The sequence below is a fragment of the Coptis chinensis genome, chromosome 7 (genome assembly GCF_015680905.1).
Source record: "Coptis chinensis isolate HL-2020 chromosome 7, ASM1568090v1, whole genome shotgun sequence".
NCBI lineage: Eukaryota > Viridiplantae > Streptophyta > Magnoliopsida > Ranunculales > Ranunculaceae > Coptis > Coptis chinensis.
In genome coordinates, this window is record NC_141462.1 from 92,463,172 (window position 1) to 92,515,398 (window position 52,227).

Sequence of the window (52,227 nt, forward strand, 5' to 3'; positions counted from 1 at the left end):
TATTCTTGAAGCCACTAGTAGTCATGGATGGATGGAAATGGAAATGGAAATAGTATAGAGATGGGATCTTTGCTTTGTTTGTTATTATACGGGGAAAATGTTAGATTCTGAGTCATGAGAATAACAAACCACAGATTTGATTGCTTTTAAAAGACATGGGTCAACTTCTGGTGATATTGAATTTGTTGTCTTCTCAATTAGTGTTAACACTTTCCCTCCTCCTTCTCTTTCCCTCTCCCCTATCATTCAAATTTCAACTGCATGGTCAGTTCTTGAATGAGTTGAGGGAGATGTTGGGTGAAAGGGTAAGTGTCCCTAAGCTGTTTATTAAATGGAGGTACATATATATGAGGTGTGGATGAGGCGATTGAGCTAAATGAATTGGGTAGACTCAATAAACTACTCAACGCGGTTGGCAAGGAGTAGGGAACCTGGGAGTGGTGTCCGTGGAGTATCGTGGAGGATCTAGGTTTGTTCCATGTTTGGAATGTGGATGAAGTTGTAAGGTGTTGATCGTGGATAAGAAGGAACAATGTGCTCAGTGGAACGAAAATGGGCTAGTACAGTGTCCTATTTGTCATTGATGGTTGAGTTTTGACATGTTCTTGAGTAAAAAATTGTAATGTTTAGTTGAGCAGTATCTCTGTAATATTTTGTTTTCAATGATGATTGATGTATCACAAATTCACAATGCCAAATTCATAAGGTATACATTATGTTGATACTGGCTGTAAATCGCTATACAGAGAAAATGAAGAATTTTACTAGCTAGTTTGTTGAAATATCCATAATTCCTATGTTATAACTTCTAAATTGTTGTAAACTTTGAGTGTCAACATACTAATACTTGTGGAACTGAATATATAAAATATGCTAGTGTGTGACCAGACAAGAAACGGAAGAACACCACGGATGCTGCAAGAGGTAGGAAGAAGAACAAGCGTCTTTGCTATGACCACCGCAATCCAAGAGTGGGCTCCACTCCTATGACATGCTCTCCACCGATTCATTGATTAAATGATTCAATTTATTGAATAGTTTTCTTTTTTCGTTTTTCTTCTTATGTTGGATGTCGATGACCTTTCATTTTTTTTTCTTGTTTGGATTTTATATTTTGATGTTATATAGACACATTTTGTAAAACTATATTTACAGTCACTGAATTTTTATAAACATGTTTTTTGACATTTTAGTTCTAACCAGGTGACGAGGGTTATGGAAATATGAATTTACATATGAAAATATGAATTGGCATATGCAAATATGAATTTACATATGTGAATACAAATTTACATATGCAAATATGAAATTTCATAGATGTTTTTTCTGACATCTAACAGGTGACACAGGTTATGTAAATATGAATTTACATGTACACATTGATTTTCACATACGTTTTTTTTCTGTCATCTGATTGGTGACACAGGCTATGAAATATAAATTTATATATGCAAATATGAATTCTAATAAACTGTTTTCTGGCATAGCTATGAAAATTTGACAAACTGACAAACTAATCAGGCTCATTTCTTGCATTACATCCAGAATTCAAAGATAGTATCCAAAAGTTTCATCCGGAATTCAAAGACAAACTGACATTGTATGAAAGATCAAAGATTTACGTCCATAATTCATACAAAATTAGTATCCCAAAGTGATCCACTAATAAAACGCAACACATCATTTCATGATCTTCTTTCTTTGGTATGTTACAACTACGTCAGATGGAGCTAAGGGCACCAACTTATTTCCAATCTTGAACTTATGCTTCTCCTTGCACCAACTGCTTAACAATTTTCCAACTTTTTTTTTTATCCACCTTTCCTTCAACAAAAACCATAAAAAAAAGGTTGCCAAAAGGAGTTTCTTTCATTTTGGCAATATGAACATCTCTGATTCTTCATTTGAACTCTTGGAAAAATGCTAGCATAGGCAAAACAGAATAACGGAACACCTTGGTAGAGCTAGTAGGTTTTATCTCCTGTTGCAATAAGGGGTTGTAATAAATAACTCGATCTGTTAAACTAACATTTCAAATTTTACTTTCACATATGAAAATACAAATTTACACAACAAATAAAGCTATGCAAGTAAACTTTTATATATGAAAATAGAAACCAAAACAGTACTGATGAATGCATACATATGCAAATATGAATTTTGATAACATTCTTGTTCTGACTTGTTACATCTGCTAGGCTATGTTAATGCCAATTTACATATGCGGATAACAATTATTACCAGATATGTGACTTCTAGTAATTTTACTCCTGATGACTCACTACCAACTTTTTTCTTTCTTTCTTTCTTAGAATTCGAACATTGCTTCCTTTTAGCTTGTTTTTCTCCTTTGACCATTTCATCAACGTTGTCAAGCGAAGCTTGAAGAATAGTTTTAGATTTTTTCTTTATTTTTTTGGGGTTTTGTTAATTTCGAGTTTTAGATCTGAAAACCTGGGTTGGAATGGTTGGAATTATTGTTAATTTTGAGTTTCAGATTTGAGTTTCAGGTTTGCAAGAAGAGAGGATGCAGCGAGAAGAAAGAGATAAGAGAAATTTGAGATCTAAGTTTTTCTATGTGGGGGTATTTTAGTCAGTTCGGGTGTTTTAGAAAAAGAAGGGGTTTTTATGGATTAGTACATAGTGAGGGGTTTTTTATGCAGGATGTATATGGACCAGGGAGATTAAACCTAAAATCTGGTTTTTATTGTGTCTATAATTAAACTCGAACTTTAGTAATAGGCAGTTAGGCACTTCAGAAATAGGGTCGGGCTTTGGTTTACCCTACGTCCCGACCCAAGATGCACCTCTAGGCCCTCTAGTTGTGGGAGAAAGCCGAATCCTAATTCTATACATTTTCCTACTAATTGATCTGAGCTTCCCAAACTCGTGTCATATGGAGGGGATGGACAATAAAAGACGAAGAGAAAGACGGGATACGAAGGAAGAGGAGAATGAGAGCCAATGGTTCAATCTTCCACTAGATGTCCTGGCAAACATATTAACACGCCTATTCTATGCTGATCATGTCCGTTTACGTGCAGTTTGTAAACAATGGCATTCCATGTATAGTGTTCAACCATTGAAGCAATTACCATGGCTTATAACCTTCGACAAAGATTCATGGAGCTCATGTGAACTCTTCAACCCTGTTTACAAAACAACTTGCATCGTTAACATCAGCAGCGAACTTCTAAAGGGAAAACATATGCACGATATCAATATTCATGCTTGTAAAGATGGTTGGCTTTTACTATCTCAGCGAAAGAATAAGATTGGGACGTCCTTAATTTTGTTTAGTCCCTTCACCAATGGCAGAACTATAGTGCTGCCTTTACGTGAAATCTACTTTCCAATTTGCGACCTTTTCCTACACACCCACTGATTCAGGTTGTGTGTGTGTTGAATTTAGAATCTGACGGAAGCACAATTTGTATGAAGACCTGTTATGGCAATGACAGGGTATGGACCATGGGGACCATGGGGACTTATAATATTGCTCGGTAACGTTGGGACCTTTTTAAAAGACCGGAACCCGTGGATATGTGTAGCCAGCAACACTTGTATGGCCAGCGTACTACTTTGGTTCAGTCTGATAAAGATATTTTGTTAGCTTTCTTGAACCATACTCCTGATCGAGGGTATACTATCTAGTATCTACAAATTTGATCGGTTGAATATGATATGGAACTCTATTCCACCACCTGATAATCACGTCGTTCTTATCAATGATTGGTTCAGAGTGAAATTTGCACGGGAGATATCACTTGGAGAATATTACCATGGGATCTATAGGTATTGGGACCCACCTCGGTGGAATCTTATGATAAACCATCCTTGTTACGTCATCTATGAACCTGTGAGAAGAAGTTATGCAAAGATATGGATTGAACCTCCTCAGACGTACTGAAGCCTAACCTCGGCTTATTAATGAATGAAGACTATTCATTTAAACCCTGCATAGCTTTTGGATTTATGTAGCTTGTGAAACCCTCTACCCCACTACTACAAATACTTGCATAGATTTGATTTTGGATGAATAATGAAAAGATTAGCAGTGCCCATACTAGTCTTGGAAAAATAAAATAAAAGTCGTAATTATAATCATAAACCCTTATATCAAATGCATTGATCTACATCGAACTATCAATCTAATTGCCCTTTATCTTCGTGATTGAATACAACTTTGCCAGCCTAAAATGGGAACCAAGTGTTTCTCCAAGAGATACAAGAATGAAATGCTCCCTGAAACTGTTTATCGATGTAATTTTACTTGCGCTGTTACAGACTTCTATGTAATGAACTGATATGGACTTATATACAGAGTAGTAGTATAGACCAACACAAAAAATCAAGAATCAAAGAATTTAATTTAATATCTTCATTAACAAAATAGTAAATAGACGAACTTTTCTATTCAGTTGGTGGGCCTATACGTCTGCCATCACCAGAGCTTGCAGCTAGCTCTGGTTTAATTTCCTCTAGTTGCTGTAGAACTTGCTGAACATCTGGTCGTGCTGTGGGCGAGGGATCAACACAACGCAGAGCCAATTTCAGTGTGTTGAGCAATTCGTCACCCATGGTGGATACATCCCTCATCAGGTCCAAGTCAAATACTTCATTCGTCCACTCGTCCTTCACTATTGAGGCTACCCATTGTGGCAAATCCATTCCATTGATTGCCTCACTGGGAGATTTCCCAGTTAGGAGTTCCAACATAATCACGCCAAGGCTGTAGACATCAGTCTTTGTGTTTGCTTTCTTGAGCTTTGAAAGCTCTGGCGCTCTGTAGCCTAGGGCAGCAGCAGTTGCAGCCACATTGGAGTTGGTAGTTGTTGTCATGAGACGAGAGAGGCCGTAGTCAGAGATTTTGGCGTTTGTATGCTCGTCAAGTAGAATATTCCCGCTGGTGAGATTTCCATGAACAATGTCCTCTTCGGTGTGAAGATAACACAAACCTCGAGCTGTGCCCATGGCTATATTCATCCTTGTTGGCCAGTCGATGGGGGAATCTGGCCCTCGAGCTGCAAATGTAAACAGAAACAACATATCAACGGATATTCTTACTGAAATTTTCATTTTATGCTCCTAGTCCATTAAAAGTTAAAAAGAGATGAACTGGCTGTTTACAAGTACTAAAGAATAGATGTCTGTGTGCATACTAAAGAAACAACATTGATGTGCTTCAATTAAAGAGAATTTTAACATTTCTGATATAAATATGTTATGAACTTTCAAAGACAGATAAAATCAGCATTCCATAATTCAAACAAATGTACTTGATAGTTATTTGTATCCGCTTACCATGGAGGAAAGCTCCAAGACTCCCTCTGGGCATGAAATCAAAAACAAGGAGCTTCTCGCCTTTGGGACCCAAGTAATAAGCCCGGAGAGCCAAGAGATTTGGGTGCCGAATCTTTCCAAGCAAATTAACTTCGATTTCAAACTCTCTCAGACCCTTTGCGATCTTTTCTCTCAATCTCTTCACTGCGACTTGATTCTCATCCTCCAGTGTTGCCTTGTATACGGTTCCATAAGTACTCTTCCCCATTATCTCTGCAGTAGCACACAACAAATCGTCAGCTGTAAAAACTAGTTGACCATCAAAGTGGACTAACTTCCCTCCAGAGTCGCCACCCGCCTCAACTTCGCTTCTCACTGCAGCAGGTATCCCCTTTTCTCCTCTCATGACAGTTGCCCTTCCAGTAGGCTGTCCATTCTTTGCTTTTGAAGCTGCTCTTCTCCTGATCAAACAGCAGAACAAAAAACAACATAATAATAATAAAACTGCAAGGAGAATTCCTGCAGCTATAAGAATTATGTCTTTAGTACTCAATTTGCGCCGGCTTGGTGGTTCATCTGGTTCGATTTGGGTGTGTGGGAGATAGTTACATTTGGTTGAAATACTGTATCCACATAGTAGAGGGTTCCCTACAAAAGAGCTTGAATTGAACTTCTGTGGTAGAGGATCAGGAACAGAACCAGACAGTCCATTGTAAGATACATTTAAAAAGCTGAGATGAGTTAGATTTGCAAGTGAAACTGGAATAAACCCCATCAGGTCATTTTCGGATAAGTCGAGTTGAGTAAGGCTGGATATTTTCCCAAGACCTCCTGGAATGAAACCTGTGAACTGGTTTCTTCCCAAGTCGAGGGCGGAGAGGTTTTGTAGTCCGCCGATGGCTTTTGGTATTTTATCCCCAAGGCGATTACTCTCGAGATTCAGCTGAACCAGTGATGAAATGTTGCAGAGATTAGCTGGGAAACTTCCAGTCATATTATTATTAGAAAGATCTAATATTTGGAGTCTTGAAAGCTGTCCAATTTCACTAGGTATGGCACCTTCAATCTTGTTCTGACTTAAAGACACCACTTCCAGTCTATCCAACTTGCACAAAGAAACAGGAATGCTTCCAGAGATTAAGTTATGATCAAGAGTTAGTGACTGAAGCCGGTAGAAGTTTTTCTTCATTGTTCCACCCCAAGTGTCAGGAACAGAACCAGAGAGATTATTGTACTGAAGAGCAAGGAAAGTAAGCGAAGGCGATTGAGTGAGACTAACTGGGATTGGACCAGATAGGCCATTGAAACTAAGGTTAAGTCTATAAAGTCTAGTAGAGTTAGCAAGACTTGCAGGGATTATTCCAGTGAGTGAATTGTTACTAAGATCAAGTGTTTGAAGATAAAGGCAAGAACCAAGTGAAGGAGGGATAGAACCTGAAAACCTATTGTTGAAAAGAATAAGCCCTCTGAGATTAGGTAAGAACCCCAACGAAGTAGGAATCACACCACCAAGAAAATTATCATGAAGACTAAGTTTCCGAAGTGCCGATAATTCACCAATCTTTTCGGATATTCGACCACCCAAACCTCTCCATGGAAGCTGAATCACAATAACTTGACCTTGAGCACATTTGATCCCAACCCATCTTCCTGAACACGCTCCATACCCGCTGTCATTCCAGCTTCGGAGTAGCCCTTTAGGATCTATAAAATCATGTTTAATGGCTTGAAGAGATTGATAATCAGCTTGTAATACAACTATGCCATCCCATTGCTGACTTGAGACAGATTGGAAAGCAAAGAGAAGTAAATGAAGAAGAATGAACAAGTAGCACTGTTTGCAAGATAAGAACATGGACTTCATTTGGGTTTTCTGATTCTTCCATTTTTCCTTCTTTGTGCTTGAAATGTAGCAAGTATTATCTATAACTTGAGATGGGCATCTATAAAACTGAATATTATCCATGGAACGAATTCAAGGTGTTAAAGAAACAGAAAAACAAACTATGAGAGAGAATGAAATGAAGAGAAGGAAAAAGGGATTTTGTAAAGAGAGAGATCAAGTGAGAGGGAAAGTACATGTGAAGATTTTAATGAAAAAGAGAGAGTGAAGGAATCTTGTCCTTAAAGATTAAATTTTTGGGACAAAATCAGGTGGTATTCTTTTGCCTCAGAAGTCGTTGTTGTTGCTGTGGTACTAACGGCTAGTTTTGAATTTTTTCTTCTTCTTTCTTTGACTCATTTTTCTTCGCGGGACGCTCCCCTAACGGCTATATTTCTCAACCACGTCAGCCTTGGAAGTTTGAAAAGTGATCCACCTGGAATAGTGCTGCCACATGGATAGTGTTTAAGCTAGTACGAGGTAACATCTTTTTAACTTTTTTGATTTGCATAATTACTTCCGTAAAGGCTACTATTTAGCTGCAAAAAAGGACTAATACTAACACGGAACACCCATTGAGAGGAGCTTTTTGGATGTGCGGTTATTATTGGGGAAGTACTTGCTATGACACGGAACAAGTTTCAAAGCGAAACACCCATTGAGAGGCAGTATGATGCCTCCAGCGCTTTAATCCCTCAAAAGTTATACAGCGACTCATCAGCAATGCAAAAACAAATTTTTGGCTCGCGTATGGTTGAAGAAGTTTAGTGGCAGTGCTTATGTGCAGTCTTAAAAGAAGTGCCGAAAACCTTTTAGATTCCCAGCTTATGAAATTTGGGGATACATGATCCAAAACTCTCCACTTTCCCCAGTTCTTGTACAGTTGTTGTACTACCCATGATTTATTCGAAAATAAAAATGCTTAACGAAGTTAATTCAACTAACGAATATAAAAGAGTTTCGGCAAGCAGTTAAGGTAGCACAGTGCACAATGTTTTCCTCTACAAAAGAATCCGTGTTCCATATCACTTGACCTGTCAACCCTCCACGCAACTTATCTGCTATCTACTTGAAAAGTAAAAAAATAAACTTAATTTGTAAGGGAAAGAAATGTGGGATAGGTGGGGCCCAGTTTGCAAACTGGCTGACTGACTAACGTGGTCACAACTGCAAACTACTAATGTTAAAATAATGGGTAAATTCCTCATTCGGGCTATGATAATGTCATTTTGTTTTTAATCCGGCCATTGTCAGCAACTCTGTGCAAAAAGTTACTGACATTATCCCACTAGTTGCTGACAAAATGCGCTGAGTTGCAATTTGTGGCCGAATTGGAAACACATTGACATTATCATAGCCGAATCAAGAATTTACCCGAAAATAATAGCAACCATGAATATTGCCTCAAAGATGTAACAAACAATGATATTGAAACAAATGGGAGATATCTCAGAGTGAATATGTTGAAAGAAAGACCAAATAGAAGCTAAAATCCAATCCTAGAACAGAAAGGCGAGTTATACCAAAATTGAGTAAATAACAGCAACCTGTCAGAATCAGTAAACTACATTTTCATACAAGTATTACAATCACCAGAATCAGTACAGCGCAAATAACGTACTTGTGATGGGCTGATGGCCAGTTCGGCCTCTATTCCAAACACATATATCAGCCACGCACAGGCAAGTGGGTGTCTCACAACAGAACACAAGTGGGTGCTATGCATAATAAGTTAACAACATAAAAATATACACCAGGAACCACCCTAGAAAAAAGCTAAACTTAAGAAGACAACAGGTGGCATGTATATGCTTGGTACAACATCTATACTTCACATGCCATGGAAAATAGAAGATTCTTCTCTACCCAGCTAGCCCTTAGATAAGCAAAGTTAACATTCTTTGGAACATCCATCACTACAATGGGTTCATCCATCAAAGACTTCTGCCAGTAAATAACACTCGACAAAAAGCTGATTGAAACATACAACAAAAAAAAAGGCATGTCAACACACCCTAACTGAAACCCATCGACCTTAAAACCTTTGACAAATTGAGGAGGATCACAAGATCACAAAGATGTGTGTGATCGCTGTGTCTTATTTATGCACTAGTTATACAAATACCACGGAGTCTAAGCAGTCACTAGAGATGAAGATCTTCCACACCGACCAGCAGCAACAAATGTATACCTTACCTCCAAAACAACCAACTTATTCAATCTTCATCTTGAGCTTTACATATCAGAATATATCTTCAACCATTATACCCACGAGAAGTATATAGCTAGACGTGTTTAAACCATATGTTCTAAGCAAGCATTTGCCAAAGAGTTTCCTATCCTATCTCTAGATCCTCATCGACAGTATTCACCATCTCTAACTTATACAAAGCGACCAGGGGGGTCTCATATACCCCTCAATTTATACGAAAATTTGAACCGAATTCGGACAACTTATATCTCCATTTGCAAACAAGTCACCATACAGACTAGGCTTAGCATCTAGATTGCCTCTAGAATTATTTTCAATAAGTAACAACGTAAACCCTACGAAGTCAAAGGCTTACGTACTCCTACAGCTGAGACTCAAGGCTCAGTCCTTGCACCTAGCACCTAGCCAGTACCACTTGGCTATTACTGCGTAGCTTAGACCTAGCAGGTATATACCTTGTTTAAACCAATGACAACCGATTTTCAATATTCATAGTAATGCTAATTGCACAGACTGTCCAATATTAATGGAAAACAGTACAATTATTACAAGAATCGAGATTCTCAATCAGAATAACTGAGAAATCTTCTTAGCATCTAATTTCCCTGTTGGGAGAGGGATCAAGGAACCCACTGCATTGATTGGTATTCCTACTACAACAGAACGTCACATTCTTTCAGTCAAAGGACCAAAACCTAGATGTATCCAGCTATCGTGGGATTAATTAGAGACTGTCATATAACAATCAATTTAATCCTTCAAAAACTAATAACAACTATCATTTTGATTAACGGATCATGCGGAATGCCGTGGTTCAGTGTGAGATACAAATGCAACAATCATTAATCATCACACCGCCAAAACAATTTCCAAGATCTCCATATCTCACAATGCTTAGAAATCCTAGCCAAATGTTATTCTAAACCATTAACCAACAACAAAAATAAACTAAACAAGCAGATCCCAAAACTAATAGCACAACATCACATAACAAAAACATTTCACATATATGATATCGTATGTTATATCCATTAACATAGTTACATAAACTCAAAAAACAACAGATCTACAATTTAAATTTCCAGATCCAAGTTACTGACATTAAACCCTAATATAGATCTACAATAACAGCAATTGAATCAAATAACACCTGATTGAACCAAACCCCTTAAACACGTGCCGCAACAACAGCGGCAGGCGAAGGCGCGATAAACGATAACAAACCAGTAGCAACCCCACCAACACCACCAGCATTCCCAGAATCTTGATCATCAAGAAACAAATCTTCAGGCACTCTAAATGCCCCATGTCCACAAACAACACCAAGACCTACCAAAATCCCACCCATCAAAATAGCACCCACACTAGTCAAAAACACAACAACAATAGACAAACCAATCAATCCCATTAACGTCTCGCGATCCGTAAAAGTCCGATTAAAAATAATCAACGGCTGATCTGACGGACGAAAAACGTATAAAAACATCCAAGCTGATAAAAGGCACAAAAGTGTCAAAAGTGAAAACGGATGAGTCAATAATGAGACAGCTAGAATCGTGGTGATGATTGTTAAGTAATTAATACGGAAATATGACGAGTTTTTTTTAATGCGTGAAGCGGCATCGGTGATGGATTCGGGGCGGGTGAATGCGGATCGGTCTAAAAGTTCGGTCCATGGGCGGCGTTGAGAGAATGCTAGACGGGTGGATTCGGTTAACCGGGCTATGAATAATTTGGTGGTGGTTATGGTTTGTTGTTCGGATGACATGGCGGTGGTTTCGGTATTTGAGATTGGGAGTAAGGGTTGTGGTATTTGAGAGGCCATCTGATTTTTTGGTTTGAAAAAAATTGAATCTGAATTTTGATGAGAGAGAGAGTGAGGGGTTTATTATATAGGTTGGAGTTTACTTAACGCGGGGTGAATAGACGAAAGTGATGGGAAGGAAACTTTTTCACCATTCGACGCAAAGTTGGTGGGCCGGGCCTTAGGTTTGGAGAGTCAACGTCAGCTTTGAGGAAAGTTAGTTTTAAATGGGCCGGGCCGGGCCTTAGTTTCCTTAACCTGATTGATTGTTCATGCAAGTTAGCTGATCTATCGAACTTCTATAAACTTTGGGAAACTCAGTTTGAAGTTATCGAAAGAAAATTTATACACTCGATGTACACTAAAAAGTTTGAATTAGGTTATAGAATATTTTTGATTCGTACTTAAAGAAAATAATCCAGGCTACATGCATTGGATGCATTAAAACTTTTGTTAATTTCTTCGTCTTTCTTTATGCGTAAAGAACCATTACTTTTTCCAATTAGATTCAGCTTTATCTTTTGAGATCTGTTTGAGTTTGAGGGACACTTATGAATAATAATAATTACTGTATTTTAATATCTTCTGTGAGATAATCTGCAAATCATCTTTTGCAATTGCATAGCAGAATGCCTCAAGTCCTTGGTGATATTAATCAACAACTTTGCATTTGTTCCTCTTGGCCCAAGGTGGAAATTACTTCACTTGGAAATAGTCATGTTACCATCAGTGAATGAACACCGGATTTTAAAGCAGCCAAATCTTTTCATTGTTTATTTATTCTACCAAATATCAAATGATTAGAATGGCTACAGTATAATTGTAGAGCTTTTCGAGTGGTTTTCATTTTTCAAAGGGCATAAAAAAAAGTAGGCTTTGTAGGTGGTATAAGATTTCCTTCACTTTTGATTCTTCCTTTCTTTTTGACATTGTTATAAATAAGGTGCGTTTCACTCAAAGTACAATAACTAATAATAGTTCATGGCTTCTTTTAGTTTTCCTGATATATGGGGCTGGATACAATCCCTTCCACCAATCTCCCAATGGCAATCCAATTCCATGTCTATTTGCATCTGTTGCTCAAAATCAACACAGACACCTCTCAACCTATCCATCACCAGAAACATTCTAAATCATAACCAATCCATTTTGTGCACTATCACTGCAGATTTCAAACTCCCTATCTTTCTGTGGACTTCAAAACCATTTAGCATCAAAACCCATTGCACCAAACTATTAGATGAAGAAACCATTTACAACCTATTCTGCAATTTCAATAATGATGTCCTTAGCTATGGGCCTAACAAGACAACCTACTCTGTTAACATCCCTTCACTGAAGACCATTGGAAATTTTAAGGACATTTTTAATCTGTCATTCTTCACTCTTGCTGTCCTTGTTTGCATCTATGAAGCGCCTCAAGATCTTCGCTGCGGATGTTTAGACACTCTTAAGAGTCACTTGACAAGCTCAAAGTCAAGAGAAGTATCTAAATTACTCATGAGACTCCTAGGATCCAATACTGAAGAGCAGTGGATGAGGTCGCTGAACCTTGCTATCACCAATTGGATTGTAGAGTTGAAAGAGAGCAATTCCAACATCAGAACACCATTGCCTTTGTTCTCCTATGCCATGTCGACCATTGGGCTATGGAAGGTTCAACTGTATTGTCCAATCATTGCCATGAACATCCAAACTACAAGCAATACTTCAATTCCTGAACGCTTGCATTTCTCACTGATGTATCATCAACTGGAAGGCGTGATCCAGCTTGGATACAAAGTCGTGGTCAGAGAAAAGTGGCTTGATGTGGGAGTGAACGTGGACAACATAAGGTCTGTATTTTGTCAGGCTTCAAAGTTCTCCAAGTCTAGTTACTATATTTGCACTGCAACAAAGAGAAACTTTTTAATTCTCACGGTTTGCACATACATAAAAGCACCTGTTTACCTGAAAAAAATAACTAACAAGACCTAGTTTCTTTAAAGTACCAAAATTGCTTCATTTCCTTTTTCTTTTATTTTTCTTACCAGGTGTGATGTGATCAAGCTGGTCTCTGAGACACTCATGGCCGAGCGAGGTGCTGGAGCAACAGAAAAACACTTCCCTTCACGCATACTTTTAGAACTCACTCCCACAGCCCAAAACAATGTCTTGTCTGTATCAGTAAGCAAATCTTCGGAGAATCCTTCACGTGAAATCGGTTTAGAAAAAACCATTGAAGGAGGATTTGACTCTCCAAGTTCCATTTTGGCACTTAAAATGACTGCAGCAGAGACTATGACAATGAGCATGAAGCCATGGAAGTTTGAACAATCTGTCTATGGGGACAGTACGAAATTGAATTGGTCTCTTCATGACAGTGAGGATGGACGCGAAGTCTTCTCTTCCAAGCCTTCAAAGTTTGAACTAATTCAATCCAAGGCTTGGTTTAAAGATCGTTACTCGAGTGCTTATCGGCCTTTCAATAAGCAAGGTGGCATAATTTTCGCTGGAGATGAGTATGGAGAAAGTGTTTGGTGGAAAATGGATAGGACGGCATTGGGGAAGACTATGGAGTGGGAGATCAAAGGCTGGATTTGGTTAACATACTGGCCTAATAAATACAAAACACTTTACTATGAGACGAGGAGGTTGGAGTTCAGAGAAATTCTCAACCTTCCTCTTCTTTAACTAATCTCTTACCTGGATATACTACCCTATGGATGCCGTAACTGAGTCTCACGCTTCATCATGCTTTGGCAGTGTATAGCTGTACCATACAGTGTAGATGAACTTCTTATTGTGACTCTAAAATACTATCTAGTAATCTGTACAGCCCCAAGATATGTTGTTGTAACTTCAAATCTGGCATGTTTCCTGCACAACACAAACATACGTAAATTGGAAGGTAGTTAACAACTTAACAAAAGTACATAAAAATCCACTACATGGCTTGAACTTGGGTTAAAACAAGCACTCGCACTGAAGAGATACACATCTGGTCATCTAGAGTTTTAAGATGCATATTTAAAACAATAAAACTGTTTCTTCATACTTCAAGAGTTCCATTTTGCTCCGCAGCAGTATATTTCACATTCACACTAGATCAAAAACATAATACCAAGTAGAGCAAATAATTCCAAACTCATACTTGGTCTATATATATGCTTATTTCCAATGCCTATTATAGATGATCATCGACAATCAGATGGTGCTATTTATACTTACTTCTAATGCCCTATTATAGATGATCATCGACAATCATTGAAAAGCAGAAATTTGGTTTTGGTCCTGCAATACAATCCAAGTGAAAATGTGCGGGTAACAATGTCCGCACGGAAACATTAGGCTACCCTCGGCACAGGTGATTACAGACTGGCACGAATCATCAGGGTCTGAACTCAAATATATCGTTTGCCTGATAATATAAAAGCTTGAGACATACAATATCAGTTCCCAACAAATTACTTTCATGTAATTTTGAAAAGGAAGTTGTGTTACCAACACCAGTATTTGAGACAAGGATAGATGAAAACAACGGTTAGAAGTGGATACTCCAAACTACAAATGTTAAAATACTAGCATTTTAGCAACAATTAATACTGTCTCAAAGATGTAACAAACAACAATATCGAAACAAATGGGAGATATGTCACAGTGGGTGCAATGAAGTTCACCTAATAATATGTTGAATGAAAAACCGAATAGAAGCTAACCCTAGAATAGAAAGCCGAGTTCTACAAAAAAATCAAGGAAAAGATGACCAGTTGACTAATCAATATGAGTGGATAACACCAACCTGTCAGAATCAGTAAACTACATTTTCATACTAGATTACTAGTATTACAATCATCAGAATCAGCACAGAGCATGTAACATACTTGCATGGCCAGAACGCTAAACTTAAGAAGACACTAGTAAAATAGAAGATTTTTCTACCCAGCTTTGCCTGTAGAAAATCAAAATTAACAATTTTTATTGCTGCTATTTAGAAAAAAAAGTTTCTTCTCTACCCAGCTATGCCCGTAGAAAATCAAAGTTAACAATTTTAATTGCTGCTATTTAGTATATATAGATGGAATTCTTTGGAAGATTCATCACTACAATGATCAGATCCATCAAAATTCAAATACTTCTACCACCCATTGACAAAAAGCAGATTGAAACATACAATAGAAAAAACTCAAAAAAGCATGTCAAAGGAAAAGATCTGCACCTGAGACAGGAATATTCTTCACCATGTTTAGCATAATTATCTCCCCACATCAAACACCTTATTACAAAAATGTGTCCCAACAAGATACAAACCGACAACAACATAAAGAACCAACACCCTAACTGAAACCCACCATGATGAACGAAACACCCTAAAAAAATTAAAAAAGAACCAAATTAGTCGCCAATAACCCTCCATATCTACCTTAAAGCCTTTGACAAATTGCAGTAGGTCACAAGATCACAAAGATGTGTGCGATCACTGTGTCTTATCTATGCACTAGTTATACAACTATCGAGGAGTCTAAGCAGTCACTAGAGATAGAGATATTCCCCACCGACCTTGCCTCCAAAACAACCAACTTAATAATCATCTTGAGCATTACATATCAGAATATATCCTCAACCACTATAACACGAAGGGTACATAGCTAGACGTGTTTAGGTCCATATGTTCCAAGCAAGCATTTGCCAAAAAGTTTCCTATCCTATGATTCCTATCTCTAGATCCTCAGTATTCCAAAAGCATTTCTAGTTTATACAAAAAAGTGATCAGGACCGCGCGCGCGGAAGGGTGGGGGTGGGGGTGGGGGTGGGGTGAGGTGTCTCATATATCCCCCGTAACTCTACTTCAGCCCTTCCTTCAAACAAGCTCTAACATCTAAAATGGAACCGAATTTTGATGACCTCTATCTCCAGTTTTCCAGTTTGCAAACAAGTGACCGTACAAATTAGGCTTAGCATCTAGCTTGGCTCTAATATTATTTTCAATAAGTTACAACATAAACCCTACGAAACCAAAATTTTACCTACTCCTACTGCCGAGACTCAAGGCTCAGTCCTTTCACCTAGCCCGTAGCCACACACACCTAGTCCTTTGTCCTGCAATACAACCCAAGTGAAAAAGTATGGGCAAAAATGTCCGCACGAAAAAGTTAGGCTACCCTCGGCACAGGAAGTTGTGAATATAGAGTTCTAGTTAAGTGAAACAATAAGCTAAAAAAACAAAAGAACCACCTAAAATACTCACCCGCCAAAATAGAATCATGTCTGGTACACATGCAGTAAAAATAACCACGTAAATGTGCTTACAGACTGGCACGAATCATCAGGGTCTGAACTCAAATATATTGTTTGCCTGATGATATAAAAGATTGAGACATAGACAATCAGTTCCCAACAAATTACTTTCATGTAATTTGAAAAGGAAGTTGTGTTACCAACACCAGTATTTGAGACAAGGATAGATGAAAGCAACGGTTAGAAGTGGATACTGCATCAAACATTAAACTTTATCATATTCCTTTTCGCTCCAAAACAAGCCTTTACTTCAGCAAATATGAAATAAAATTAGACAACTCAAATGATCTTATGCCGAGCATTTAACCTTAGGATAGCACCTAGGTTTTCATCCAAACAACAAAGAGAAAATAAATAGAGCAAAATGAAAACCATACAAGAATGAGTGTTTCATGTCAATCTGCAGTAATCTTATTTTGTTGAAAAATGAAAACCTCATAACTCCTTTGATGAACTTGAATCTTCAACTTAGTTGCTGGAAGAAGAAGAGGAAAAGAAAACTTATTAAGTGTGTGCTTTAACTTTCTTTCTCTTCTTAGTTTCTTCTCCACCCATGATCATCCTTGAGAGGATATCCGCTTGCTTAGTGTTCCCTTCTGCATTGAGAGTCCTGATCAGTTCATCACGACTACTCAAATCCTTGACCCCACCCTTCTCCATTATCTTACACAGTATTGAATATGCATTGAGGGTCTTTCCCGCTGCTACAAGCGTATCCAAGACCTTATCGCAGCTCGAAAAACTTATATTGTAATCTCTCTCCAACCCAAAATCCAGTAACCTGAGGGCAGCAATTGTCTTCTCTTTGTCGCATAGAACAGCTAATAGATTATCAAAATCTGGAATGCAGTCATTATCCATTAGTAACTCAATTCTTCCAAGGGCTTCCTCGACATGACCCCTCATTAGAAGGGCCTCCAAAATTTTAGCAACCAAGTCCATGTGCTCCTTCACCCCCTTCTCTATCATACTCTTCATTACCCTACTTGCAGTTTGTACTCTACCATCGTTGAACAAGCTCTCCATCACCATTCTAAACATATCTGAATCAGGGAGATGCCCACTCTCAATCATACCGTCCAACATTGCCTTCGCATCAGCTGGTTCTCCTTTCCTCAAGAGACATAGGATAATAGACCTATAAGCATCAGCCTCTATAGGAACCTTACGTCTAGTCATGATCTTCAAAATCTCAACAGCAGACTCTGGAGTCCCTTCCTCCGAATGTCCACGAAGCAAATTGTTAAAAGCAACTGGATCCTGAACACCCGTTTTCATCAACTGGCGAAAGAACGTCTCTGCCTTCTCAGTTTGCCCATTATTGCATAGATACTCAATCATAGGGTTAAAAGCACTAGGTTCCATTTCCGAAGAACTCCTGGTGCTCAAGAGAATCTCCTTCTCAATAACCTTATCTAACAGGTTTATAGCCTTATCGTACACCCGAGACTTGCAAAAGCTCTCTATTAATACACCATAGTGTGCAGCTTCTGTTGGAATGCTCAGTCGAATCATTCCTTTTAGCACACTTGCTGCCCAATCTAAATTCCCAGACTTGCATTGGCTAGCAATCAGTTTCAAGAAGATTGAATTGTCCTTTGGAGCAATGTGTCTCTCCACCATTTCCTTCACAAACTTTTGAGCTTCGGGCATCTTCTCTGCGTCACATAGCCCAGGCAAGAGAGTTGAGTACGTAACATCATTTGGCTTGATTCCATACTTAACCATCTCTTTAAACAATCTCAACCCATCATCAACCTTCTCTGCAGAAACATAACCTTTGATCATAGTAGTGTAACTGATTACATTCGGAATCAAATTCTTACCCTTCATTTCCACAAAAATCTTTTCCGCTTCTTCCATTTTCTTAACCCGAGAATATCCATTTATCACAGTGTTATAGGTAACAACATTAGGAGTTATCCCCTTACTCTTCATTTCTTCAAAAAACCGATTCGCAGTCTCCACCTTCAACGATAGAAAGAAACCCCAAATCATGATGTTATAAGTATGGCGTGTGGGCAATACACCTTCTCTCAACATCGCATTAAAATACCTCTTCGCCATCAAAACACGCCCACGCCTCAAAATCACCTTAAACAAAGCATCATAAGACTTAATAGTCCTTTCTACATTCAATTCCTTCATCTTTTGAAAAATCTTAACAGACTCCTGAACAATTCCAGCTTTACCATAACTATCAATAAGCACAACAAACAACTCCTCATCATACTGAAGCCCCTTCTTCGGCATATCAAACAAAATGCACCGGGCATGATTAAGTTTCGAAGCACGGCCTAAAATCTCAATAATTTTCAACGTAGTGGAATTATCAGGTCGATAACCAGTCTTCTCAACCCACCTAAAGAACTGTAAAGCGTGATCAGCTTTACGTGCCCCATGCAAAATGTTCCATACAATAGAATGATCAAATCGAGGACACACATTTCTAATAGAGTGTTGTAATCTAGTAGTCCATTCTCTATTAGCCATCATTCTACATATTGTATCTTCTATCTTTTCTCGATTAGGTAACTTACCTCTTGGCACCCTCTGAAAAACCTTATCTTCCTCAGGAACAGGACCAAGTCCATTTTCAGTTGTTGGGGGTTGAGGAGAAATGGGCACTGAGCAAAAGGAGGGGTTTTGAACATAGTAAAATGAGGATGGGTTTGAAATTCTGTGGAGTTTTGAAGGTGTTAAAAGTCTGGTTTTGAGTAAAAGTGTAGTTTTAGTTGTGGAGGGCATCTTTTTTTTTTTTTTTTTTTGATGGATCTCTGAAGTTGGGGTTTTAAAGATTGGTATGAAATGAAATGGATTTGGATTGTTTCAGTGAAGTTTCAGTCTTCATTAATGGAAATGAAAGGGGGAAGAAGAAAAGAGAGGGTTTTTGGTTTCCATTTAATTTTTAGGGTTTTTGAGTATGGGTCAATTGGATAGTCCAGTCTCAAAGTTACTTTGGGCCGTACAATAAGCCCATTTACTATTAAAAGCCCAATATACTTTGAGTTTGCTTCTTTTGCATTAACACATCAAGCAAACCGATCCTTCTAAAGTCTACAGTCTAAACACATATTTGTTAGAACCAAGTTGCTACTAGTGGGGCGTGAGCATAGTATATCATTTATTTGGCTCTTTTTTATATATATTATATTTATTTATTTATTTTTGCTACTTTTGATTGATTTTTTGATAATTAGACAGATAAATTAAATAAAATATACTATATCATTGTCTAGTTCATCAAGTGTAACAATATTGATTGGATCTTTTCACTACGGTTATTTTATTGCATACTTGAACCAACAATCGTATATTAACATGTGTAATGCGTTAACATGTACACATAAATGTATACTATGATTCTTCTGTCTATCAATAACTGCGTGTGCAGTAAATATGAAAAAGTAGACCATTATCCCAACAATAATGAAATAAACTAGTATTTACAGAATTTCCTCCCGTTAAGGGCATCTCCAATTGGGGGGTGGGTAAAATTACACCTCCACATAGACTCCACCTAGGTGCTATTAGGATTTTACAACTCCAATTGTAAATTGTTGTATAGTCTATAAATATCCACTCTCTATTGTTTCCTATGAAAAGTATAAAAATCCAATTTTAAACTCGGATGACACTTGAAACGTCTCTCTTTAAATTTAAAGATGGACATCACTTCAAGTATCGTCCCAGTTTAAAATTTTCAAATTGTGACTTTAAAAATACATAGGGATGACACTAATCTAAGTGACGTCCGAACATTTATTTTGTTCAGACATGTGTTCAAGTGTTGCCCGGGTTATTTATCAACTGATAGCGGGATGGGAAATTCCTCACCCCCTCTATCAACTAATAGTTTATTACCTACGGTTTAGCACCCCCATTGGATAGAGTTTTTTGACACTTGGGGTGTAAACTTTACACTCTATACGGTTTACACCCCCATTGGAGATGCTCTAAGTAGTCATGTATTACGATGAACACCCCCAACTCTATGCCCAATATAGCCCTTTTATGTTTGGAGGTGAGTTAACACAATATCCTATCGACACACAATCAATTTTAAAATAATATTACATTCTCCAAATGGATAATAACGGAATTTTCAACAAAATTTTATTTATATTTTCAACATTAAATCACAAAATATGCCATTCCAAAAAAACATGTTTTGCCTTTCATTATTTGAATAACCAAAAATACATATATACAACACTATCATAAAACTAAAATAACATCTCAAAGTCTTTAAAACATTATACATGTAATAAGTTACACAATTATTTACTTTAGAAACAAATATTACATGTATAAAAATCACAACACATATTTTAAAAATGAAAATTTCAACAAAGTCTCACGTGTATTTTCAACATTAAATCATAAAATCTGTCATATGTAGAAATATGCATTTGAGGAACCAAAATAACAACATCCCAAAAGTTCTAAAATATTATATATATAACAAGTTACACAGTTATTTACTTTACAAACTGTTCAACTCAGCTCAAAAGACATAAATAACGAATTTGTGGACATGCATGCTTATAAAATATGTCCACGGGACAACACAAGCCCATTGGTCCACCACATCAACTAATCCAACTCAGCTGATTAATAAATAAAATTTTTTATAAAAACAAAATGAACAAAGAAAAGGAAAAATGGAAAAAAAAAAAAAAAAAAAATAAATATATAAATATATATATATATATTATATATATATATTCTCTTCATTTCTTCATTTAGTGGAAGGGTTTGGGTATTGAAATTATTTGAAAGATTGGAGTGTGGATTGGTCTTCTCACTGCTTGAAATCTTTAATTTTTCAATAGATTTTCGGTTCTAGATGAATTCAATGTTTGAGTTTCTTACTTCTTTTAATAGATAAAAAATTGCCCCCATAAATCACAAGAATGAGCTTTTGTAAAATCTAATAATATGAAATATGAAATATGAAATTGAAATTGAAGTGAAGTGAAGAACAAAACCCAAATCTTAATATATGTATAGATGGGTTTGTTAAATTGGCGAAGGACGGTGAGTGGAAGTCTTAAACTGTTATTAAACATGAGAGAGAGAGAGAGAGCCTGAGCTCATGGTGGAGATTGGAAAAGACAAAGTATTAAAGTTATTTTCTTTTTACATTTTATTCCTACTTTTTTTTTTTAATTAGAAACAATATGCTAATTTGGATTAGTTGCTCACTTGGACCAATGAGGTTGTGTTGTCATGTGGACAAATTTTATGTGCCTGTCCACAAATTCGTTCTCAAAGACACGTACAGAGAAGGGGGTTAGCAATAGTCCAAACAACCACAATATAAAAACCAGTAGTTGAAGTGACAAAATCCATATGCAACAACCATAAAAAATGTCCTCCTATATGTTATTTGTGGAGAACCTATATAAATCCAAACAACAAATTAAAATTAAGTATGATAATGACTTTAGACATTCATTCATTAGAAATATAAAATATCTTGATAAAGTGAATTCACAAACAAGATAAAGAAAAAATAAGTTACAAATTTGAATATTACATACCGAGATAAAAAAAAAACATTTAAATGATTGGATTTCCCAAAAAAATATGATTTAAAAAAATGCTTAAAGCAGACAAGTGGAGCAAGTGATTCTCCTATTGCAATAAGTTTCTAAGTCCAACACATTTTTCCAATATCTTGTAGTCTCTCCAAAGAGAACGCAAGGTTAAATACTAGATCACACAACTTTCTTGTGCACGATAACGTAACAAAAATCAAACCGTGGCTCTCACTTTCACCAATATCTACCCATAACCCAATCGAGAGTGAGTCCCTAACTTTATGTGAATCAATAATTCAAAAACCTAATTCGTCAAAGACTAGTGGAAAAACGTTTTTGATGAACAGTGTGATATTGTATAATTGGTATTTACAAATGTTCTTTGTATAATATGTGAAAGTATATTCCCAAATAAAATGGTTTTTTCCGTAAGAGGTTATGTTTGACCCCGACCCACCTACATTAGAATCTTTACTATAAACAAGTATGTGAACTATGTTATACATCCGTTTTTTTTCAAATTTTAAACCTGTCGCTCTAACATATTTAAAAAACAATTTAAAAACATTAGAAGGGGTTGATTATAATTTTAGTGACTTTAATAAAGTTTTATAAATTATTTTAAATAATATGAAAGTTAATTCCAATTTCACAGTAAATTGAGAGAGTTTTTTGTAAATTACTTAAGATATAGGGAGCTGATTAGAATAATTGAGGGAGGTGATTCGAAATTGTAAAACAGCAAAGATTAGAAATAGGCTATTTGGTTGAGAAGTGTGGTCCCTCATAAGTCATAACCCATATATATAGTGTAGAGATCATTAAAAATGAATGAAAAAAAAAACTAATGATCCCAAAATAGATTTTGTGAAATATTGCAAAAGTCAGATAAAATATAATTAATCCCGATAAAATTCCAGTCGTTTGAACTTTTCACAGACTCTTTTTTCTTTACAGATTTCGCGGTTCCGTCGGATATATTCATATGAGGTTGATTGCTTTCGTCATTAAACAGCAAAGAAGGAACGAAACGTGTCCAGTAAGTAACTGGAACTATCTTTTTTCATGTTATGGTTTTCGCTCTCAATATGTTTGAAAAATTGCCTCATCCATAACCCACGCACATTTGTGTTTTCTGATTGCAGACATGGAAACAGAAAAGAGTATATGGAAAAAATGCGAAAACGAGCTCACTACTTATTACACAACTGAAAATAAATCTTCCCAAGGTCACTATCTTAAGGCCTTAGCATGTACTAGGTCTCTTATAGTTAACCACTCAACTAGTAATGAAACTATCATTCATATCCTCAAAATTTTACTTCAAATTCTAAATAGTACCCAACACCATTTTCATCATCACCATGTACTTAAACTTTTACATGAACTTGCTCTCCACCATGACGTGTTGTCGAATGTAGTATTGGACAATGTATATAGTTATGTTTTGGCACATAAAGACACTTCTCGTCTCACTACTAAAGCACTTGGTGTGCTTGTGGAAGATGCGAAGTCGTCTAGTAGTTATGAGCTTGGTGAAGATTTGTTTCGGTCGTTGTGTTTAAGTCCTAGTGTATCTGTTCGGTCTTGGGTTCTTGGTAATGCACGGAGGTTTTGTGTTAGTCCGGGCATTTTGGTTTCTGTGATGTTGGTTTGTACAAATGATCCGTTTCCTAATGTGAGGAGGGCGGCATTGGAGGGATTAATTGGATTGAGAGAGTTGGAAGATGTTAGGAAGCGTGGGGTAATTGAGAGTTGCTATGATCGTGCAGTGGAGCTTTTACTTGACAACAATGAGTACGTGAGGTCAGTAGCTGTTCGTGTGGTGAGAGATTCATTCTATTCCTTTTTTGTGTGCATTTGTTGGTAATCTAGGTTTATATTTCAAAGACCGTATTTCCTGGCTTAATTAATTACGTGTTATTTTACGTGTTGGTGTTTTGCTCTCTTCAATGCAGGTGTGTGAGTGGGGGCAGATATTAGCAGCATTGGATAGTGAAGTTGGTAATGCAGAGGGGTTTGATGCGGTATTTATTCAGGTATTTTTGCTAGATGCTCTGAGTAAAAATAAAAATAAAAATAAAACAAAATAAAATAAAAAATATTTCACAATCAATTTATCAATAAACACATCATTCCTCTTAACAGTAATTCTAATGAAGCATTTGCAGGATCTCAGTCTCTGAATTGATTATATCATGTTTGCTTTCAGCTATGTGCTATAGTAAGAGATATGAGTGTGGAGGTCAGAACTACAGCTTTTGGTGCCCTTGGGGAAATGAAGTTGGTTTCTGAGGATATATTGTTACAAACTTTGTCAAAGAAAGTAATAGGAGTCACTAAAAAAAGAAAGATTTCTGGTTTGGTTACTTCTAAAGTGGTTGACTTGCCACCATCAAATGCTGCTGGTGTTTTTGTACATGGGCTCGAGGATGAATTCCACGAGGTGACGTTTTATTGCGTGTTCACTTTTTCTGTGCAATCTGTTAAGTGGTATTCCTGTAACCTTTCTGTTTTACTAAGATGCCCATATTGTCTTGTACTGAAGGTACGGACATCGGCATCTATATCATTGGGGAAGCTCACCGTTTTTTCTGGCAAGTTTTCCGAAAACGCCTTAAGCTTGTTGATGGACATGCTTAATGATGACATGATGTCTGTTCAGTTACAGTGTTTAGAAATTATGTATGGCATGGCTACATCTGACCGTCTGAAGGTCCAACAAACACACATGCATTTGGTATGTTTCTTGTACTTGTCATTGCTTGGTGTGAACTCTGGACAGTGTAAAAGATTGCTGAATATCTATTAGATTTAAACCTGTTTATGCATGTAAGTGAGTCAGTGTGTAATATAAAGCCTGCAATAGGCACATCAACATGTGCCAGATGCCATGACAGAGTAATGGTGATTTCAACTAGTTTAGTTTCTCACTGGAAGTCCTGAGAAATTAACAGCAATAGGTAGACATCAAAAAAGAAGAAGAAAAATCATACACAGACTGGTTCTGACCTTTTTTTTGAACTGTTGATACATGGATTCAAAACCACATAGTATATTGGAAATGGTGGTTCAATAAAGTGATCTGGTTTGCTAGTAGCTGTTACTTCCACCAATTTTTTGAACCATGCTACGCACATATTTTATGTTCACATAATGTGTCCTCCAATATATGCAGTTTCTCGGTACTCTAGTGGATTCCTGTTCCTTGATAAGATGTGCAACGAGAAAAATTCTTCGGTTGATGAAACTGACAGGTGTGGATATGTTTAAGTCTGTGACAAATGATCTCCTAACCAACTTGGAATCCTATCCGGAGGTGTATATTATTTTGTTCATTGTTTATTCAAAAAAATATAGTGTGTCCATTTTCAACAATATATTTGCCAAGTTATATTATTCTAATGTTCATTTTTTTTTTGTTTTTTTAATTTTTCTGCTCCAGGATGAAGTGGAAATCTTTAATGTTTTATTCTACATTGGTAGAAGTCATGGTAAACTTGCACTAAACTTTGTGATGGAAGTACTTCAAGAGGTTCATACCTTTCCTCTCCTTTGCAGCTATATATCTTGTAATGTGTACCCTCCTTGATTTCACTATTCCTTCCCTAATATTTTACTCCATTATCATCTTCTTTCAGATTGAGCCTTCTTCTGAAGGAGACCTGTGCTTTGATAAATCAAGAGTAGCTGCAATATTGGTGTTAGCCATCGCAGCGTCACTTTCACATGAACAACATACCAAAACTATTCCGATAAGAATATTCACTTATGCTGTTCCTTTCCTCGGAAGAATCTCCCCTTCTTTAAGAGATGTTATAAGCCAAGATACCCTATTTGCTTACCTGTCTCATTGCAGTAGATCTGCGCATCCACCCATTGCTGAAACATTTGGGCAGGAAGAACAAATTCCTTCCGTGGATGGACATATTCCAAACCAAAGTATTAAAGATATAATTGACCAGGTTAGTTCCTCGAGCCAAATCATTTGCGGAACTTCTGGAAGTCAGTATCAGGATAATCTTTTGGACCTGAAGCACACAATTTTGGTTCCAGAATATCAACCGAAATTGAATTCCAATCAAAAGGAAGCAACAAGTGCTATAGTTTTTGTTCTCAGAACAGTTGCAGCAACTTGGCCTTTAATAAAGTCTGGGAGTATAGATGAAATACAAAGGACTCTGAGGTTCTAATCTCAATAATGCACTGTTTTTTTTTTTTTTTTTTTTTTTTTTCCTATCAGTTATAGAGTAATTTATTATTTGCTGCTCCGAGTAAGAAGTTTGCATTTGTTGTTATGTTATTATCTTGTTTTGTGTTTTTCTGGTGTGTGTGTGATGTGAAAAGGATAAAAATGTTTTACAAATCTTGTAATGCGTACATGTGTGCCCCCACACTTTTGAAATGCCTCATGAAACAATTAATGACAATGTGAGCTTTAAAATGGGAATGGTCTAGCAGATTTGTTAGGTAAAAAATTGGTGTGGTTATGCGGTGCTGTTTAATGTTGGAAAGCCAGGTATGTGCACTCCTGGATGAGAGAAGATGTCATGCAATAGGAGAGGGGTATGGAACCAATGCTTGAGGAAACCACCTTGGGAAGCTTTCCAAGTTAATCAACCCAGTCAATCTTCACCATTGTTGGGATAGTGTTATTAACTAATCTTTGACTACTGATGGCACTGTCATGGTCACCTGGTTGATTAGTTTTTAGTAATCTAAAGTAGCTCCTGATCCTCTGCACATAAATGATTTCTTCTGATTCTCCTTATGTAATGTGTCCATCTTTCAGATGTTTCTTTCTTGAATTTCCTGATTCTTATATTTCATTTCCTCATATAGGTCTTGCAAGGATGAGCTGGTAACAATTTCGGTGGAGTTCAATGGATCTGTTGGTTTCTTAGCTTTTGCATGCCAATACTTACGGGTTATCAAAATGCTAGTAAAAGTATGCAATCATTTTTTGCCTCCTGGGAAAAAGTCAATGGTGGCAGAACTGGTCTCTTGGATCTTTTATTGGAAAAACTAGACATGAATCTAAGAAGATTGAGACATCAATTTTTGGGGTTTAATATAGAGGAGGAGTTGCATATCTTGGAGATCATACTTCTGAATTGTGTCCTGAGGTTGTCTAAGCCTGAAATATGTTGTCGACGGACTACCTTGAAGAAGTTGTGTGCTACAATGTCTAATCTAGAACTTCTCTGTGAGAAAGGATTTATTAAGCTCTCTGATTTTGCTAGAGAACTGAAGTCATTCTGCCAAGAAGAGTCCTCTGGTGATGATGTTAGTTACGGTTCAATTCATTTGGAGAGATTACTTGAACTTTTCTCCCTTAAGCAGTTTGTATATAGTGAGAAAATCAAACACATCAAAGCAGATCTGGATGTCCCAGGTAATGACTCGGAGAATCCTCTTCCCTTCATTTCTGGATTGCCTACGGCTGTCACATTCCAGATCACTTTGCATAATGGTCTCTAGTGAGGATAGATTGTGGTTAAGGATGGCTGTTGAGGAGATTATTCAGTATGTATTTCTGGATCTCAACCAGTTTGAAGACTATGATTGCTTCAAAAAAGTAGCATTCAGTGTCCCCTGCTACATAACCCCAAAAGCGGCGTCTTTTTCACTTAGAGCTTGTATTGGCAAGGAATGTTTATATGAAGATGTCAAATCGGCCAAACGCATGGGTGGACCAAATCACGACCTCACGTTTCTTTGCAATGAGAAGGAAGTGTATTTTGTTATATGAAGCTGACAATTCAGAAGAAATTAGAGGTTTGACAGGATGAGGGATTGAGCTGAATGCTACTATTGGCGTTTTGGATACACCATTTCGTGGGTGGACCAAATCACGACCTCATGTTTCTTTGCAATGAGAAGGAAGTGTATTTTGTTATACAAGGCTGACAATTCAGAAGAAACTAGATGGTTTGACAGGACAACGGATTGAGCTGACTGTAACAATGGATTTTGGCGTTTTGGATACACCATTTCGTGGGCCTTCCTAAGGAGAACTTACACATCCAAGATTGTATGGAGTGGATTGTCATTGATGCGGTCTGTAGCTCTATTCCTTACTTCAAATACCAGTTCCATTGCTGAGACGATGTAAAAGCTGAATCTGCATGTGTACATCGCACGGTAGGAAGAGGGCTTTAGATAAAGGTGCATAGATATGTCAGACTCAGGGGCTCAGTACCCCTTCCAGGTTTCTGTTGAAATTGAATGAAGGCTTTCAAATCCTATCCTGGGGCATGGTCCGCATCTAGATCATGCCAATGCCATGTGTGTAGGTAGATTCCTGTTTTCAGTAGATTTACTTAAATTATTTGTAGTACGTCAAAAAATTTGCTGGACTTATGATATGGTGGGATTTAACTTTGAACTGTATTGCCAGATTTATTTCTTCTTCAGTACGCATTAAAAGCCTGGTGACATATGTCAGACTCAAGAACAAAATGCAGGTGCAATTTTTCTTCCATGCATACAGCATGGTAATACCTTAATGTTTTTCGGTCGTAGTATGAGTCATGTCTTGCTTATCTTCGAATTGTATGGACTGACATTGGCAGGCCTAAGAACAGGATTTGCGACTATATGAGGGTGAACTGCCATGGATCCTTTCTCAGCAGCTCATAGGTTCGATAGCAGTGGCTGCTGAGTTAGACCTTCCTAGAGTTAGTTCAAGGAGGAAATTCATGACTCAGTCTCCAACTTGTCTCCCTGATAGCAGTTTTAGCTACAAGACATCGTGTGCAAATAATTTCACCAAGTGTCCATTCATTTCCTTATAAGAGTACTAATTCCACGCGTTAATGGGCCATGAGAAATGATTAGGGAATCTGGTGATGGCCGCACCGGAAACTGAAGGAAATATTTCTTCCTTATCAGAATTAAAAATAATAAGGACTCCGAGTTAATCACTTTTTAGCAAGCTCAGTTGTGGATCAGTGGATGGTAATGCAAAGAAATAAAAGGGAAGAAAAGAACAAATATCGAAAAGCAACATACTGCATTTTCTATTCACTGTCTATTTTAATTGTTACATCATCACCGGTGGGGGGAAGGTGGCTATCAACATCATAATATAAACTCTCTTCTCTGTCAATTTGTCGAGTAGTAGTAGATCGAGTAGTAATCAAACTGGAAATATCACACCCATCCGGGAAAGACCAATTAATTTGATCTTCCAGTGTCTCAATTTTGCATAGGATTCCCAAGGAACGTCTTACCCTCTCATCGAACTCTTCAGCAGGGCTCTCACTTACTTCTTTGTATAATGCATGTGGAAGTTGAGGTAGAAATGTATACAACATATTGACAAACAACAGTTCAATATAGTTATATAAATCTTCTATAGACGCGTAGTCATGATCATTGCTGATGAAGTCCGCAATTTTGCCTACTTCATCCCATACAAAATCTGAAGGCAATGCAGTTTTCAGTTCTTTAATTATAGCAAGTGCAATACCCAACTCACACAGAGGAACTTCATCTGAAAAAATAGATAATTCAAACAGAGATGGACATGTCTCTTCATGTGTGGATCTCTCGAGAAGTTGTGGAAGAACGCTGCTAAAGTCATCACCCATCCATACAGCTCTTGCCAGTTCAGATTTTTTTCTGTTCGTGAAACTCATTGGTTTTATTCGATCTTCAATAAAGTGAATAATTTCACAGGCTTCACTGTAGGCTTCTACTAGAGATCCGCTAAGTTGGGACGGTATAGAAACTTGGGCAATTCTTACAAGCAGTACCATTGAAAGAGACGACACTTCAAGGGCTTGATCTTCTTGTTCCATGTGCAAATTCTTCCACAGGAGTTGTGATAGAAGATTCGGAGACTCACTTTTGTTAATCTCCATACATCTCTTCATGTCCTTCACACCTTTTACTAATACCCATTCCTGCAGTCTCATGTCAGTTTCTTGAATCAGATGTTTATATTCTTCCATGTCTTCATTGTCTATTAATTGGTGCTTGAAACATAGGCCAATCACTGTTTCAAGAACTTTACGCAGTGCCTCAATCGGATATAAGACGATGAAATGTATCACCAAAAGACCCAACATTGTCAGAAAAAATAACAGCATGCCACAACTATCCCTTGAGTTCATGCGTAAGATAGGATTACTCACTATCACAAATCTTGCTTCAGCAAACACATAGTCATCACTCCCATCCAACTTCACGCATTTAGACATCGCGTACAATCTAAAACTAGTGGCTAAACTGCCCAGTAAGATGGTGAGGATCTGGGTCACGACTACTACCCACATCGACCAACCATAGTCCGAAGTCCCTCCACAAAATTCTAAGGCAAGATATCTAAACGCAGCTTGTATAAGTACAACTGTAGAAAGTATGCATATCCCGGCAACAACATTAAGTTCAACATTTCTGCTTAGTACAAATTGAGGATTATAGTTAAAACCGTACAAGTAAGCCAACTTCAGTCGTTGTAACATGCTTCCTTCACCTTTTGTAAATAGATCCTTATTATGATCTAGTGATAAATTTTTTTCACAGATGACAACCACAACACAGATCCAAAACACTACCAGCAGTGCCAGCATACAAGACATGATTATGATATGTTCTATAACGAACAAGAAGATAAGACCTGTGCGGATCTGTATATAGATGTTGACTACAACAGTCACCACCAAAATGCTCAAGGCGACCATGTTTCTGATACATTCAGAATTTTGATTGATTCCAAGAGAAGGCATGAGAAAACCCATTGCTATACATATGAAGGTAGATCCAGTAAGCTTAGATAACTGGTCCTCAGCACTAGGCATAGGGGTTGTCAGATCCACAGGGATTTTTGAGGCTATAGACAGAAGGGTTAATGTGACCGAGTTAAGTGCGAACAATCTGCATGGTAACCATCTCCTTCTATGCCGAAGGCCAGAGAGAATATCAGATAGCATGGCCAGGAAACATAGTGAAGATGCTGCTACAATGTACAGGCCAATAATAGGGACAGGAGAAGAATACTTGGAGTCATCCCTCTCTATTTCGACGCACCCACGCTTTGCCAACATTCTTGGTTGTTCTGTCATACAATCTGGAGTGGAATTCAATTTATTTTGCCAAATCACTTTGCTTTTATCCAGTTTCTAGTTTTCAAGTCAAGCACAAAGACTTGCTAATGATCACATTCACATTACAGATTAAATTTGCACCAAGTAATATCATTTCTCGTGCAGGACACTGGACAAATAATCTGTTGGATTATATGATCAATAGAATCTTGAATCGGTTGTATGTCATGGACTCATGCCTAACTAACAAGGTAACCATGGTTGTAATCTTAAGATCACGCCTTGTATTTTCCGAAGTCCTCTCAAAATGACAAGATTATTTCACATGAAAATGACATATTTTTTGGTTGTACCCCCTATAGGAAGACAACGTACGTTAACAGTTTCAGATAAGAATTCAAAATTTTATGGTAATACGATAATCTAATAAGATTTTAAAAACAACTTGACCTTGGAGCTCTCGTCCTAAGTCTATATGAGATATACTTATGAGCTTCATAACAGATTCTCACTAAATGAAACATGTTTGGTAAGTGACAATTATAAACCCAATATTAAATACTCCGTATGAGATAAATAACTATTCTCACTGGTTATCACTTTGCATAATTTCTCTAGTGAAAATAGCCATTCTTAGCTGATAATTTAGAAGAAATTAGATGGTTTGACAGGTCGAGGGATTAATTTTGGCGTTTTGGATACACCATTTCGTAGGCCTTCCTAAGGAGAACTTACACATCCAAGGTTGTATGGAGTGGATTGTCATTGGTGCGGTACGAGTTAATCACTTTTAGCAAATCCCATTCGTGGATCAGTGGATGGTAATGCAAAGAAATAAAAGAACAAATATTGAATTATAATTGACTGGAAAAAGAATTAAAGCACCATACTACATTTTTCTATTCACTATCTATTTGAATCACAACATCCGAGTGGAGTGCCGTACGACTTCAGAGTAAACCAACGAACTCGTTATGACCAAATTCCGGGTGTTTTTTGGACTTTTTTTATTTTCTTAATTGTCCCACATCGGCGAGGCCTGAGTAGTCTGGATTAGTTAATATATGGTTTCATGTGTACAATAGAATAGGTGGTGAAGGAGGAATGAGGCAAAGGATGCTAGCGATGTCGGGACAAGAGTGCCCACCCGGCGGATGACCCTCCCTGAGCCAATTTTTAATTTTCAAAATTTTGCGGTTGCTCATCAAAGTTCCTCTGAAAGGAGTGGGAGCTAAGATTTATTACCTTCTTAGTGAGGTTTAATCCTCCCCTTTTCCAACAGCTTAGAATCCCATATTTGTGCACAATTTTACATCTTCTTAGCTGTGAGTAGAAATTTAAAATACAAAGTGGTGTTCTCTGCCGTTAAACACAATTTTACATCTTTTTCGTTTTGTTTGCCTTCCTTTCTCTTAGCCACTTTTTCGTTTTGTTTTCAGTGAGTATGAGAAGGAATATGGCAATAGGCATCTCTACTCCGGAGAGAAGATTTTTCTGAGGTTGATTCAAAATCTTTTGATTTTGAAAGATTTAGAACCGAACTTCCAAGTGAGGAGATCATCATCACGGAAAGAACCCGAGGCGGTACCTTCAAGGCATCTATATCGAGGGGGAGGAAGATGGATGGCTCTCTTCTTTGTCGGTCGCGGTAGTGGGGGAGACTTCGAGTAGGGTACCCAGCTAGATTATTTGGGTTTCCATTATTGGCACAAAAAGAAAGAATTCCTATGGAGGATTTGTCAATTTCTTCTTTTTAAAGGTCCGAGCCAAAGCATACCAAAACTCTATGCTTCCCGGAGGGATCAAAAGGCTTGGGGTGGGAGAGAGCTGGCCTCCAGCTAATGGAGTTGTTCATCTCAAGGGCTAGCCTTGGGGATAAAAATAGGAGGTCAAAAGGAAAAAGAAATCAGGAGCACGACGAATATATATCCTCCTTCCCATAGTGATAAGAGAAGTTTCAACGTGAGAACTATCTCAATCGAATCGGAATGGGGTTTGTTGGGGTTAATACCAATACCAATCGATTCCCCATTACATAGATAATTTGTATTTGAACACAATTCAACTCTAATATTTAATCTAAATATTTTCTACAACCAAACTAACATGCCCAACTCGCTAAACAATTCTTAACAACAGATACTAATGTAAAGCAGTAAAAGCAAACCACAACACAAAGATATACCGTGGTTCGGCCAATGTTGCCTACTTTCATAAGAGCTAATCCTTTGTAAAGTGGGAAGGGAGATTACAATTGCTCCTTGCAGTCTCTCACCTTACTAGATCACTCCTCTCTCTTTACAGGGTTGTATCTTTGTAAAGGTTATCTCTCAATCTTGATAGCTTTCAAGATTGGATTTCTCTCTTTGTTCTTGTGTATTTTTGTGTCTCTTTTGAGTGCTATATTTTGCCAAAAACCCCAACCCTTATTACAAACTCGCGGTCCACAAAAATAGAATTCTCGAAAAATAGGCACGGGCGCGGGGCGCGCCTCAGGCAAGATCAAGTCGAGCACGGGTCACGTTGAAGGTACTGGAGGTCGACAAGGATGGCATGAGCTGGTCCGTCGCCTTAGGCATGCCTATTGCAGCGGTCGCTCGGCTTATCACGCATAAAGCATAACACCTTTTCTCCTCATGTGAGGGATAATGCCAACAATCTCCCCCTCCTGAATAGTGAGGGGGGATACCTCCATGCAATTTCCAAATCAACAGGAGGAGTCTACTACCATTCCGGCGGTAGCACAGCAAATATCAAACTTACATTTCGATAAGACTTTGGTCATCATATCCGACCCGTTCTTGTCGGTATGGATCTTCTCGATACACAAATGCTTGTCTTGAGTACTTCTCTAATCCAATGATAACGCACGTGTATGTGCTTGGATCTAGAATGAAAACCTCGGATTCTTGCTCAAATGGATGGCGCTTTGACTGTCACATAAAACTACAAATTGTTTATGCTTTAGCCTTAGTTAGTCGAAGAATCTCTTCATTGATAAGAGCCCAAAACTGTAATCATACTTTTAGACCAATTATGTGAGTAATAAGTAAAGAGTTAAAGATCGATTCGTGTTTTTATGTATTTCAGGGCTTCAAAGTCAATTATCAATGCGAGGAATGTGCCACTTTGATGAGATAAAGGAGCAATGGTTGGTTACTAAGGAGTTCGGTGATTAAAGGCCAAGATTCAAGAAGACCAAGCCTTTGTAAAGCCTGGTCAAAAATGAATGAATAGTCAAAGTCAATGGGGTCACAAAGTCAGAGAACTTCGAAGACCATATCTTTAGACTTCGGACCTCCGGAATTGGGCCTACCTTATGTCAAAACGACCGGCTCGGAAAGAGCTTTCCAATGGTCAAGACTTGACCCAATCAGAGGAGCAGAAGTGGATGAAAAGTCTGTTGAAGCGAACTGCAGGTGAAGAGGCCTTTTGGATTTGAAAAGATTGGGTTTTGGGCGATTCTCGGCCCAAAACATGGCTCAAGCCCATGCACGATTTTTGGATCGGATGTATAAAAACAAAAGCTTCACTCTTTGTTAAAGTTAGGTTAGGAAGCTAATGTTAATGGAGTTTAGGGTTAGAAAAGATAGATCTAGATTAGTTTTAGATCTAGATCTAGTTTTGAATCTCCATTTTATTAGTTTTCATTTCCCTTGTTTTAATTTAAAGTATTAAAATATTGTTATTGCTTCATTAGATAAATCAAGTAGTTTATTATTGATCAAATTCGATTTTGTCATTTATCTATTGCTTAGATCTAATTTCATTTCTTGGTTGTTAGTCATTTCGTAGTTATTGATGTTAGATTTTAATTATTGTTTGTTAAATTTCATAAAGTTAGAATATTTAGATTTAGTTGTCTTAAATTTATAATTAGTTTTAGTTTAAACACCAAACACATCACTCTCACCATTGTTCCTTGTGTTTGAATAATTGAATTCTATTTAAGTCTTGAGGGTTTAAGAGTGGAGCAATTCTTACTCATTATATTGCATGAATATGTTTTGAGAGTAAGAATAATTGATTTAAACGTAAGAACGGTAGGATTACGTATTAGTGTTCTTGTAGCATTAATATTTAGGATTATACTATTTTTACAGTTATCCCTGCCATCTTAATCTCGTTCATGACAAGAATTCAATTCTTGAATCAAGGGGCAATCCCCATTCTCTACCCACCCACCCTTTTAATTTTTCATTCTTATTTCTTGAATTTTCGAACCTGTTCCTTTGTTTTTAGGGCATAAGCTGCGGATTCAAGAGAAATACACTGCGGTGAAGGTATTTCTAAATTTTCGAAAATTCTGAAAATATTCATACATAATATTTAATGTGTTGTTGATTTACTAGAATATTTTCAGATTTTTCAGAGTTGGTTTACCTTGTAAAACAAATATGATCTTTACAGTACTGCATTTCAGTTTTCACACCGTATGTTCTTGAAAAACAGACAAGTAAGGTTACTTATGTAGTTCTAAAAATTCTATAATTTTTACAGGAGTATCTATCCTAATCCAGGAGTTTGTAGTAAAATTTTGATGAGTTTTTGATTTGTTTTGACCTCCTAAATAGTAGAGTGTTTCCAGTGTGTTTCTGCAGTGTTGCAAACACTTAATATCTGGAACACCATCCAATAAGGAGAGGTTGTAGAACTCCAATTGCTCTAAACTTTTTACAGAAACAACTAGAATCTCTTAGGAGTCTCCAGTAAAAATTTGGAAATTTTTGGATTTGTTTTGATGGGTTAACCATTCGGTTGTTTGTATTGTGTCCGAAAACCGTTACGCAAACTTTGAAGGGCTGTAGAGGGACTTTCACAACTCCGATCGATCTGAAATTTTACAGGCTACTTGATAGACGTCTTAGAAAATTACTGTAAAAATTTCAGATTTTTTGGAGTACGATAAAAGGCCTAAAACTTGAAAACCCTAGAGCGCGACCCGCGCCCAAAACACTGGACATTCGACAAAACAGAGGGCACTCGCGCCCACTCGCGCCCTCAAGGGAAAATTCAGTGTAAACAGCCCAATTTTCATAGGTAAATGCCAATTTTTATTCCTTCAAGTTATTCAGTGTTTCTAACTTGTTAAATACACTGAAATCAAATATACAAGGCGCTATTCAAAGCGTAGCAAAGGAGGCATTAGTACTTTCTCCTTCTTTCCACGCCTCTTACGACGGAGGAGTTTTAATTCTAGTATAATCGGGCTTGTTTTTCGTAGAAATAAATACAACATGCCTATCTAGAATTTCACACACTACACTTGCATCAATGGCTAAAGAACAAGAGACTCCTCTCTCGATTTTTATAAAGCCCCAAACGATGGCCCTAAGTCGTGCATCATTCTTGCGGACCCTAGTGGGGATTTTCGAATCCCCCTAATATATTTAACTTGTTACGGTTTTCATGGTTTAGACCACGAGAAGCCTTACCAGCACATATCGCGTAGGATAGACCAAGTTCTCACTACATTCCATCATCCCCAAGCGTAAGTCCGGATCAAGTTAAACTTAGGGTGTTTCCAAAAACCGGCGTCTTGGTTAGCTGCCCCCAAACGCCAAACTCTGTGGACTCATGGGCTCAACTTGTTCAATTGTTCATGGAACAGTTTTACCCACCATCAAGACAGATGAAATGCTTCACAAGATTCATTTCTTCCACCATAATCCTCATGAATCCTTTTCAGGAGGCACGGAATCGTTTCAGCGATCTTCTCATTGAATGCCCAAGATCATAATCTTGCGAAAGACACGCTTGTTCTTTCTTTCTTCAAGGGGCTTTCACATTATCATAAGGAGGTTCTAGATATCATGTCTGGGGGTAGTTTTCTTAGTAAAGGAGCCTTGGAGGCTTATACATTCTTAGAATATCAATCTAAGAGGAACAACAATTGGGGAGGTAACGATTCCTCCGGGCCTCCTCTCCTTCTTCTCTTGAGGTTAAACATGATCCCGAAGCTTAAAACTCTTATCGATGCCCTCACTAAAAGGTAGATGCCATCTCTGTTCAACAACAACCAGCTCGGTCATGAACATTAACTCTACTCGTTGTAATGTCATTTGTAGTCTTGAACATTCCGACTTCTATTGTCCTCTTTGTCTATGCACAAACACCACCACCACAACCATCACACTTCAAAGTTAACTCAACATCAAGGACAAGGGAACTTAGGTGACGAGAATAGAGGTTTAGTACCCATAACCCGGAACTATCAACATCAAGACATGAAGCGCCAACAAGCTTTAATTCAATACAACCATCTACGGACAAAGTAGTAGTGACCTTGTTGGAGAAACAAAATCAAATTATGCAACAAAACTCCAACTTGATGAAAGATCGGCATGATCAAAACTCTAATATGATGAAACAAGCGATGCAAATGATGCAGTCTTTGTGCCAAAAGGTTATTGACATGTCTTCTAACCAAAATAATAACCAAACGTGTTTCCAAGTCAAGCGATTGCCTAATCCTAAGTCAACAAACACGCCTTTGAAATAAACGGATTTCACGGTAATGGTAATATAAACCAAGGGACCTACAAATCCACTACCCCCGTTCGGGGAGAGTAGTTGATAACCAAGTGACTATGCCTAAAGATTACCCGCAAACTAAAAATAATGTCATACCAAATACTATAATAGCCGAAGACCCTCTGGTAGAAGTACCGGTTAAACCACAACCAAAAGGGACAAAGATTACAAGACCCAATAATAGAAAGTGAAGACCCTACACCTATAGAGGTTCCAAGATGGACACCTAGTTGGAAAACGGCTAGAGATAAAAGCAAAGACTAATAAAACTTTTATCCCTTCGCTAAAAATAGTGATAAAGCACCATATCCCCAAAGACTAGTTGTTTTAAAAGGGCGAGAATTTTGATGAGATTAGGGAAGTGTTTAAAAATTTGACTATAAACCTACCTTTTTCTAGAAGCTATAAAAGTTTACTGGACACGCTAAGTTTCTAAAAGAGTTGTGCACCAAGAAGAGGAAAACCAACATACCCTACGAAGCATTCTTAATGAACAATATCCTCTTTATCCACGAACATAAGGAGATTGTTAAGTACAAGGACCCTTGTAGATCCTCTTTCATACAATGCACCTTAGGTGATACCTTCATAACAAGCTGCTTTATTAGACACGGGGGCTAGTGTTAACTTACTCCCTTTTATTTATATAAACAATTAGGTCTAACAAAACTTCAACCAACCAAAATGACTTTTGCGGTTAGCCCGATCGTTCTATTAAGTATCCCAAGGGTGTAGTTGAAAATATTCTCGTTAAAGTTCGGGATTTTTTACTATCCGGCCGACTTTGTTATTCTTGACCACGAAGTTGCTCATGATTCCATTCCCATCATCTTAGGGCGTCCTTTCTTGGCAACCGCCAATGCCCAAATCAATTGTCGGGATGGCTCAATGACTCTTTCTTTTGGAAATCTTTTCGTAGAAGTTAACATGTTTAGACAAAACAGGGACAACTAGGTTTGCCTATAGAAGGAGAAGTGAAGTCCATTGAGAGTTTTGTACCTCACATTAGTGCGGTGACACTTTAGTCCCCACACTAGTAGATACCCCTCTTATGGAAGAAGACAAGGATCACAATTTCTACTCCTAGGCGTAGATAACATCAAGGAGGATTTCCTTCGACTCTTTTGCAACCCCTTCTTTGCCTCACCGCGAAGTTCTCTCCTATTGACATCCATTCATCTCTTGACGCCATGCACGGAAGAAGAATTTTTTGCCCTTTATCCTAGTGATTCTTCTTACCCACCTATTGAGGAATGTCTTGCATATCTCAAGGCCTCGATGATATAGACCTAAGAACACTAGTTGAACACCATTCACCCACCTCACATCCTCATGTCACTCATTCACCTTCCATCCGCGAATGTTCCTCGCCCTCTACCTTTTCAAAGAACCATTGAGTTTGTACTTGACCTTGGTGTTTCTCCTATGCTTCATAACTATCTAAAACCAACTAGTGAAGAAGTAACACCCAAGGACAAGCCCCCGGGACACTTTTTCATTTTTCCATTTTTCCTTCTCACAATTATCCACATCCCACGTATCTTCCACAACCATCAATTTTCTCATGTTCATTTACTTGGCATTCCGCCCGTGGGAGGACAAAGAAAAACTGTATGCTTTCGATTAGGTTTTAGATCTATAAGGCTTTACTCTCATTCCACTAAGCTACATCATAGGAAATCTTGGTGCTTAATTTCGTTTGATGGTGCATTCCATGTTAATTATTTGTGGAAAGACCCACAACTTTTAGATTATTGATATATGGGAAACTGCATGTAAATACATATATATCACTTTAAGTCTAGGAATCGACTTTAAAACCCGACGTTTTAAAACAAATTTTTACAAACCTGTTTTCAAAAATTTGTTTGGGGGTGGGGTGTTTGGTTTTTCCATTCTTGATCACTCAAATTCCTATTCTTACCCCCACCTCACTCCCTTGAAGAGTAGTTAGATTTCTTCTTGTTTGTCGTTTTGATGTTGTTTTTTATTATTTTTAGTAGATAGGATGTTACGTTGTTAAATTCGTAGTTAACTTTGAATTTGGTAGTTAAATGTTGTTTGAATTTCAATTTTAATATAATGTGGTTCTTTTCAAATTGTGCATGGATTTTATTGTTAATCCCACCTTCGAATTGTTTGGGGGTGGTATTATTTATTATATCATGATTTGTAGAAGATCCTCCATTTTAGAGTTTGTTTTGGAGTGAAGGTTGAGAATATTGTCGTAATTGGCATACCTATGATTAGATGTGGTGGTAGGATGAAATCTAAGAGAGTTTAGAAGTTACTAGTCTAAATCCAATATGAAAGATACAGGGGTTGTTAGGAAATCAAAACTATGGTTAGTTTCGGCTTTTCGGGTTTAAGGTTTTCTATTTCGGAAATTGCCTTAAAACAATTTGGCAACTTGCCGATTCGTTTTGGAAACCGAGAACCTATTTAAACTCCCCTTCTTTCTACACTAACAAACCACAATACATTCCACCATCATCCCGCACCATCCACCTCCAAGTTTTACTTTTCTTTTTCATCTAAACTCCCGTTTTCCCCTTGAGGCGCTGCGCCCTTCACATTTTTGGGAAATTTATTGAGACTTTTGCGCCCTTCACATTTTTGGGAAATTTATTCAGAGCGACCGCCCTCATCTTGGCGCGACCGCCCTCATCTACATGGACCTAGAGCCCGCCATACAAAGTTGGCGCGACCAGCTCAAACACTGGAATTCTAAAACAGAGCGCCCAGCGCCAAAAACGCGACCAGCGCTCAAACACTGGAATTCCAAAATACAAAAGCGACTTCGCGCCCTAGTTAAGTGGCTTCGCGCCACGACTTCGACCGACGACCAGAAAAATTCCGGTTTTCCGCGGGTTGTTTCGGTTCATTCGGCAAATGCTGTTAAAAGAGCGTAGTTCGAGATGACATCTCCTATAATAATACCGAACAGTCTTTCAAAGATTTGTTTCAAAGCACTACTTATGGTGCTTGGTTTTCGTGAGGTGATCACACACGAAGTTGGGAACCGCTTATGGTTCTTGCTAGCATTTGTTCTTGGACTTGCCATGCCGGCTGAAATACAAGACCCATGATGTTATTGGGTAGATAATATGCATGTCTAGACTTATGAATTTTTGCATGAGGCTTATGGGTCCGGCATTTTCCGTGTAGAGGACCAAGGGACATATACGCGTAGCCCTTGGTAGCTTGTCCCTTAATGTGATACGGTAATGTTCTTTATCATGCTAAACATATTAGGGGAGTGGCATTTTTCTTTTTCGAATGATGCCACTTGCGATGTTTTCCTTGCTTTAGCTGAGGAGGCGCTGCTATATGACCTTCCTAAGACCTTAATGTCTAGTTTAGCACGAGCCCATAGCATGAGGCATAAGTATCTTCTTATGCCTATATTAGTTGCCGTATTATACTATGTTTCTTCCCCTTTTTTGTGCCGTTTCACGGACTGGGTTGGGTCGACATTGTGAGACCCACCAATTCTATTATTCGATCTTTCCGTTCAATGACTTGGCAAGGGTGGAGGATACAACCTCATCAGGTTGCACCTTACACCCCATCCGACCAAGTGGCGCTTTTTAACAGGTTGGCATCCGTAGATGATAAATGGCGGCAAGCTTGGCAAATTATAATGGCATGGCGGGGATCTTGAAGGAACCTCACTTCTTTATAGAAGAGGAGGATGATGAAAGTAAACTTATTTGGAGTGGAGGTAGTTTTTAATTTCAATTAGTGTTGCTTATGTCCCAAGCAATTTAATTACGCTAACCCCATAATGGGTGGAACTCTTATAGAGTTCGTCGCTTTTTTAATTTCCTATATTAGTATGTTCTCACCTTGTTTTACGGATGTTCGAATTTCACGCATTTCCATGGTATTTTTCTACCCTCTTTATTTAAATGCTTTGTGGACAAAGCATGCTTTTGTTTGGGGGCATAGAAACACGTGTAATTAAGGCATCTGTTAGGATATAGATATGTATAATATGCATTTGTTTTCAAGTTAAAAATTTCAAAAATATAAATAAATAAGTTTATCTTTATACACTTAGGAATATTGGTATTGTTTTCTTTCTATGCTCTTAACAATCTAGAAGTCTCATGTAGCTTTTGCATCGAGAATAATTGTTAGAAACTTAGGTTAATATGTAGGTAATAATCTTTGCATCTATCTATAAATATATTACATGAGTATCTATGATTGTTAGCAATAAGTTTCTGAAATCTAGGCTAGAGTACTTATTCTACAAATCTGTGAGAATATAGCCTAAAGCCTTATATATGAGCGAAATATTTGAGAAATGACACAAGGGAGAAGTAAAATCCGGATAGAGAAATCACACGTCCACTTGCTTGATCACTATGCCATATCCTGCGAGAATTTAGGCCCTCTTTGGATCGATATAGCCAAAAATTCAAACCTAAGTATATTTTCCGCTTTAATCGAGCCTTTCTTTAGCCTTCCATAAACCACAATTCCTTTACCTGTTACAAAAACAAAACAAAATAAAAAATAAAAAAATCAACCTACCCAATCTAGAATAAGTCCGAGAATAGAATGAGTGAAGAAAGAAGAAGAGAAAAACACTGTAAACAAAAATTAGTTAGTTGCTTGAGAAAAGAAAAGAAGTTTCCATCCAAAGAAAAGAAAAAAAAATAGAAATAAATAAAACTCCAAAATAGAATAAAAGGGAGTCAAAAGCCCAAAGAAAAGAAAAAGAAAAAGATGGCTAAGGATGGAAACAAAGTATAGAAGCAAAAGAAAATAACAAGGTTTTTCTAAGTTATATAATATGAAGACTCTATTATCTCGGACTTGTCCTTTTGTATATCCATTTCCTTCCTTCTTAAACCATCTCCTAATCCCATGACACCTAATAAAGACCTCTAGCTCAATTAGGAATAGGTTAGTGTGATAGTAAGTGGCAGTTGTGTTTGATCGACTCGCTTCCTTGTGTGTCATTGAGATTGTAAGGTAAAAGTGTGCCGCGACATTCGGAGTAGCGAAAACAGCGGAAAAATCGTGAGTGATTTTTGTCTTGACTTTTATGTGAGGACCTACTTAAGGACGCTTATTCGAAGTTTTCAAACGGACTGCTAAGCATTTCATAGCATTACTCATTGTATATATGTTTATTAAGTAGATGATTGATTATTATGCATATATTAGCTTAGGTTTCGACATGATTATTCTGTATTCAATTGCTAGTGAGATGTATAGATAGTTGAGACATGAATGAGGAAACAATAGTTTTATTTCTTAGTCGTTGTAGTATAGATGAAGTTTGTGAGTACCTTCACTAGAGAACTCTCACGAGGCTATAACTTCGTCCACTAGGGAATTCCTAGTGGTTTAAGGCCTTGTTGCATATGGTCACTCAATAAACGAGAGTAGTTAGAACTCCATTTTTGGTCACTTATTCTAATTTCTCATCTTTGCTTGAGGACAAGCAAAATGCTGTTTGGGGGTGGTTTGATAAGAGCCCAAAACTGTAGTTTTAACCCCTTAGCTTTTCATACTTTTAGACCAATTATGTGAGTAATAAGTAAAGAGTTAAAGACCGATTCGTGTTTTTTATGTATTTCGGGCTTCAAAGTCAATTATAATGCGGGAATGTGCCACTTTGATGAGATAAAGGAGCAATGGTTGGTTACTAAGGAGTTCGGTGATTAAAGGCCAAGATTCAAGAAGACCAAGCCTTTGTAAAGCCTGGTCAAAAGATGAATAGTCAAAGTCCACGCAGGCAGAAACAGTGCACAAAGTCAACAGAACTTCCGAAGACCATATCTTTAGACTCAGACCTCGGAATTGGGCCTACCTTATGTCAAAACGACCGGCTCGGAAAGAGCTTTCCAATGGTCCAAGACTTGACCCAATCAGAGGAGCAGAAGTGGATGAAAAGTCTGTTGAAGCGAACTGCAGCTGAAGAGGCCTTTTTGGACTGAAAGAATTGGGTTTTGGGCCTGATTCTCTGGCCCAAAACATGGCTCCAAGCCCATGCACGATTTTTGGATCTGGATGTATAAAAACAAAAGCTTCACTCTTTGTTAATGACAGTTAGGTTAGGAAGCTAATGTTAATGGAGTTTAGGGTTAGAAAAAGATAGATCTAGATTAGTTTTTAGATCTAGATCTAGTTTTGAATCTCCATTTTTATTAGTTTTCATTTCCCTTGTTTTAATTTAAAGTATTAAAATATTGTTATTGCTTCATTAGATAAATCAAGTAGTTTATTATTGATCAAATTCGATTTTGTCATTTATCTATTGCTTAGATCTAATTTCATTTCTTGGTTGTTAGTCATTTCGTAGTTATTGATGTTAGATTTTAATTATTGTTTGTTAAATTTCATAAAGTTAGAATATTTAGATTTAGTTGTCTTAAATTTATAATTAGTTTTAGTTTAAACACCAAACACATCACTCTCACCATTGTTCCTTGTGTTTGAATAATTGAATTCTATTTAAGTCTTGAGGGTTTAAGAGTGGAACGAATTCCTTACTCATTATATTGCATGAATATGTTTTGAGAGTAAGAATAATTGATTTAAACGTAAGAACGGTAGGATTACGTATTAGTGTTCTTGTAGCATTAATATTTAGGATTCTACTATTTTTACAGTTATCATTCATCCATAGCACCTCTTTGCAACACTCAATGGCTGCAATATACTCGGCTTCTGTAGTGGAGAGGGCAACACACTTTTGCAATTTTGATTGCTAAGAAACTGCTCCCTCTGCAAAAGTAACCAGATAATCGGAGGTGGACTTCATCGGTGACACTGCCGCCATGCGTATCGGTTGTAGCCTTCAAGTAAGGGCTTACTTCCACCAAAGCACAAACACACGATTTGGAAGTGCCCTTGAGATATCTCAATATCCACTTAACACCTTCCCAATGCTCCTTCCCGGATTTGACAGAATCGGCTTACAACACCAACGGCGAAAGCAATATCGGTCTTGTACACACCATTGGGTACATTTCGCGGATGCATAAGGAATCTTTTTCCAAATCGACTCGATCATGCTCACCCTTTGGACACATCTCTTTGGTCATCGAAACTGGCCACCAAGCGCATAACCGACCGGTTTTTTGATCCATGTTGAATCTCTTCAACACCTTCTCAATGTGGCTTTCTTGAGAAAGCCACAACTTCCCACTATTTCTGTCACGAGTGATCCACATCCCAAGTATATGCTTTGCTTGACCCAAATCCTTCATCTCAAAGGACTTACTCAAGTCTTTCTTCAGTTTGGATATCTTGTTGATGTTTAGGCCAACTATCAACATATCATCCACATACATCAATAGCACTATGAAATCCCCATCTGGAAATCTCTGAACAAACACACAATGATCAGAAGTAGACTTCTTGTATCCTTGCTTCGCCATAAATGAATCAAACTTTATGTACCATTGCCTCGGTGCCTGCTTCAACCCATACAAGCTCTTTATCAGCTTGCATACTAGGTGCTCCTTGCCTTTGACCTTAAACCCCTCTGGTTGGTCCATGTAGACATCTTTTTCAAGGTCTCCATGAAGAAAAACTGTCTTAACATCTAGCTGCTCAACCTCTAGGTTCATACTTGCGGTCATATCCAATACCACCTGGATAGAAGTCATCTTCACTACAGAAGAGAAAATCTCATCAAAGTCAATCCCTTTTCTTTGACTGAATCCCTTCACATTAAGGCGAGCTTTGTGCCTTGGGTGAGGATTGTTCTATTCATGTTTGACTTTGTATATCCACTTATTCTTGAAATTTTTTCGCCCTTGCGGTTTCTTAACTAACTCATAAGTGTGATTCTTATGCAAAGAATCCATCTCGTCATGCATGACTTTCAATCACTTTTCTTTGTCTGTACTTTCAAGTGCCTCTTGATAGTACATAAGTTCTCCACCATCCGATAGTAGCATGTATGTATGTGGTGGATACCTGGTTGAAGCTAGCCTCTTTTTGTTTGACCTCCTTGCCCTATCTGCTGGTGCCTCAGGAGGATGCACTTTTGCTTGCTCTGGTGGTGGTTCATGCATCTCATCTGCATCTTCTATACCAATAGGTTCTATCCCATCATGAGCAATAAGATTCTCATTATGAGCTTCAAACCCATGGTTCTCTGCATTCTCATTGCCTTCTGCACGTTCCATAGTAGGAACTTTTGGTTCTGAATCAACAAGATCATTGGTGAAAGCTTGTAGCTTCTCACCTCTTCAAAGTCTGCTATGGTTTGGTCTTCCAGGAACACAACATATTGACTTCAGATTACCGTCTTGTTAATCGGATCATAGAGTTTGTAACCAAACTTTTCATCTCCATAACCCAGAAAAATGCACTGCTTGGCTTTGTCATCAAGCTTAGATCTCTCATCCTTCGGAATATGCACAAATGCCCTGCACCCAAATACCCTCAAGTATCCATAATCAACATCTCTGCTTGACCATACTCTCTCTGGATAGTCACTATTCAGAGGCTTCGATGGCGATAGGTTGATCACATGCACGGATATACGCATTGCTTCTACCCAGTGGGTTCTAGGTAGCTTAGAGTGAGATAGCATGCATCTCATCCTCTCTACAATGGTACGGTTCATTCTCTCTGTTATTCCATTATTCCGTTGCGGTGTCTTGAGAACGGTTTGCTCATGACGAATCCCATGACTCTGGCAATACTCTTCAAATGGCCCAATGTACTCACCCCCATTATCTGAGCGAATACACTTCAACAACTTCCCAGTCTCTCTTTCCACCATGCTGTGGAATTTCTCAAACACGCCAAGTACTTCATCCTTGGTCTTCAAACTATAGGCCCATATCTTTCTTAACACATCATCAATGAAGGTCACGAAGTATGAAGCTCCCCCATGGGACTTCACTTTTATAGGATCACATAGGTCTGTGTGCACTAGTTCAAGGACATTGTCCTTTCTGTGAGACGGGAATCTTTAGAAATACACCCTGTGTTGCTTTCCTACCAAACAGTGAGTACATGTATTTAAATGTGTACCTTTAATGTCTGGCAAGGCCTTTTGCTTAGCAAGAACTTCCATCCCTTTTATGCCCATATGACACAGTCTCTTGTGCCACAGTTCGGAGGAAGCTTCTTCTTCTGCCGCATTCACTTTTGCTTTACACAAACTAGCCTGTGTATTGTAAAGAGAGCAAGTTTTCTTCCCTCTGGCTGCTACAATGGAACCTCTGCTCAGTTTCCATACCTCGTTACCAAATGAGTTTACAAAGCCATTGTCATCTAACTTTCCAGCCGAAATTAGACTTAGCCGAATGTCAGGGACATGTCTTACATCTTTGAGTGTCAAGGTGTAGCCGACATTGGTTTCTACATAAACATCACCTATGCCTTTAATCTTCGAGACGGCATTGTTACCCATCTTCACTTCACCATATTCACCACTGCTGTAGGTAGTGAAGAATTCCCTGTGCGGTGTGACGTGATAGGATGCTCCTGTATCTATCATCCACTCTGTATTCTGACATGAGGTACTAAGACAGCACACACCACAATCTGACATAATTCCCACTAGGTCGTTGACTAGTTCAGTAGTATCTCTGTCTGTGTTTCTGTTCCTCTGCACCATGTCTTCATGTACATAGTTATTATTCTTATCCCTCTTCAGTGTTCTGCACTCATATCTGAAGTGGCCCTTGGTGGCACAATAGTAACATTGCCTCTTTGCCTTAGGAGTTCTAGCTTCACCCCTAGATTTACTTCTGTCATCACCTCTAGAACGAGATAGTTTTCTGTATCTATCTCTCCCTCGTTTCTCTGTGACAAGGATCTCTGAGCGAGAGGAGCTACCTTTTGAACTCCTTCTAGTCTTCTCATTCAACAAAGACGCGGTAGCCATCTCTATGGTAACGATTCCATCCTTGGCTGCTCCGTGTAGAGAGACTGCTAATGTCTCCCAACTTTCGTGTAGAGAGCCTAATAGAAACAAAGCCTCAACTTCGTCTCCCAAATTAATCTTCATTAAATGCATCTGATTGATGGTATTTTGTAATTCGTTAAGATGCTCAGACATTGAAGAACCTTCTTGGTACTTCGTGTCGACAAACTTCTTAATGACCAGCACTTTGTTTCTGCCCGACTTTCTCTCATAATTAAAGGTCTTCAAGTTTCTTTCACAAGCCAAAAGTTGTAGTCTCTTGGGATACATGGTGAAAGACACTGTCGTCAATCCACTGTCGAATGTACCCAATTGCTTTTTCTGTCAAGCTTGCTACACTCAGCCACAGCAACCGATTCCGGTCTTTCTCCTCCATTCTCAATGGGTTATGACAAGTCCTTGTAATAAAGCAAGTCTTCTATCTTGGCTTTCCAAATGGTGTAGTTCTTCCTATTCAAACTCGTCATGCAAGTGTTTATGGAATGATCCATTTCTACAAGTTATCTAAACTCAAATCTTCTCTCAGGAATTTTGTCAAACACCTTCCGACCAAAATTTGGATAACACCCTAGGCTAACTAACCTGGCTCTAATACCACTTGTTGGGGTTAATACCAATACCAATCGATTCCCCACTACATAGATAACTTGTATTTGAACACAATTCAACTCCAATCTTTAATCTAAATATTCTCTACAACCAAACTAACATGCCCAACTCGCTAAATAACTCTTAACAACAAATAATAATGTGAAGCAGTAAAATCAAACCACAACACAAAGATATACCATGGTTCGGCCAATGGTGCCTACTCCCACAAGAGCTAGTCCTTTATAAAGTGGGAAGGAAGATTACTATCACTCCTTGCAGTCTCTCACCTTACTAGATCACTCCTCTCTCTTTACAGGGTTGTATATCTGTAAAGGTTATCTCTCAATCTTGATAGCTGTCACAGCCCGAATTTCTAAACAATTACAAAGTGAATATTTGAAATATAAATATCTCAAACATCACTTGGTTCAATTGTCTAAAAACCCAGGCTATGACGGGGTGGATACAACACATACAAAACCCTAAAAGCCATATCATAAAAGAACAACTTAAACTGCACAATCCCTATAATTTTTCCACCATCACTTTATTAAGCTATCTCCCGTCCAAACAAAACATCTAATAGACTCTCTGAATAATAGTCCTCACTACCATGTTCTCATGTCATGCTAAAAATATAAACTACGTTATTATATCCTTTCAATAAGAATCGAACCTAAAAAAATAACTAACTGACTGCTCCAGGCAAGAATCCAAATCACACGCCGCGGTTCCACTGCCTTCCACCTATGTTCCCAAGAACACACCCACGTTGCCAAAACAAAGCAAACATGGGTCAGCAAAAATGGAATTTGCTGGTATGAGTAGACTAACCACATATAAACATTTCAAATCTTTATTTATCCAACTAACACTTTAAATCTATCATAACCTAATCATTCTCAACTTGGAAGACAGGATAATTCCGTCATCTCAACCGGCATAGTTTCTTCCCAAGCAAAACTTCCATTATATTAACTCATTCTAATAACTCATTTTAATATCTAATTAATTGAATTAAAACTTACCGATATCCACTGTTGTATAAGGGTAGGACTGCGTCCCTGCACAAAATATTATTAAGTCCTACCTTCCTGTAAAAGAAAGTTAAAACTTGTATATAACATATGTAGATATCCTATAGGTATTCCAAAGTAAGCCCAAACACACTCGCATAATCAAATCAATTTCTCTTATCAATTAATCAATTACTTTTCTTATACACCCACCCTTTAGTACCTACTCCACGATTTGCACTCCACAGATTTGCCAAATCACACATTCTGTGTGCCTCTCTCTCCCAATACAATACCACAATATCATAGCCACCTCCGGGCTTTCATACACATATTTCACAGCCTCTTTTGGGCACAAAACTCGGTCATTCATGGCACATTCAATGAATTCCTTAGGTCATTCCCGCCACATTCAAGGAATACCTATCATATCACTAACGGGCCATTCATGGTACATTCAATGAATGCCCCTGGGTCATTCCCGCCACATTCAAGGAATACCCAACCCTACATTCCCGTACACTCAAGGAATACAACTAACCCGCAAGGCGAATACCTTAGTTCCTCTCTAGGGAAGTCCAAACAATCTGGTCATTCATGGTACATTCAATGAATAACCCGGTCATTCATGACACATTCAATGAATACCCATTTATAATGCTAACGGGCCATTTATGACACATTTAATAAATGCCCACCTAACATATGACATCATCAGTCATAAAACTCATTTCCAAAACTTGAGGCGTGGAGAGTTCTAAAAGGGTGCAGTAAATTTATTTACGCATTATTGAACTTTATTGCATATATTATTTCAGAGAACGAAGGAGTATCTTGTTTCTTGTATTTTTGGTTTACGCGTTATTAATTACATGGATGTATAAGTGTCATAACGTTGTATATCGTAAAAGACTGAAATATCACATAGTAGTCAATACACGTACACAAGTATATATAGAAAGGTCTTAGCCTAAAGCCAAACATGCTACTAGTCCTAGACCTGTCCTAATAGACCGAATCATAATCTGAGTTAAAAATCAAATTGGGTCAACTGGTCAAAGTCAACCTTGGTCAACAGTCAAAGTCAACCTACCCATGGTCAACAGTAGTCAACCAGCCACTGGTTAACAGCAGTCAACTAGACCTAAACTCTTCTAACCCAAAAGCCCGAAGCATAAGGCCCAAAGTCTAAACTTAAGTCCAAAATGAAAAATCTAAAATTTAAAACACATAAGCCCACCCACGATTTGGCCCAAGCCCAAATCGAAATTCACTGTTCATCTTCTTCCTCACAACACCTCCCCTCCACTTCCAGCCACTCGTCAGCCCTCCCCACCTAACCGAAAATACTCCCCTTCGAAACCCCTATAACATTTACAAAAGCAATAACCTTAATTCTAAATTTCGAAATCCTTCAACCAAAACTAGATCTGAAATTTCTCCCTACCATTAACGCTCCTCCGGAGCTTCAACAGCACACCAAATTTCAACCCAACCCCAACCACCGATACTAAACCCGTCCTCCATCTCTAAAACCCTGACATCAACCAAATCAAAAACAACCCACACACAACAGTATAACAGTTCAACGATATAGTCTTGCGCCGCCATCAGCTCTTTCTCCAACGCCCAATCAAACATCAATAATCAAAAACCAACTAACAGTATAACATCACAACAAAATTTCTAACAAAACAATCAGTAAAACACAACAAAGAATAGGATGCTTTGGTTCTGAGGTTGACGCCAGTAACAACCGGTTTCAAGGCTTCAACAACCTCCCGAACCCACAACTCTCCATCCAACCAAAGCACGAATACATAAATCTTCTAGTTTGTTTATAGCCAACAATCAATTTACTACCCTCATTTTTTATCCACTTCTGTATATAGGTTCTTCAAAGTTATATACTTAGTTAACACTAAATAGTATATCGTACTGACTAAACAAAACATCATGTGAACAGTACCTCGTATCATGAAATCTACAGTAAACAAGAAAAAAAAAAAAACATAAAATATCTACTCACAGTTATAAACCGAACAACTTTCCGAAAGCGGAAAAACCCCGAAAGACCGAAGTCGACTGTCGCGCGAAAAAGACGATCTTGCGAGAAAAAGACGATCTTCCTTGTTCAAAACCCTTTTTCTTTTTTTTTTCCCTAGTAAAACTCATTTTTTTTTTCTAAAACTTTCACTGTTTTTTTTTCCCAAAAACTCTACGTGAGAACACTCATTTTTTTTATGTTTTTAGAAACCTCCCCGAAAAACAAGGATAATACTTCTCTAGTTACTTACGGGACTTTTATCCCTAAGCTGATAGTTATCATATATCTGTTTTATCTATCTTCATTATTATTATTATTATTATTATTATTATTATTATTATTATTAAAGGAAAACAAAATAAAAAGACGGGGTGTTATAATATACACACCTTAAAAGGATCTCGTCCCGAGATTCAAGGTAGAGTGTCGAGAAGAGCTCAGGATGCATCTGTCTTATCTTATCTTCAAGTTCCCAAGTCACATCATTTTCCCTTTCACTCCACTGCACTTTTACCAAGTTTACAATCCTCCTCCTAAGGTGTTTCACATCCCTATCTACAATCATGATAGGCCTCACTGTAAAAGTTACATCATCGTTCAACTCTAGCTAGCTCTGGTTTGAACAACCTCAGTAGGATCTTTCACACATTTTTGTAGCATAGACCGTGGAAGACATCATGAATCATCGCTAAGTTAGGCGACAAAGCAAGACGGTACGCCAAACTACCAACGGAGGCTACTATCTCATATGGTCCAATATATCGTGGACTCAACTTTCCTTTCATGCCAAACCTCATAACTCCTCTCATAGGGGAAACCTTCAAAAACATAAAATCGCCTACAGAAAACTCAACCCGTTTTCTCTTCAAATCTGCATAACTTTTCTGCCTACTCTGTGCTGTCTTAATCCTTTCTCTAATGACTTTAATCTATTCAGATGTCTCTTTCACTATCTCAGGCCCAAGCAATACTCGGTCTCCCACGTCTGCCCAACAAGCAGGTGATCGACATGGACGCCCATACAAAGCCTCAAAGGGTGCCATATCGATGCTCGACTGGTAACTGTTAT

The 52,227-nt window shown here is 37.9% G+C and overlaps 5 protein-coding genes across 11 annotated transcripts; 2 read left to right on the forward strand and 3 right to left on the reverse strand.

Moving 5' to 3' along the window:
• Positions 1-4,239: 4,239 nt before the first annotated feature.
• Positions 4,240-7,380, reverse strand: LOC147490015 (putative leucine-rich repeat receptor-like protein kinase IMK3). Its single transcript, XM_086572584.1, has 2 exons — positions 5,305-7,380; positions 4,240-5,024 (listed from the first exon to the last, which is right to left on the reverse strand). Exons 1-2 carry the CDS (start codon positions 7,247-7,249, stop codon positions 4,414-4,416), a joined length of 2,556 nt encoding a protein of 851 aa, XP_086428710.1. The 5' UTR covers positions 7,250-7,380; the 3' UTR covers positions 4,240-4,413.
• A 2,980-nt stretch (positions 7,381-10,360) lies between these two features.
• LOC147490016 (PRA1 family protein B3-like) lies at positions 10,361-11,269 on the reverse strand. The gene has a single exon (XM_086572585.1). The coding sequence runs from the start codon at positions 11,200-11,202 to the stop codon at positions 10,546-10,548; it is 657 nt and encodes a 218-aa protein (XP_086428711.1). The 5' UTR covers positions 11,203-11,269; the 3' UTR covers positions 10,361-10,545.
• Positions 11,270-12,064: 795 nt separating this feature from the next.
• On the reverse strand, positions 12,065-19,366 carry LOC147490017 (Tetratricopeptide repeat (TPR)-like superfamily protein). Of its 7 annotated transcripts, none has more exons than XM_086570940.1 (7): positions 16,836-19,366; positions 16,603-16,651; positions 16,409-16,516; positions 16,188-16,260; positions 15,380-15,530; positions 13,212-14,040; positions 12,065-13,069 (listed from the first exon to the last, which is right to left on the reverse strand). In XM_086570940.1, the coding sequence occupies exon 1, from the start codon at positions 19,204-19,206 to the stop codon at positions 16,963-16,965; it is 2,244 nt and encodes a 747-aa protein (XP_086427066.1). In that variant the 5' UTR covers positions 19,207-19,366; the 3' UTR covers positions 12,065-13,069; positions 13,212-14,040; positions 15,380-15,530; positions 16,188-16,260; positions 16,409-16,516; positions 16,603-16,651; positions 16,836-16,962. The 7 variants fall into 7 exon arrangements, with proteins under 7 accessions (XP_086427066.1, XP_086427067.1, XP_086427068.1 ...); XM_086570941.1 differs by having other exon boundaries at positions 16,599-16,651; XM_086570942.1 differs by having other exon boundaries at positions 13,212-13,447; positions 13,867-14,040; positions 16,409-16,651.
• LOC147490018 (uncharacterized) lies at positions 12,163-14,005 on the forward strand. The gene is made up of 2 exons (XM_086570946.1): positions 12,163-13,016; positions 13,215-14,005. The coding sequence occupies exons 1-2, from the start codon at positions 12,163-12,165 to the stop codon at positions 13,852-13,854; spliced, it is 1,494 nt and encodes a 497-aa protein (XP_086427072.1). The 3' UTR covers positions 13,855-14,005.
• Positions 19,367-22,797: 3,431 nt separating the features above from the next.
• SIEL (ARM repeat superfamily protein) lies at positions 22,798-28,392 on the forward strand. Its single transcript, XM_086571391.1, is given in 10 exon segments — positions 22,798-23,043; positions 23,150-23,829; positions 23,963-24,043; positions 24,217-24,450; positions 24,553-24,744; positions 25,183-25,323; positions 25,450-25,539; positions 25,646-26,190; positions 26,847-26,991; positions 26,994-28,392. Coding segments are annotated over 9 exon segments (2,598 nt in total). The 5' UTR covers positions 22,798-23,043; positions 23,150-23,151; the 3' UTR covers positions 27,486-28,392.
• Positions 28,393-52,227: the final 23,835 nt, after the last annotated feature.

What these genes read in the sequence shown, in the direction of transcription:
- LOC147490018 (XM_086570946.1), top strand. Translation starts at nt 12,163, where the DNA reads ATGGCTTCTTTTAGTTTTCCTGATATATGGGGCTGGATACAATCCCTT. An exon ending in GTGAACGTGGACAACATAAG is followed by an intron (nt 13,017 to 13,214) that starts GTCTGTATTTTG and finishes TTTTCTTACCAG; the next exon opens with GTGTGATGTGATCAAGCTGG.
- LOC147490016 (XM_086572585.1), bottom strand. Translation starts at nt 11,202, where the DNA reads ATGGCCTCTCAAATACCACAACCCTTACTCCCAATCTCAAATACCGAA.
- LOC147490015 (XM_086572584.1), bottom strand. Translation starts at nt 7,249, where the DNA reads ATGGATAATATTCAGTTTTATAGATGCCCATCTCAAGTTATAGATAAT. An exon ending in TCTTGGAGCTTTCCTCCATG is followed by an intron (nt 5,025 to 5,304) that starts GTAAGCGGATAC and finishes TTACATTTGCAG; the next exon opens with CTCGAGGGCCAGATTCCCCC.
- LOC147490017 (XM_086570940.1), bottom strand. Translation starts at nt 19,206, where the DNA reads ATGCCCTCCACAACTAAAACTACACTTTTACTCAAAACCAGACTTTTA.